Raw genomic sequence first — 72,089 nt, forward strand, 5'->3', positions numbered from 1 at the left:
TGAGCTTGTTGTAAGCCCTCCTTTAATGCATCAATCATCTTTTCATCAGAAGAAACACGCTCATAGTCACCTAGATTTTCTTCAATCATCCCTTCTTGTTTGTTCAAATGTTTCCATATATGCTCTTGCTTTTTATGAGCCCTAGAGAAAGTTAGAACATTTTGAGCACACTCATGCATGGCAATTTTATTCAAGCTACCAATGCTATGTAGAAGATCTCCAAGATCAAATGCTCTTTCTTGCCCAATCATGCCTCCAACTTTACTAAAATAGATTTCAGCAGCATCAGAACCGGTAAGATGTAGTGGACACTTTAGATTAGGATAAAAATCTCGAAACATCTTTATGAGCAATACAACAAAATGACAAGAAAGCATGCAGTCCGTATAAGCCTCCTTACTGATGAAATTTTTCTTCAAGGTGTAGGTTGCATGGTGATGAATCCATAGTCACCAAATTTTGAAAAAGAAGACTACCTTGGCTGCAAGCACCACACGCTCCTTCAAGATCAAATATGGTGACAAGAAAATATCAATATAATCAGCAACAATCATCAAATAGGCCTCAGTCCCCTTCATACTTCTTTCTTTTTTTTGAAGTTTTTTCAAACATTTCTGTACTTGTCTACTTGCAATCCTTTGAGTTGCTCCCCAATTTTGTCGATCATTCCTTTGAATATCTCCATCTCGTAGCTTGTGCTCCTCAATTGAAAAAGAATTGTAAACAATAGATACATGATTTAGTGTGATCCAAACACATCCAATTGCTAGTTGTCGAGTAGGACTATCAAGTGGGCTTGTGAGTTTCTTTCCACAGTGTACAAAGTCTTGATCATGAAGGCCATACACATTTCCTCCTATAATTTTTGCTCTCAAATTCCATCCACACCAATTGATAGCAAAAGGTTGTTCGCTTTTCTCCAAATAGTCTTCAAGCATCAACTTTTGTCTTCTACTATCTCCATCTGAAGCATGTCTAATTATGGGTCCAACTTTATCTTTCAGGTTTGCATTCCACATGGTCTCCAAAAGATTCCATTGGTTCCTTACAAAATCACTATCAAAACGATTGCATGTGCAATGCACAATCAAAGCCAATCGTGGAAGAAGATCATGAAGAGGATTAATAATCAAAAGTCTAGCATAATGACCTATGATATGATTTTGAAAGGCATCTATAATATTCGAGTATCCTTGTGAGCCTTCACCAACAACAATGGAGTCATTTGATGAGCATTGATGATATTCTCCTTTCTTTCCACAAAACCCAATAAGAGTGTCATCTTTTGCATTCCATCTACACAACACGATTATAGAGTTTAATAACTTCCTCATCTTTTTGAGAGATTTCCAAACATAGCAATTATAAATATCTTGATGATATAGATAAAAGTAGAATGCATAGAGAGCTAAAATTACCTTATTCGACGCTTAATGGTTGTCTCATCTTCCACTATGATAATTGGAACTATAGAAATGACTCCATATCTTTTTTTTGCATCCATATAGATCTTCCCAACAGCATCAAATATGTATTCGTGCTCACCACAAATAAATTCAATTTCGTTTCTTCCTTGCCTTCTGGTGGTAGACAAAGATGGACCTCCAAGGTTTATACTCAAGAAGTCATGTAGTCTTGGACCACCCCATAGCTTAATAACTTCATATATGGTTTTTGTAGAGTCACTAAACCTGTGTCCTTGCTTTGACCGTAACATGTTTTGTGCCACTTCTTGAAAAAACTCCCACAAGGCTGAATTTCCACCAAACTTTCCTTGTCTATGAGCTTCAATTATGTTGTTACAAAAGCGTCGAACATCTTTCCTATTTATACATTCAAAACTTGATTCTTTCAAAGTTTTGACTCTGACTAACAGCATTACAATTTTTGATGTTGCCCACCACAGCCTTCTTTTTTCTTCATTCAAACTTTTCCTACACTCAAAAGTGGCATTTTTTAGCTCTTCAATTGTCAGGTAGTCTACCCGCCTTCCTTTGCCTCTTTTCCTGGTTCCTCTCTTCTGAACGGCAAGATTCTCCCTATATAATCTCATACGAAAATCAAAACAACCTGAAATTTTCTTACAGTGTTCACATGAGAAACCTTGAAATGGAACTCCAATGATTGATATACGAAGACAATTTATGTGCCTGAAGCATCCATCTATCTTGTATTCCATATTCCCATCATGTAAAGTGGCCTTTGTATATGGTTCACAAAACCATTCATGCCCCATCTTTTGATCCATCAAAAATGACTTAATATTAATTTCACAACCATTGACATGAACATTAGCTTGCCATAATCCCCAACACAACAAATTTATATTTGATGATGAAGATAAGAATGACTCAGTCAAGGAATCAGAAAGAGATTCTGTCTCACCACATTTTGGTTGCAACACTTTAAATCCCTTTGTTTGTACAAGGAACCTTCCCAATGATGTTTGTCGTGGATCTTTGTCAAAATGCTTCCTAGGTCGGCCAACAACCCTTGGTAATACTGGACATGGCTCCATTGATTTCTTGCTGGAAGAAGTGATGTGAGCTTTTCCTTTGATATGTTCTGATAAAATTGTTTGTAGATCTGAACCTCGAGGGCACAAATTCAACCATTTTCCATCATATCCACATGCCACTCTTACAGCATTTTTATCCTTGTAGTCATTCAAAGTTGCTTCAACTATCTCAAACTTTGCTCCTGCAACATACTTGATAATGAAAAATTTCAGAAGAATATTTTTTTGACCCGATTTATGAAAATTTTAACAAAAGAAAGACTCTTCAAATCTCTAAATGCTTCTAATGGAGATTACCTTCATGAGAATTATTGAAAGTGTGCATTTCCTCAATAGCATCAAGAATTATTGTTGCATCATCAACATCGTCCTGAGCATCCTTCATGCTATCTTTTCGAAGAGATGCTTCTTCAGTGATAAATCCTCGATTGGCAGCATATCTTTTTTGATGTTTCTGGCTTTCTAGAATATGGGTTCTTAGAAAATTAGACAAGCAAGTGTAAGCTGATTGCTTGCCTTCAATGGACCCTGATCCATATGGCATTCCACATTCTTCACACCAAATTCGAACTTTAGGCTTTCCATTAAGATCCTCTGTGAGGAGCTCAAATTTATCATCTCTAGGTGTCTTACGCTGCCTCAATTTTTTGCAAACTTTTTCACAATGACTATCCCAATCTTCAAGAATAGACGTTGCTAAAAGTTTACTTTTGTGCATGTTTAAACCATGACTACAAGAAACATGCTCACCTCTTTCATCAACATTTACAATATCAACTTCTTTATGAATATTATCTGATGTTCTGCAAACACGTTTTGATGGTGTGATCTCATCGACAATCGTACTTAGAGACCTCTTTATACCAACACACCTATCCTCTTCAACATTCCAACGTTCTTCTTGTGTTGTATTTAGTATGCAACCTTCATCATCATTGCCATCTTTGATAACAAAATAAAAAGGAACATTAATGATTCCATCTTGCATAATCTCCTTACGTATCATGCTATAGGTAGAGTCACCAAGCACTCTAACATATCCCAAAAGCTTCTTCTCAGATGATCCATAGTCAAACACCTTTATGTGAGTCTTTGAAGCCATGATATGATCAATAGTATACCTAATCAAAATAAGAGAAAAATATAAATAAACTCATAACTTTTAAATTCTAAATGGTATGCCATAGTCTAAATCACTAATGGTATTTATTGAAGATCAATATTCTAGCTTAAGAGGAGAGAAAAATAAAGTATTTCACAAACGCTATATCAAAACAAATAACTATAGACCTTCTAATTCTTGCTTGTATCAACACAAATATTACATAAACATTATTAATGAGTCATTTGAAAGAATAAATTAAAAAAGTTGACATGTTTTTTATATACATAAATAGATCATGTACTAGAAAGAAAACCATCAATCTTTGGAATATTATTTAGAAACTATAGTGCTACAAAAGGTTACAATGCATCATGTCGTAATGCACTTTCACATGTGACTTTGAATATAACTTCAAATGTATGAGTAACATCTGTTGCAGTAGGTCTAGCTTCAGGAATAGGATTTCTCATTTCCTCTATTCTCTTCCACCAATGCTTTAAGTGATCCAACTTAGTTGCATCTTGGATGTGAACAAAGTACTTGTAAGCTAGCCGATACAACTTTTCCAATGAAACGGCTGCAGCATAAATATCAGTTTCCTTGGAAAACTTTGCATATGGAAAAGTATACAACTCAGGAGCCAACCACTTTCTTCGCATGCATCGCTCTTTGAATTGAGGATCACATCGATCCTTGCCATCATTGACATATTTATCACTCTTGCTTAATCCCCAATCGATAATTCCTATGAAGACCTTATCAGACTCACTATCAAAGTGAAGCATAATGTTCAAAGGATGCAAGTCATTATGCAAAAAATCTTTTCCATGCATGTATTTTAACGTCCCCATCAAAGTACCAGCTAGATTTATGGCTTGAGTACAGACACGAGATAAATGGTCTAGCTCCTCTCCCACATAGATTGAGTTCATAGCATTTAACCTTGACCATTTGTCCAATGTCTCCCCATTCCAATACTGGTATACTAATCTTGGAGGATTTATCACACGAGCAATCGTGCGAACAAGTCCTCTATGAGGTAATTGGGCTTGCATTGTTTCCATATTTGCCATTAACTCTTGCATGGACCTTCTCTCTTCCCTTTCACTTGGCTTTTGAGATACCTTAAGTTTCTTAATGGCAAAGGTCTCTTTTGGATCAAAGCAGTCTACACCAATGATGTTACCTTTCACCACTCTTCCATATGAGCCTTCACCCAGCACATAATCTTTCTCTTGTACATGAATCTGTTGCTTCTCAAGAAAAACCAAAGATGGCATCTTCAATGCTGTGGGATTGACACATTCTTTTGAAGAACTGGCATTGAATGCTTTCCTCTTTGAACTCATAACTGCCTTCCACTTTAAGGAAAACCAATCAATCAACTCTTCTTTATTATTTGTATCTCTGGGATTGAATGTGCTTGTTCACTTTTCATAAACACTTTTAACTCTCCCTAGTTCTATGCGAATACGCACACAAAAATTATCTTGAAATTCATATTGCATATTCCATTGTGGATCTTCATTCTTCATCATGGTAATGACATCAGAGGAAAGATCCACACAAAGCTTATCCATCCCTCTTTCCCCTAAGTCAAAATACTTTTCCAAATCTTCCTACGTTTTTGATAACAAGCTCATGCAAAGACACTTCGAGAATATTTTTCGCATTCCTTCCTTGAATCTATATTCATATAACATGCGTTTTTTATGACTCTTCATCTTGTCCATGTTACCTTCTGCACATAAAACAAAATTAGTTGCTTTTGTAAGATTATCCTCTCTTTCTCTCTCTCTCTCTCTCTCTCTCTCTCTCTCTCTCTCTCTCTCTCTCTCTCTCTCCCTTCCTCTCTCTCTCACACACAACTAAACGGTTTGATTCTTGTGAGCATGTAGATGTATTTCCAACTAATGACTTGATTTTCTAAGCAATCTTCCAAGGGAATTGCAGACCGTGTCAAGAGACCGGAGTACTCCCAAGGCTAGATTGCTTACATACTATACATTGCACGACTTGATTCTCTAAGCATTCTGCCACGGGAATTGCAGACCGTGTCAAGAGACCGGAGTGCTCCCGAGACTAGATTGCTTACATACTATACATTGCATGATTTGATTCTATAAGCATTCTACTAGGGGAATTGCAGACCGTGTCAAGAGACCGAAGTGCTCCAGTGGCTAGATTGCTTACATACTATACATTACACGACTTGATTCTATAAGCATTCTACTAGGGGACTTGCAGACCGTGTCAAGAGACCGGAGTGCTCCCGAGGCTAGATTGCTACATACTATACATTGCACGACTTGATTCTATAAGCATTTTGCCAGGGGAATTGCAGACCGTGTCAAGAGGCCGAAGTGCTCCCAAGGCTAGATTGCTTACATACTATACATTGCACAACTTGATTCTGTAAGCATTCTGTCAGGGGAATTGCAGACTGTGTTAAGAGACCGGAGTGCTCCCGAGGCTAGATTACTTACATACTATACATTGCACGACTTGATTCTGTAAGCATTTTGCCAGGGGAATTGTAGACTGTGTCAAGAGAGACCAGAGTGCTCCTGAGGCTAGATTACTTACATACTATACATTGCAGGACTTGATTCTGTAAGCATTCTGCCAGGGGAATTGCAAACCGTGTCAAGAGACCGGAGTGCTCCCGAGGCTAGATTGCTTACATACTATACATTGCACGACTTGATTCTATAAGCATTCTGCCAGGGGAATTGCAGACCATGTCAAGAGACCGGAGTGCTCCCGAGGCTAGATTGCTTACATACTATACATTGCATGACTTGATTGCTTAATACATACTAAGACTATAGAAATATTAAAGCATAAAGCATAAATGGCATAGAAGCATAGACTAAAGAAGCATAGGCATATATAAACATGAAATTATTTGTTGCATGCTATATGCTCCAACAATCATCCTCATCTTCCAAAAGATGAGGTGGTAGCTTAAGTCATCATTGCATTTGAAAAGAGGGAGGGGCTTGGAGGAGGCCCTCCAAGCTTCTGGAGGACCTTCCTACTCTCTTGCATATCAAATTCATAGAAGCTCCAAAGTTAAAATCTTGTCTCATCATGTCACTTTCAAGAAAATATTCCAAGCAAGTGTTTCAAGCATGTGTGGATGTTAAGTAGACCTGTTTGTTTTCCCCTTTCACCTACCTTATCGGTTTCCTTTCCATACATCTAAGTTGTCTTCCTTGGCTATCTCCATCCTTCTGTCTCCTTATGATTCCACCTAGATACTGCCCTTTCCTATCCATCATTTGCCCAAATTGGTATACTGCTCAACAATTTCCCATCAGCATGCAAGACTTGGAGACTAGAGTAGACTTGGAGACTAGAGTTGGACAATGCAATCAAACATAGCTTCCGATTGCCGAATGTATGCAGGTTTTTGAGTCTAGGTCTTTCTCCTCATCATGTACTACCATATGCTTCAGTCAGTATTAAGTAGAGGTATGGGGATATCACAGTTTCTGAAACTCACCATAACGAAATTACTGTGGGGACTTCTAGCTACCATATGCTATTTGGTAGAGTCGTGTGAATAGAGTTGAGTACTGATATTTTGCTCTATCATGATATTAATAGGGTTGTACTTGATATGAGGCAGGGATGCGCTATCATGATGATCCCTCTGGATTAAAGTGAAGCCAGGAGTGAAATTGGAGTGCTGTGAGCTTGGATATCGTTAGTACACTAGTACGTTGGGACATGGTACGTCTATTTTCATGGTTGAGAGCAAACACAATTGGCATTGGAACCCCACAACTAGGGAAGAGAGCTTGCGTGCAATGCGGCCCTACAGATCCATAATCAGGGGACTTTTAATCTTCTCACAGTCTTTAGGATTCAGTTTTGGTCTTTGGCACTAATTTCCAAAACTCTCCAGATTGTGTTCTACTGTTTTGCCGTGTGCAGACAGGGCCCTAGATAGAGGAGCCTTACAACGGTGGAAAGCTTTTGCAGAGCCCTCATGATGGGGGGTAGCACGCTTAAGAAGAGAACTGAGCTTCCACCTGCAGCAAGCTGACGACATGCCTCATCAACAAACAGCTCCAACGCGCCTTCTCAAGCATCCACAATGCTCTTCAACTATGCCTCCAACCACGTACAAACAAAACTCCACAGCAGCAAGCCCCCAATAGTAAGCGGCTCATGTGCATAGTTGTAGTGCCTCACTATAATTGAATGACAAACTCCAGCCTCAAATGAATCTTCACACACATCTCCCACGTCCACAACCACTCCATCAACTCAACCAGTCTGTGTAGTTGGGCATCAACAGCAACTCCAAGTGCAAGCTACGTGCGACCGCCTTGATGATGTTGGCAGGGTGGCTACTTACATGGCTAGAAAAGGTAACATGTGGTAGATAAAGTGCCATGTGGCCGTCTGTCCACCAAGCCCAAGGTTATCGAAATCTTTGAGATTTCAACAGAAACTTAGGATTTCATCGACGCTCGTTACTGTAGAGCTTGGTGTCGAGAGTCGTAGTAGCTAAGCATTGCACGTAGGCTGAGTGTGGAAGTCAACTGCTATTGTAGGTTCCTTGATGAAGCTCTTAGGCTTAGGAGTTGCTAGCATTGATTGGCTGGAGCTGAGAAGGGTGCTTGTTTGGTCATGTTGGAGTGCAATTTCATTCCTTGTGGTTTAGGCGTGGATTTTTTGGCGAGTCATAGAGCTTGCACATTGGAGCTTGAGTCATAATAGTAGAGTCAGAATAGGTTGTTGATATACGCTTGTGCTTTGGAGTCGGGCCTCTGATAGAATAGGGCTTGCATGTAGGGAGTCATTTGGAGCTCAGTTGAGGAAGGATCGTTGGATTTGGTCTTGTGAGGATCTTAGTGCCTAGGGCTCTATTGAATGAGCTAGGCCTTTGTAGTAGCAACTCGCCTCTGCTAGTCTAGAAGCTCTAGATGGCCGTTTAGAGTAGTCGTCTGATGTTGCTTGCAGTAGGTGGCTTATTGGAGTCGAAGCTTGTTGTTGTGCCTCCTTGTTGTCTATGCGGCCTTTGGAGCTCGCCTCTGCTAGTGTAGAAGCTCTAGATGGATGTTTAGAGTAGTTGTTTGATGTTGCTTGTAGTAGGTGGCTTGTTGGAGTCGAAGCTTGTTGTTGTGCCTCCTTGTTGTCTATGTGGCCTTTGCTTCTTCAGCACTCTCATAAGAACATTGTAGGGTATAAACCTTAGTTGTGAAGAACCTCTCAGAATGAGAATGAACCAAAACTTGTTCTTTTCTCACAAAAGAGATGAACCAAAGAGCTCTTCACAAAGAACCTCAAGACTAAACCTTACAAAAATTTGCACCATGAAATCTCTCAAATAAACCCATAGAACTTCGGAACAACATAACTTGAGCTCCATGAAGCAGAATGGAGGACTTCCTGAACCGAAACAAAGAGGAAGATGAGATCAACAAGAAGAGAAAGGTGTCCCAAATAGAGGGCTTACACCTTGACTAAAGCAAGGGCTTACACACTCTCTCAGAAAACTCTCTCATAAAGATCTCACACTAAGAGAATGAGGGTTCCTCATAGAAGGAGGGCTTGGTGCCTTGACAAGATGCACGAGCTTTAGAGAACCTTGTGCTCTAATACCATGATAAAGTGGGCAGTAAGAGAGAGAGAGAGAGAGAGAGAGAGAGAGAGAGAGAGAGAGAGAGAGAGAGAGAGAGAGGAGTGCATACAATATAGCTATCTGTACACTAAGTTGTATTGAACATGAATACATACATGTGAATCCCTTAGGGTTAGGGTTTGCCCCTATTGCCCTATCTAGATGGTGCAATTTACACCTTCCTTAACACACTAATAATCTCTAATATGAATCAAGTAACTAGTATAAGCCATGTACACTCTGCATGGGAAAAATGAAAATAGCCCTTGAAAATCAAATTAAGATAATGATGATGTCATTGTCATAATACTTAGTACGTTACCTTAAACTAAAATTGATAAAAGAGCATGAAAACAAATTTGTTATTAAGAAAAACTATTGAAAATATTCAATAGGTTAAAAGGATCATTTTTAAGCCAGATCTGAATAAAAAAGATATCCTTGCAATAGAAGTCATTCGAATGAGGTACAAACGCATACAAATATTTGTGTTAAACTATCTAAGGTGACAATTATAGGGGCAAATGATGTCAACTATGGATTAGTTAGTTGCCAATAGGTTCACTTTTATCGTGATTTTGTTCAAAGGCTATAAGAAGTAGAAGACAAAGAAGGCATCTCTATTGATTCAAATAGACCATGCCATAACTCTGGCAAAATCTCCTATCACCATCTCCCTACTTTTTGTTTGCTACCTGCACTCTCTTCTTTTGATGTGGAAGTCTTGCCCAACTCTAACATTCAAGGAGAATCTACTCAACTCCTCCTTGCTCAACTTTTAATCAAGAGGATTAGTTGGCTATAGACATGGGATGACCATTTGTGAAGGATGCTCGGGCACCCATAGAAAAGGCAAGGCCTATCTCAAGTAGTGCAAGTGATAGGTCTAAGCTAGCTAAGACAACATAATGAAGCTCCGTGAGACATGCACCTTCCTGAGTACTCAGGCTCAGTAGGCAAGAGTGTAGATTTATGCACAAAACTTTATAGTGCACCAATGCAAGTAGGCATTTCAATGTAAATCAGCTCAAGTGTAGAAGCTCAAAGAAGAATTGGTGTATAGCACCAAACACATCATGGCATTTGAGCAATTTGCAAGAGATACCAAGAGATGGATGGAAAGAGAGCTTGTGATTACCATCAACAAGCTAACCATATGCAGAGTAGCCTTGGCGAATTCTGAACGCTAAAACATGAATTTAGAAGAGCTTCTTGTTAATATCCAAAGGCTCTCACAGGAAGAAAAGTGTTCCTAACCCATGCTTTGCATCATGCACAAGAGACTAGCAACTTTGGAAGCTAAGGGTGGGTGCAATCGCAACTCAAAAAGATTTGCTCAAATGTAACACTCTCCTATAGCACGTTAAGGTCCTAAATATATTTGGAATGGGATGTGAGTTGACCTAGGGCCAAAATTCAATGGCAACTACTTTGAGATAAATGATACGGCATTTTCCATCTTAAGAAATTGCATCATCATAAGTTGAACAATGATGTTTCACCCATCTAGTTGTTCAATTTGACTAAGAAAGCCAATGCGAGATGGATATTTTTCCAACATTTGTTGTGTTTTCTAGAGTGTGATTTATCCTAAGATACAGTAACTCTCAACTCCTTCCTCCTTGGATTGTGTTATTATGCATGTTATCCCCCACCTAGTCATCCAGCTTATGAAAACTCTAAGTCTCTTATTCTCTTAGCAAAGAAATTCACATGGACACATCAATCCTAATTGAATTTCGAGACTTTGATCAAAGGAGTCATGGGCTAGAAAAGAGGTGATGAGTGATGGCAAGGTAGACCCTTAAAACCATTGTAGAATTTGAAGCAAATGACATATAGTTGACCCAAGATTTGATCTCATTAGGAAAGAAATTCATGTGGACACATCAATACTAAGTGAATTTTGAGACTTTGATCAAAGGAGTCATGGGCTAGAAAAGAGGGGATGAGCGATGGCAAGGTAGACCCTTAAAACCAATGAAGAATTTAAAGCAAATGACAGAGAGTTAACCCAAGATGTTTTGGGAGATCTCATTTAGATAGGATGACTACTACATGTTTGGAGATATAAGAACATCCATTTCAAAGATTTGATTCGTTAGAAACCTTTGGAAAGAGTTCACAATGAGACTATTCCAATCATTGACAATCAAAATAATTAGACAATCCTTTTTTAACCTCATACAGGCTTGTCGAGAAAATCAAGGAATCAAGAGAGTAGGAAAGGAAAGAAGTATGATGTGGTCAATACATCCAACCTTCATCTCCTCTTGTGTTTCCTCTTGTACTTTCAATGGTGGGTTTGGGTGTAGTACCTCTTCAAACAAGAGTATTTCCTCCATGACCCCTATAATGGTTTTACCAAGAGTCTTGATTATAATCTCACCTCTGATTTCATAATTACCAAGGGATTCTAATTTTCCTCTCCTAGATTTCCATGGAAGATCCTCATTTTCATCTAAAATAATTTGAATATATATGTGCTATCACATTGTAACTTATCAAGGACATACACAAGATGGTGTATCTTGGCATAAACATTTAAATAGTAAATGTGGAACTCATATGTCCATTTGCAACTTGGTTTAATATCTAATTGGCAGCATAATTTTAAGGATCAAAATGGGTCTAAATTCAAAATGATGATAATTGTTCAAGGTTTGTTCTCTTGATGGCATACTTTGGAGCATGGACCGATGGGTAAAAGTGTGGAGGACTATTCCCACAAAGTTTAAGAAATGGTCCATGAGAGCATTGGGTTAAATCATGCTTGAGGAAGCCACATTTTTTGAACTCTTTATGTAAGGGTTGAAGAGACAGATACATATGTTTATGTGGAGAGACAATGTATGCATAGTAGCAAATGCCATCACCAGTGAGGTGGATGCAGACAAAGATATTATAAACTGATGATAGGAGTGGGATAAAAACTTGGCCAAATGGGGTCTCCTGTAGTGGTCCTTACACCACCTCTAATATCATAAATCCTTTGATTCAACACCCTTATCATTATTATGTAATCCCTCCTTATGACAATATGATGACTGAGGTGGAGGATATGATCACTAAATTCCTTCAAACAATTGATGGAACTCTTAAAAACTAGCTATTGCTCTGTGAATGTTTTGAAAAGGCACACAACATAGTAGATATTCCAAATGTGGGTGTTATGTTGTGAGCCTACGAAGAGAATGGGCAATCTTAATGTTAGCTATGAGGAGATGTGGTCGTTGATGCTAGGTCACCTGTGAATATAAAGAACCATGATACTTATGAGGTCTAGGTCTCAAAATTTCAAGGAAAGTTTATAGACCCTTTGAATGGTGAAGAGATTGAGTGCCATCTCTGAAGGAATGTGATATCAGATCCTCATAGGAGTATCTAAATTAATTATGATGTATGACTTCCGTAAGAGTTTTTGAAGTAATTATGATGTGATTTCCATGTTCTACAAATGGCAAAAGGTTGATCATACTATTTGGTACTTTTGGGGAGACCATGGATTATCAAGACTAAATGCCTAGTTATTGACATCCCTACCAAGGAAAAAATTAGAAGCATATGTTATCCCAATGGTTATTTTAGAGCCTTCTCCAAGCTGCTTGTGCTAATATTTACAGCTTTAAATTCGCAAAAGTTATCATAACTTTTTGATACGAGCTCTGAACGTTAGCCCTCCAAGTACTAAATCTATTAGCATAGGTCATCTGGACCCATCTATAAGGTTAGAATCTTCAAATTCTAGCATAAACAACATTTACATAAAGTTTAAGTATAATGAACCCATGGAAGCCTTCAAAATAGTAGAATGGGCTAATGTTTGGAACTTGATATTGGGAAAAGTCTCGGCCAATGACATACACTTCCATAACTATGTTCCAATCTTATTCTCCCTCTAAGGTTCCCCATAAAAAGCTTGATTCTAGGGAGAGGCAAAAGTAGAATCATAATTAATGCCTATTCCAAAGCTCCACTCTTAGAATGAGTGAAGATGTTCAAAGTGATTTAAATATTCAAAGTAGAAGCATAATTGGTGCCTACCTTGAAGCTCCATCTTAAAATGAGTGAAGATCTTCAAATTGAACTAAATGTTCACTATGGATGAGGACATTGAATCAATAAGAATCTGGGTTGGGGACATATATCAAATCTTTTAGAATGAAATGGAAGAAATGGTTTTCAACGCCCCAGTGCTAAGGAGTCTATTGTAAGAGACGTTGATGTGATAACCATCAATCTTGGAATGTTTGGATAGGTTAAGAACATCCATGTAAGAGCACACCTCGATCTCAATTTGCAAAGATAGCTTGTGCAAGGAACCCGCATCTTTACCACATGAACCAGAAAGAATTTTAGATACACAAGAAAAAAGAACGCGACATATTATATGGAAAGAATATCTAGTTAAGTGGAAAGATAGATCTAAAGAGAGTTCAACATGGGAAAAGGTAAGCAGTCTCCAAAGGAGGTTTCCCAATTTTGTTTTCGAGGAAGTAAACAATTCTTAAGGGGGAGGGAATGTTACGTCAACTATAATACTGTGACATCGGTATAACGAGGAAACCACGAGGGCTTGACAATATTTACCTATGTGGCTAATAGGGTCTAGGGGGAAATCCTAGGCCTAGGTAATTAATGGAAGGGTGCATTAGTTGAACCTAAAGAGGGGTTTAATGGTAAGGTCCACTTGGACACATGGCACCATGAGGGTTGGCCACTTGGGAGGTATTGGGATAGGAGGGAGGATTCTAGAGGGAGCCAAAAAAAAGAAAGAAGGTTGAGGAGGCTCAAGGAGAAAGGAATCCATGGTCGGGTGGATCAAAAGTAGAAGCCCTTGAGGTTTGAGGAGACTTAATAGTATGCCCATGCTTAGAGTGTTTAGTGTGATGTTTGTCAGCAACAGGTCTTTTACTTCCTCTAAACCACATGCTATTGCAACCGAGTAACCGTGGGAAGCATTGGAATGTTGGGGTCTAGATTATATGGGCCCATTTAAGAATATAGCTCAATATACATAGAACAAGTATATTCTAATAGCTACAAATTCTGCTACAAAGTGGGCCGAGGCTAAAGCTTGAAGGAACTAATCGGCTACAACCAAGTTTGTTTTTAATACTATTATCTACAAATTGGATGGCCAATTAAATCTATCAACAATCAGGGAGCTCATTGTAGAATGAGGTATTTAAGTTACTATCAAAAGAGTTTATGGTCATACACTGAGTTGCCACAACATATTACCCTTGGTGTAATGGACAAGTCAAGTTAACAAACAAAACTCTCAAATTGGTACTTACAAAGACTATGAGTACAAATTGATGGCGTTGGAGTATAAAGCTCCTTGCCGCATTATGGGCTTACTGGATAGCTTATAAGGTCACTACAAATTTGACTCTATTTTGAATGGCTTTTGGATTTAAAGCTGTTGTTCTTGTTGAGTTTCTAGTTCCAAGTTTGTGAGTCATAGCAGTTGATCATCATCTAAGTGAACTAATCAAGAGACAATTGCAGCAGCTAGGCAAGCTAGATGAGTTGCACACTCGAGCTACATGGTCACAACAACATGGTCACAACAGATGAGACAGAGGAGAAAAACTTGGCATGATTATTTAGAAGAATGTAAAGAAGGGAATGTTGGTATTGTTGTACAATGAAAAGGTTGGACCGTTGAAGAATAATCTCAAACTTGGCTAGAATGGATCATACATGTTGGTTGATGTTCATAGCAATGGTACAGTCCAATTGGCTGACTTACAAGGTTAGAGCCATACCAAGCTACTACAGTAAGTTTAGTGATAGTGTGCCGTCGATACATGCCTAGACAGATGCCATGTGGTAGAGAATATCTCTATCTTACCTTGACTAAGGATAGTTATGATAGTAACAATGAGTTGGTTCCAATCGAGGTAGCACATGGGGCACTAAATCTAATGATGCATCTTCTCCAACGAGCCATTAGTGCATGAGGGAGTACCTTGGTTTCATACCTCATGATGCGATTTTGTTTGCTCTAGCTCCTTGCTCTTGCCTATACACTTCCTTCACCCATTGTGATTCTTGCTATGGATTGTGATTCAAGTTGAATGAGAACTAAGATTGTGATTGAAGCTTTAAGGCATAAATTTTTGAAGATCGAGATTCATTCTAGATGCACCGATTTTTTTCATAGTTATTCATGCGATTTTTTTGCATGAATTTGAGGTGATTTCAAAGAGACTTAGATTTGTGAGATAGAGATCAAGACCAAGGATCGAAGAACACATTGAGATACTTATCTTCAATTGTGCTTGTGGTTAAGATTGAGATTGTGATTGTGATTGAGATAATAGAGGTAGGTCATGGGGGTGGCAGGGTAGTACATTTTTCTTCTTGCAAGAAGAGTTTCATTTTAAAGGCTTCTTCTACTTTTTCTTCTCTATTTTCAAATTGCTATTTGTGTGAAATTTCAACTTCTGTAACTTGGCACCCCTAGATATTAAATTGAAAATCTTGGAGTCCAATCTTCTAAAGTGGAAGCCCCACACAATCCACAATGTTTCATACTTTAAGACATCTATATCCATAATATCATGTTCCCCCTCAAGCCCTATTAACTTTTCTATGCCTACGATCTTCCTTAAAGAGTCACCTTTCCAATGTATTCCCTGATCTTTTTCATTCATCGCTGAGATGAGGTCCAATTGCCTGGAGCCTTTCTAATCACCACCTCAAGTAAAACAGGCCTTGCATGAAGTAAGGTTTTAGAGTATGACCATCTTTTCAATAGATCTCCAACAAGTGCTGAAGATAATCACCATGCCTTTAGCCTTGAGGATAAAATGGTTCGTCCTAAAGTCGTCAATAAAGAAGAACATGATATCTACTTTATGTGCACATTGTGGCTATGGATTGGGACATCAAATGCCATTAGAGAAGGTGGAATGAACATGTACACACTACTAATTTTAAACATTAAGAGCAAAGTGAGCCTTATCCCTGCTAGAGTACAGAAATAAAAATAGTGCATAGTTGGATCCGAAAAAGAAATGCTTCGTAAAAGAGATGACGATCACAGAACCTGCAAAGCATATACCTATGCTGCGGGAGCTGTATATAAGCATCAGAGAAGCAGAACTTGTAAGAGCACATGCTTCTTAGTTCTAGACAAAATACATGCGAGGCATTTCGTTTTCTTTTTTGGACACCCTAAGTAGTAATTCACAGCATCAACTTGCACTTTTCAAGATACAACCTCAAACGCTCAGCGTAAATAAGACAGAGCAAGCTATATCAGAGCATCGCCCCCCGCCCTTACATTGTAAATAAGACTTAGCAAGCTATATCAGAGTACAGCGGCGTTTCGTTTCCCTTTAACTGCCTAGAACTTTCTCTTTATCAAGTGAAAGATGCATACCATCCCCTTGCATTATTCAAGTTACAACCTGGAAAATTCAGAGCAAAGAAAACTGAACAAGCTATATCAGAGTACAGCATCATAATCAGGTCAACGAATAGACTGCTAGCCAGGGCTGGGGAAGTTCAATAAAACAGGAAGGAGATCGAAAGTAAATATGCAGACTTTGCAGAGTCACGAGCAACTCGTATTGTTTTCCGGTTCATACAGCAATCTTGCAAACCACATCATCGCAAGACTACGTACGTGGGCACTGGGATCACCAGGCAGGAACAGGGGAGTGGCATTGCAGCTTCCCAACCAATTTGTCGGGTCAAAGAATCATGTACAAGCTTTAAAACATCAAAATATACGCAATAGTTGTAAATCTAGATGGCTGACACACGCTATCTAGGATTTTGGAAAACACTCTGCTTCCCAAGCAATATCCCTGTACAAAGGGGTTATCACCTATCTTGGCTCGCAAGTCGCGAGGCGATCGCGGAATGGTACATATGATCGTGAAATGTATCAGTGCCCATCATCTGCTTCCTCAGCTCTCGGGCCTTCTGGTGAGTGAACACGACTTTCCTGGGTCTCCCATGGGATTTTCTCGGACTCAATTTCACAGCATCTTCGGAGCTTGAGTTCGCCTGCGTGGTGGCCTGTAGGAGGTACGCAGGCTGCTCCACCGATGCACAATCGGCAACAACCTCCTCTAGGTCGCTGGACTGGTGCTCAGAGGGCTGAGGAAAGAGAGGGATCGGGATCCACCAGCGAGGGCCCTTCTTGGTCTTGAGAGATCCAGATTGCTGCTCCCTCTGTCTGAGCTCCTGTTTGTCGCTGAAAGTGGGAGGGGCTTGGGCGAGGGGAGTGAAGAAGGGGCTATCATGAATGTTGGGTCTGAGGCGAGGTTGGAGGCCGATCTGAAGGGCGAGGCTGTTGTCGAGAAAGGTATTGGCGAGCAGAACCATGTTGAAAAGCAAGGTGGGGGAAAGAGCAATTCGAGAAGGTGGAAGGTTGGCGGAAGGTTGGCTATGGAGTGGCTTAGAGAGCAAGAGGATAAGATAAAGGAAGCTGTTGGAGGGGAAGCTCCTAGGAAGGTGTTAAGCAAAGAGAGTGCAGGGAGATGCAGAGTCCAGAGTCAAGGAAGGTGTTAAGTAATACTATGGATATGGAGATGGAGATGGAGATGGAGATGTGAGAGTCATAGAGGGCATTCCCACACACCCACACACACACATGAAAGAAGCTTGCTATTTTCACATGTTGTTTTCATGTGCAGTCAGTCAGTCATGGATTTGGGCGCACGTTTCGGATGTGGAAAAAGCTCCTTTAAAATCGAGAAAAAATGGTCGACATTAAGCGCGTCTATGGGATTTAAGGAGTCTAACGACTCTCAAGCGTTTAGTGCGTTTGTAGGATTTAAGGAGTCTCTAACCAGTCTCCAGTCGTTAAGCACTTGACAGAGGCACGCAGAACACAAAGAGGAGATGTTTGCACACACATGAGAGCGCAACAACCAGCAAAGAAGCCTACTTTGTTGATCCATCATCAAACACGAGAATGCCCTCTTAGCTCTAATGCTTCTGTGGCACTCACCTAACACAGGGTCACATAACTTTCCTTGCACCTTATCACCTAGGGACTCAGATCGCATTCCCACACTAACTTAGCTGAAAATTGGACACTCCCCTATCGTAAACATCAGGATATTTGGAGATATTATGTGGTTGCAGGTTTCTTGTAGACATCCTTGTTGACTTTGCCATCACTTGAGAGGTCCTCTTAAGATAAAGCCACATATATAAAAGAAACACGTGCTACCATTTCAATGGGGTGGAGCCAGTTTTTGATGTTAGTCTATTAGAGAAGAACATGGCCTCCTTTGACTAGGTAACAAGACCTACATCTTTCCTCAATTTCCTATGTTTCTTTGCCTAACTATTCCCACTAATGTTGATAGATAGCACACAAGTATGTTGTCTCAAGAGAAATAAACTATGGGATTTTCCCTCAAGCCCCATTCTAAGAGTTGATGCACACGTTGTCCTTGAAGTATCCTTGGTTGCTTAAATATGCGTTCAAATGGTTTGTTTTGGAATTAACCTTTGCACGCTTGGAGTACTTATAACTACAAATTTGAATCTCTCTCTCTGCGTGTTGGAGCTTTAGAACACAACCTGAATGCGCCAATGAAAAGCATGCATTCCATATTTATAAGGCTATACTAGCTTGAAAACCAATCAAAAGGCTAGATGTAGCATCTTGTTGTCCTTCATGAAGCATTATGGAGCTTTAATACTATTGTAAGGACTCTTGTAGAAGGGGTCAAGATTGCCTCACATTACATATGGACATAATTGGAGTAGCATATTCCAAAATTTCATGTGGCATTGTGGATGTCCATCATGGAGACCATAAGGACCAACTCTAATAGTGCATCCTCGCTACAATGGCAAGTGAGAAGACTATGTACATGCACCACTTCGAGCAAGTCTATATTTGCACTAAATAACGGAGTGATCCAATGCATTTGTTTCATGTTATCCGATTCCATGAGGCTCAAAGATTGCAACTTCTTGTTGCCTGTAGCCCTTTGCCTCACCCCCACAAAGCTCATTCAATGCACATTTGCAAGTGTCTATGGATTCTGAGTGCCTACAGTATTAGCTAAGCTAGTGTTCTCCTAGGGCCACTTCAAAATTTAGGGTGCAAGCTTTCACTCCAAATTTGCTCAGTTTCCTACCACATTAATCATGTGAATGTGCTCGATTTTCCAATCAATCCATTGAGGTGCTTTATGTTGCAACCAATCACTTCAAAGTTTAGGGTGCAAGTTGGAGTGCCACTTTCACTCCAAGTTTGCTCTCTTTGTTGCCTTTTATTTTTTTAAACAAAACATGCCAGCTTTTATTATTTACAAAAAGAGCAAATTACAAATTTTGGTCAAAAGAGAGGACAAGCTGCCCAAAACCAGTACCATATGGGTATATAACTAACCTATAACTATACCCAAATCCCTCAGACACATTCCCACTAACACATCCCTCCTTTCCACAAAGATTTAATCAATGCCAAATCACAAAACTTGGTCAAAAGAGAGAGCAGGCTGCCCAAGACCACCAGTACCATTTAGGTATATAACTAACCTATACCCATACTCAAATCCTTCAAATGCATTCCCACTAGCACATCCCTCCTTTCCTCTAAGATAGAACTAATGCCAATACAACATTCTCTCTATACCCTACCCGACACCTACTTTTAAAACATGCTAATTTCTAATATTCCACAAAGATAAAAAGAGCACCACACGAATGCACTACCAACATGCCGCCGGAGTCCAATTCGCTTTGAGATAGAACCTACTCGTTCAACCCACCCTTCTTATTCCATTAGTAACCACCATCCAAATCCTTTTTATAATAGCATAGGCTTAGAACACATGCATAAGGTCTTCTAGATTAGTCCCACATAGCACATAAAGTAGACATGAGGTTGCCCATTTTCTCATTCTGCCCCTAAGAGGCAACCACCGATGAATCACTTTCTAAGGAAAAATGATGCCCTCCTATCTAGCATGACTTTCCAGATGGCCTAAAACTTTGATTTCCACCACTTTGGCGCTCTTCTTAGCCCCCATTGTTTATTCAACTTATCCCACAAACCCTCCTCTTCCCAAAATGCCCTATACATATTCTTGGTCATAATCTTCCTCAAGGTAGCTCTACCAATGTTCCGTTGATTCACCCTCCAATTAATAGATATTATTGAATTCGTTAGCCATCCTTTAGAAACATTTGCCAACACGCTATTAACCAAAGCAACTTATCTGTCAGAGGGACAAAACTAATCCCTTACCCACAAAATGGGTCTCCAGCAAGCTCTCCTAGTATCCCAAAGATGACACCAATATTGTATTGCACATCCGACCAAGCCAAATCCTCATCCTGATAATTCACATACCAACTCCACCATATCCCTTCATGTAGACTCGCATCTCCTCTTAACCCTAACTTGCCTTTCCATCTCATCAGTTTGCCACACAATTTCCAGGCATCGATCAAAATTGAAATGTCCATCATGGCTCAAGTGATTGGAGCAGGTAGCCCAAGGGCTGTATGGGGAAGCTCTACAATTAGTTTGATCATGTTGAAAGTATTGGTTGTCCTATTAATTTCATAATGATTTAGTATTTGCTTACATACTAGGAATTTTAGAAGTGGTCTTTTCCACTTCTAAATGTATCTTCATGTTGAATTTGTACTAACCTTGTACCGTTGTATTCAAGCTAATCTTGGTGTTGACTCTGCGCTAACCTTGGACTATTACATTCTTGGGAATGTTGTCATATTAGTGCCACATTAGCTTCTAAGATGTAGACATTGGCCAGCTAGGTTAATTAATTCAACCTCAAATTTTGACTATTGGATGCAAGATTACACTAAGTCCCTTTTGTGGAATGGCATCGTGAAGGCTATAAAGAATAGAGGAAACATGATGTGAGAACCCAAGCTATAATTAATTGGTAATTCTATTCAGTCCTTAGCAATGTAGTGTTCCTACTTAGTGTAGCTTCTTGGTTCCAAGACTTGCAATTAAACATTCATGGAAGGTTCCAACTCTAGTTTGGAGGTTAAGGTTTCTAGTAATATCAAACTTCTCTACTTGCAAAATTTGGCAGAATCTTAGACCTTTGTAACTTGCAACGTTTGTTGCAACATGTCTCACATAAATTAGTAATTATATTTCTTTGTTGGACTTGTGCTACGTGACTATTGGTTGAGGGTGCATGAAATGAAGCTGCTTGCATTGTTTGGGTAGCAAGGCCCAAATTTGCCACATTAAGGGTGCCTACATTGACAAAGGTAGGAGAACCTTGTGTCTGCTAAAAAATGCTTGCTAAGTAACATATTTGTAACTCTATCTAATAAAGCCTAACTTTTGTTATGGGTCTTAACATAAGTTGTTAGGCATTGGTTGGAAAAGATTGGAGGATTAGAGCATGTTCATGTGTCATGCTCTATGAACCTTGCATTTCTATCTAACTAAAGCCTAACTTTTGTTGTGGGTCCCATAAGTTGTTAGGCATTGGTTGGAAAAGATTGGAGGGTTAGAGCATGTTCATGTGTCATGCTCTATGAACCTTGCATTTGGGTATGCTGTTGGAAGAGGGTCACGAGAGTTGTGATTGAGGATTAGAGGTTTTAGCCAACACTAGGAGGTCTGACAAATACCGCTAGTCGAGTAAGCACTTAGGGGCAGTTCCAAATGGTTGGCATATATGCCAGCCTCCTAGCATATTGCAGCGTAGAGGAGTGCCGGTGATTGTGCTTGCCAAAGTCCCTCTCATGTCAACGATTCAGACGGAAACTTGGGCCTAACAGCCGTAAGCACGGGTGACATTAATATGAAATGCTAATATTTGCACTAAAAAACACTTAGCCCCGTATTGCCCAGGTGGAGAGGAAAGAAGCCCATCTCCATCGTAGTACCTGCAATGCTGCGCAATTCTTGGGGCTACACAGGAGAACAAGGCAAGCCATAACGGCATAACCTGCGAAATATGTTGAAAAGTACTCTCGCTTACGGTCTTCTAGCTTCTAGGTGGTGTGTTGAGGCAGCGTGCATGTGCCCGTTGCTGCTTTTGTTAATGGACATGTGAACCGTTGAAGCTGGAAAAGTTGGAAAAGAGCATCGAATGATGGAAGATACGCGTTTGCGCAAATATCCGGCGCTTTTTGGAAGGAGGGACCGATTGTGGAGAAACCGACTTTTTCAATAAAGCGCTCCACTGGCCACCTTTGCCGTCCACTCAATCAAACAGTCCGGACTCTGTAGCCGCAGTTTTGGCGCGTTCCACCGGCAATTACTGCCTTTCCCAGGGGCTGAGCGAAGCGCCTCCAGCCAACGTAAATACCTTGGCAGATAAATCTACCACTCAGCTTTATCCATAACTTTGCAAAACTTTGTTGCCTGCCATGCAACGTTGCACGTAAAGATTAATCATCCAAAAGCTTAGTGATTGATCGATTGATCGTGAAAGAGAAAAGTACCCTTTATGTTTCTTCTCGAGTTTTGTTACCTCTTGATTGCTCCATTGGCAAGAACAACGACAACCATGCTTCTTTCCGTCTTTTTGCTGGGCTTTCTTGGCCTCATCATCTTGCCTCGCGCTTCTCTTACTTCAGCTGCAAGCTCTTATCTCCACAATACACACTTTGGGACACGCCTTTTGAATATCATAGATATTCACCACAATAGGAGGTACTCATGCCAAGAATCCCGCTAACTACATACGTTGAGCTCTTCATTTTTCCATTAATTTCTCAAATTTGTCGATTGTGGTCATTGGCAAGATTCTACTATAGTAAAAGTGTTCGAGCTGTTCTCAAATTTGGAGGTTCTAATCATTGGCAAGATTCCTGTCCCCTAGCTAGTTTTGCTATGCATCCTTCCAAAACTGTTGCTTCCTCTCAAGGTAGGAAACATTGAAATTTTAGGTGAGAGCAATAAGGAGACAAAACTGTAGACATTCTCAAGATTGATCTCTTTGAAAAGAGAGATGAGCTAGAATTGGAGAGGACGGCTGCACCAGAGAAGGATTCGACATTGTTAGCTCCCTACATCATCTTGTCTCCTTGTTGCTTGCCATGCCTTTGTGTGTGTGTGTGTGTGTGTGTGTGTGTATGTGTGTGTATGTTCACGTGCACGCATGCCTACCCATGTGCCTAGGTGTGTGTGTGTGCATACGTGCATGTGTGTGTGTATGTGCACATGCACGCGTGCCTACCCATGGGCATGGGTGTGTGTGTAGATATATATAAGAAAATAAGATTAGAGGAGTCTTGCCTTTGATAAAAGTGAGACATTCACTCATGATAAATAAAAGAGTAGTCTTGCCCTTGGGAAAGGCAATAAAGGCATGCATTACATGTATGGAAAACGTGGAGGGGAAGATGACTTGGGCCCCAAACAAACAACCTTAATGCATCACACATGTGAAAAGAGGACAGGATAACTTGGGTGCCATGAAATCGTTGATTGGCAAGCATTCCATGCAACATCTCACGAATTACAAAATATATTATGGCTTGGGCCATAACTATAAAAAGAACTTGTGTCCACAAATAAACAATTGGAAAAATAAAGGAAGGTATCCATTTCTATTAGCTTTTCCTCACCACCAGAGTTCTTGTGCTACTGCCACCTCTTCTTCCTCCCATCACCAAACTTTTGACTCATCGTTGCTAGGCATTTCAATTTTAAAAAAACGTGCATTGATAGATAGATAGAAAAAGAATGTCAGTCATTTATGTTAGATTTTCTTTGTCACTCCAACATTTTCACTACCACCTCTTCCTTCTCACTACCATGGGACTTTAGAATCATTGACATCAAACGTTACAATCACTTCACCATGCACCACCAATGATTATCCACCTCCTCCACTCCCCATGTGTTAGCCTCCTCTACCAGCCACAAATAAGAAATAGAAGAATAAGAACATAAGACTATGGGACCAAGCAAGTTTGTTGTGTGTAGAATTGATTAGCCTCCTCTACCAGCCACAAATAAGAAACAAAAGAATAAGAACATAAGACTATGGGACCAAGCAAGTTTGTTGTGTGTCGAATTGATTGCTCCTCCTCCCCATGTGTTAGCCTCCTCTACCAGTGACAAATAGGAAACACAAGAATAAGAACATAAGACTATGGGACCAAGCAAGTTTGTTGTGTGTAGAATTGATTGCTACTTTTAAGAGTGAGCTCTATCTACACAGTGCACATGGTGCATCTCTCTCTCTCTCTCTCTCTCTCTCTCTCTCTCTCTACACACACACACACACACACACACACACACACACACACACACACACACACACACACACACACACACAATCTCTCTTTTACACACACATCTCTCTTCTACATGTAACATACAATGCTCATACACTCTATTATAGAGAGACTCACACTCAACTTATGACACATTGGAAGGTATAGCTTATGATGAAGTGGAAGGTACAACTATTTATCATCACTCACCACCCATGTCATCCACCATTGGTGCAAGCATCCGTGGTGTCACATGTACACATATCGAAGCACAAACACCCCCCGCACACATACATATCCAAAAACACACATGATGCAGCTTCTCTCTCTCTCTCTCTCACAGATTGATGTCTCAAGGATTGCACATTGCAATACCTTGTTCCTTGCTCAGATGTGAGGTGGTTGGTTTTTGTCTCCTTTCATCTAGTGCACCCCTTGCATTGCACTAATCCAAAGCACCACTATGCCATCCACAGAATCCCTGTTAACCACATCCTTGATTATGCGTGAAGGTTTCCCTTACTAACAAAAACTCTATAGGAATAGATCACAAATTGGAAAAAGTTTGCTCTTTCAAAGAGAAGCTCAATCAGCAAAACCCAGGTTCACAATTGAAGGGACTGGAACACAAATTCCAATTGGAAAAAAGCATCTTCTAGATTTATTCTTGGAGATGACGGAGCCTTTCATAGCCATGCTTGCATGAATTGAGTGCAACATCGCTATGAATGAAACAAAGATCAAAATCTAAAATCCAAAATCCATAGCACACCGATTGAGATTGATTTGAGCTAAATTTAACATTTTCCTACATGATGACAGACGTTGATTCGAATTGGAAACAAAGATCAACACTTCCACCATTTTCCCACTCCCTCTACAGCTTCACTCAGAGGTTACATTTTCCAACCTTTTAGTTCATCTACTCCAATATCTACATGCCCCTCACTTTGAACTGCACAAAATGCCTTAGAATAGGCCTTCCAATTTCAATTCCTATGAGCAAGCAGGTTTAGTAACCCATTGCCGCATCTCATTATGATCACCATGAGAGCCTACATTCTGGATCACACGATCACACATGGGAGATGCAGTCGATGTTGTCATGGCTAGGGTCTGCAGGGCTTCGACATGTAGATGCTTCACCTCCTTTGGATCCTCGTTTTTGTTAATTTTTTGATGTAGGTAATTGCCCATCACAATGTAGCTTACTGTAAGGCTAGGATCAAGAGCATTTGAGGTTTTGTATAGAAATCCAAAATGCTAAGTACTACATGGAGTTTGTTCAAAAGATGTTTGTATGCATCAAGATGTAGCTCTTTACACAATTACTTGAAGGTTTACCAAGGATTTTAATTTTATGGATTTGATTCTCATTGCAACTAGCCAATACTAATGTATACATACAAAGAAGGGATAAGGATTTGTAGAGCAGAGTTTTGTCGTGTTGTTTGTGGGGACCAAATTCTAAGTCCTGCATTTGTGCATGGAGAGAAGAAACATATTCTAACTATGTATGGCACCCTTGAGTGCAAGAGGGGTTTGCATCAAGGAGTCTTCTCTCCATCTCAATAATCTATCGCCTCAACAACATCCAAATGCAAAATAATCTTCTCAAATGCTTCAACGAAAGTCTTCACCTTGGTTCTTCCTTAGGAACCCGTATCTATGCATCTTCTTTATTGCACCCACTCTTCTGCTTGTTTCCTTTCCTTTATAATCTGTTTTCTCAAAGTGTCTGTCCTACGTCTCCCTCCTCTAGAACCCCCATGGACCTCCTTCACATCCTTTCAAATCCTCCCAGCCTTGTACTATCGAGTGTGTCAGGCAAGTCCCTATTCTCGCCACCAATTAGGGGTAAACGGCTACCATTGCTGTAAATTTCCCCTAATTCATTATCCTCCAACCCTTCTTCATTTGTTGAATTCAATGGATCCCTCTTTGTGAAAAGACAGTGAGTCATTTGTGGAGCTCTTCGCAAATGTATAACAACTCAAAACTCCCTTCTGATGGAGCTTTTTATTGTGATATGTGAGGAGAGTTGAAGCATTGGACACATTTTTGGAATGGGCTAGCCTGTTCTTGGGTGCAGCTTGAACTTTAAGAAAATGTCTCTTGAAGAGCCAATGCTTCTTGGGAGCAGCAAGCCAAAGAAGCTACATACTCAGGATTGTTAGCAACACAGTTGAGATTCTTACAGACACGAATTCTAGATCTGGTGGTGTAAACAAACACTCTTCCATCATTTCCATTGAAGCAAATTGCACCTTCAGAAGCTGCTTTGCACTTTCTATAGGGAGTGGGCGAAGAGGAAGCCTTCTCTGGTGATGTGCCCATGCTAGAGTGCAATGAAGCCTTGAGATCATGAGTTGCTACATTCATTTTCTCTTCTGAAGCACTTGCACTCCTTGACTCTGCAAGTGTGTCCTTGGATTTGTGCAGTGGATCCATTCCCGTTTTGAAGTGCATCCTTGGATTTGTGTAGTGGATCCATTCTCATTTTGCAAGTGCGTCCTTGGATTTGTGTAGTGGATCCATTCCCGTTTTGAAGTGTTGGACTATAGGACTTGTGGCATGCTTTGGAGAAGCTTCCGTGGGCTTTGCAAAGGGATCGAATGCTCTGTGAGCTCCATTGGATTTGTAATCCACCTTGCTCTCAAAAGATGTGGCTTTGGAAACAATGGGAGCTTCTGCTCTTGGCCAAGCTCGGGCAACTTGGAGAGCTTGGGAGGCTTGGCAACGATGGGATTGTTTTCAACATCTATCACCATGACCGACTACAATCTTGGTTTCTTTTCCAAGGGAAGCAAGCTTTTGAGATGGATCAAGCCTTTCTACACTATGGAAGTGCTTTGCCAAACATATTGATTCAAGTAAGGATTCGAAGGATTTTGTGTATTCAAGATTCGCAATGAAATTGTTGAAGGATCGAAGAAAGCTTACTCACGGCAAAAGGTTGCGTCTTCTTTTTGGCGAAGGTGGAAAGCTTCCATCCTCAAGCAACAAAGCTTCAAAGTCGTGCATGAAAATCACCAGCAATGGTAACCTGTATTCCCACTAGACCTTACCCAGTGGCCTCACCTCCATCAACCTGCCAGATCGGTCTCTCCCATATTGGTTCATGGTCTCAAAGGATCCTTCAGTGGCAGAAATCACTCCAAGAATGCCAACCACACCACATTGAAATGCAGCAGCAGCTGCTACGTATGCAACGATATCATTGATTGATGGTTTGATGATGGTAATGCTATAGCGTTGCACCCAGGAGACCACTGTTGCAATCTCATGAAGAGCAGAAGTAAGACCCCGAGCTACAATCACACAGTAAAAATCATAAGAAAAAATGGCCACTACCATTACTTGGCACTATTGCAAGCAATAGAATGGGAGACAAATTGCATCTTTGATCACCAAAACATGAGCTGCTGCACCCAATAACCGGAATAAAGCCTTGCTGCACTTCCATTACCCTGATTGAATAGACTCCATGCCCCAACTACTATTCTGTCCAAGAAACTCGAAGAAGGAAAACCTTGACTGTCGTATCTGTTTAGTCAAATGCAATAAAAAAATATATCAAAATGTTGGTCAGTGAAAAATGAAAAGTTCAGTCTACGAAGTAAGATGTTCATCCAGACCCATTAGCTTCGAAAGCCCAAAATCTGAGAGGTTTGCCACGACTTTGTCATCCAAAAGAATGTTCTATGGTTTGAGATGATCCTTTCCTCGACTCTTCATGCAAAAAGATTGTGACAGAAAAGGATGGCATGCAAGGAGAGGTTATGGTGTCAACAGACACACAAAGATAGTTGTAGGACCAACGATTAATGAAATGTATAAGCATTGTAGAGAAAGAACAAATACCAAATATTTGAGAAGGCAAGGGGAAGGATTATTCAAAGCAAAATCTATTTGAGAGCTCAAGCAATCACCATTACTAAAAGCAAAAGAGATTGAGGGAGGCCCAAGTGCATGAAACAACTATATCTAATTTTGAAGGCTTTGAAGGCCATTTCTTAAGCTCATATGGCACTATTATAGCATCCAATAAAGGTGTTACTTGCATAAAAGTACAAACTAGTAGCTTGTTGCAAACCTAGTAGCAATGCTTTTGGCAACCATCTCAGTAAAAAAGAGAGCTTATGAAAGAGCATGTGGAGAATGACACCCAACATAAGTAGGCCTTGTGAAAGGTCTAAGGTACGAAAATATAAAGAGATCCAAATCAAGAGGAGCAACAATGCTCATATTCTATTAGCAAAGATAGGAATGAACAAGAGAATGCAGAGGACCCCCCCTCTCTCTCTCTCTCTCTCCCTCCCTCCCTCCCTCCCTCCCTCCCTCCCTCCCTCTCTCTCTCTCTCTCTCTCTCTCTCTCTCTCTCTCTCTCTCCCCCCCCCCCCTCTCTCTCTCTCTCTCTCTCTCTCTCTCTCTCCCCCCCCACCTTGCCTCCCTTCCTGCCTCCCTGCCTCCCCCCCCTCCCTCCCTCCCTCCCTCTCTCTCTCTCTCTCTCTCTCTCTCTCTCTCTCTCTCTCTCTCTCTCTCTCTCTCTCTCTCCCCCCCTCTTGCTCTCTCTCTCTCTCTCTCTCTCTCTCTCTCTCTTCTCTCTCTCTCTCTCTCTCTCCCCCTCTCCCCCTACCTCCTTGCCTCGCCCCCCCTCTCTCTCTCTCTCTCTCTCTCTCTCTCTCTCTCTCTCTCTCCCTCCCTCTCTCTGTCTCCCTCTCCCTCTCCCTCTCCTTCTTCCTCTCTCTCTCTCTCTCTCTCTCTCTCTCTCTCTCTCTCTCTCACACACACACACACACACTCCCTCCCGCTCTCTCTCTCTCTCTCTCTCTCTCTCTCTCGAACGTGGAAGTTGAAATCTCCTTACAACCCAAACTATGCTTTAACTGCATTTTAACCTCATAGAGAATATCAACCTGCTTGTATACATCCGGTATCACCAATTGTGTTTCCCTTGATCCATCCTGAAGTGTTCTACTTTTGTGTGGCATATGCTCAGAATTATTATCCACAAAATCTTGGATTATGGCTCTACCTAGTTTTGTGTGGTCCCAACCTCTCCGCACGATTCCTTTATTACCATGCATGCACCTTCGTATACCAATTTCAAATTGCTCCCTGTATCGATAAAATGTTGTTTTTGGAATACCATGGATTTCATACCATGCTCTACAACAAACTTGAATACCATTCAATGAAAAGACATATTTGAACTGCCCATTATCATCTTTTCGACAAGCAACCCCAAGAGTGTCATATACATAATTGGTGCGAGCCTCCAAACTTTGGCCCCAATACTCTATGCGTAATTTGGATATCATTGGACGATCGGCAAATTGACAACAATTTTGTATACAACAATCAATCATAGATACTTTTGTGACTACATCCCTTGTGAGTCTAGATGATGCTAATGGCATGCCATGTTTTTTAGCTTTCCTCTTTATCATGCAGTAACGCCTCTTTTTTGTGGATTTTTCATTTGAGTCCTCATCTTCCATGTTCTTTTGCCCAGAACCACTTGGAAAATTGATGGTGTCATCGATTCTTAAAGAAGTTCCATCTAAAAAGGTTATTTGTGCAATGGATCATTTTATTAAGTGGATGGTATCGATGCCTGATACATCACTATGATACTTTCCAATTCCCACACTAGATTACCTTCACCAAGCATCTCAAAATTTATAGGTTTAAATGGGTAAACATACAAAACAACACCCTCAGCAATGCTCTTGGTTTTTTGCTCATCTCATATTAAAACTTTCTTGTCCTTCCATGATTCTCAAATGGAAAGCTCATCATATTCACATAGAGGTTCAACATCAATGTTATATGATGTTATATCATTCATTGGTACAATAGCTCCATTGACATTGTCCACACAACTCATTGATCGTGCTTTCCAATGAACAACACTACCCAAAGCCTCATAGACTAAGAATGCATCCATTGTAGAAAATGGAAGAAGTGCACTTTCATCCATACAAATATCGATCGCCACCGATACATTATTTTCTCCCAAGGGCACACCTTAGCACATGTCATCATGTGATGTAGAGAATATTGTCCCAATCGCAACAATCTTTCCACTGACAAGCAAGTTGACTTTAACCCCCACTTTCAATACGGCACCTGCATACATAGCATTTGCTATAGTTCAATATTGATATCTGATGGTGTGACTTAGGATGAAAATGCTTTACAAGATTTCATTGCATGACCAAATCTTCCTAAACCTTGGTGCTTTGAATTTTAGCCAGCAAAATCTAGCTACATGGCCAAATCTTCACAAACCATGGTGCTTTGCAAGGGAGATAGCAAGATTTGTCCACACAACCAAATCTCCCGAGACATTGGTGCTTTCAAGAAGCCATCAAGATTTATCCACACAACCAAATCTACTTAGACCTTGGTGGTTTGAAAGAAGCCAGATCTCCACATACCCTGGTGCTTTCAAAGAAGCCCATAAGATTTGGCCATATGGTCAAATCTCCCTAGAACCTGGTGCTTTGAAAGGAGCCAAAAAGATTTAGCCACATGGCCAAATCTCCTAAGAGACTAGTCCTTTGAAAGAAGCAATAAGATTTGGCCACACGGCCAAATCTACTCAAACCTTGGTGCTTTCAAAGAAGCTAGCAAGATTTGGATGCACGGCCAAATCCTTCAAGACCTTGGTGACTTCTTTCAAAGCACTGAAAAGATTTTGGTTGTGGCGTTCTTTCAAACTTGGGAAGATTTGGTCGTGTGGCCAAATCTTGTAGGCTTCTTTCAAAGCACTAGGGTATGGGGAGTTTTGGCCATGCAACCAAATCTTGCATGCTTCTTTCAAATCACCAGGTTCTGGAAGATTTGGCCGTGTGGCCAAATCTTTCAAAGCACCAGGGTTTGGGAAAATTTTGCCGTGCTGCCAAATGTTGCTAGCTTCTTTCAAATCAGTAGGAAGATTTGGCCACATGGCCAAATCTTCAAACATTCAACCGTTAAATTTCAAAATTGAAAATCCAGATTTTAAAATTTAAATTTTAAAGTCCAAAATTCAAAATTCAAGTTTCAAATTTTGAAATTCAAATCTAGAGATCCTACTTTCAAAAAAATCGTACATGCTTTTCATGATTCACGCTATTACACTTTCAAATCATACTATTACTTTAAAAGCAAACCTGAAAATCTAAAACCATTAAAAAACCAAAACTTTAAAAGGCAAAGCTAAACAAACCTTTTAAACCAAGCATCAAAAGTAAAACTATGAGAAGGAATTGAATCCATCTTCATGGGGGATCAAGTGCTAGGCTCACCTTGTTCTCTCCCTTCCTAGATCTCAAATGTGTAACTAGGGTGGTTTGAGAGCCTTAGGACAATGTCTTAGATGGGGTAGTTCTTAGAAAACAGTGCTCCACCCTTGGTTAGCTAATTGCAAGCAAAAAAGTTCAAAACTATGTCAAAATGAGAGGTCACGGGAGGCTCCCCATCCCAGATTTGTCCTAACAATGTGCACTTAACTATGTAGATTTTAAATTTCCATTACCAATTAAACACTCCATAGGTTCCACACTCAATAGTTGGATTAGAAAGAGGTCTTTTTTTTTTGGGGCTCTACATGCTTTTTTGGGGGTGCATGCTTTTTTGGGGGATTCCTCCTTCCCCTCCACCCCTTCCTTTTCCCTCTCATCCTCTTCCTCGTCCATCATCGCAGAGCCTCCTCCTCCTTGTCGTGCCTCCCATCGTCATCGCAGAGCCTCCTCCTACTCGTCGTGCCTCCTCTTCCCATCCTCGTCGCGCCTCCCATCGTCATCGCAGAGCCTCCTCTTCCCATCCATCGTCGCAGAGCCTCCTCCTCGTCGCACCTCCTCTTCCCATCCTCATCACGCCTCCCATCGTCGTCGCAGAGCCTCCTCTTCCCATCCATCGTCGTAGAGCCTCCTCCTCGTTGCGCCTCCTCTTCCCATCCTTGTTGCATCTCCCATCGTCATTGCAGAGCCTCCTCTTCCCATCCATCATCGCAGAGCCTCCTCCTCATCGTGCCTCCTCTTCCCATCCTCGTCGCGCCTCCCATCATCATCGCAGAGCTTCCTCTTCCCATCCATCATCGTAGAGCCTCCTCCTCATCGCGCCTCCTCTTCCCATCCTCGTCACACCTCTCATCATCATCGCAGAGCCTCCTCTTCCCATTCATCGTCACAGAGCCTCCTCCTCCTTGTCGCTCCTCCTCTTCCCATCCTCATCGCGCTTCCCCCTCATAACCTCCTCATCACGCCTCCCCCTCGAAGCCTCCTCATCCCGCCTCCCCCTCATAGCCTCCTATGCCTCTCGTTGCTCTCGGAGCCTCCTCCTTCATTATCATCTAGCCCCCATTTGTAGGTAGCATCCCTCATTGCAATCAGCATAGCCTCCCTCTCCTTGCTCTCCGTCTGCTCCTTTGTCCCTGTTCAGCCTCTTCTGTCCTATCATGCTCTTTCCTACTCTTAGCCTCTTCTGCCCTTTCCTTCTCTTGCAAACAAAAACTCCATCCTTTCCTTCTGCCTGCTTGAAATCCAAAGAGCACAAGCTCACGAACAACAATGGCTACTCAATCATCCAAGTAAGAAAACGAAAGAAATAGAAAGTGTACCTAATTCTTGCATGTTCTCCATCTTTTCCATTTTGGAACACCACGATTTGAAAGCAAGTTATAAAAGTACAAATCTCGAAGTGTGATTTGAAAGTAGGGTCTTTAGTATATGATTTGACTTTCAGATCTTAAAATTTGAAATTTGAATTTTGTATCTAAGATTCAAAATTTCAATTTTGAATTTTAAATTTTGAATCTAAGATTTTGAATTTTTAATTTTGAATTTTCAGATTTGAAATTTGAATCTTAAGATTTGAATTTTGAATTTTAAATGGGGAGATTTGGCCATGCGGCCAAATCTTCCTAGGGAGCACAGTTGACACGAGTTCACTTATTTGTTTTGTTACCTAATAAAAGTGCATACACTTGTGTTGGATCGGTACATCAAATCATAGAAGATGTGGTTGGAAAAGAGGGAGATATTGGATTGTTAATCATTATAAATCAAATAAGAAATTTCTCTTGGATCCCAACGATTATGAAGCATCTCGTATGAAGTCTGATGTAGATGACAACATGCACTCAAGAGGCTGGATAAGTGTTGAATCAATTGATGGAAATGAAATTGACACAGTGACAACAATCATCGAATCATATCACAAAGTTTCAGCAACATTAAAGAAGCGCAAGAGTGGGGAAGATAGTGGGGAAGGAACAAAGAAAGGAAAGTCGACTATGGTTCAAGCACCAGGTGGTAGCGGAGAAGGGGCAAAGAAAGGAAAGCTAACTATAATTGATGTACCAGAGGAAGGAACACCTCCAGAGGGTATGCTAGCAGTTGTGGAAAGAAGCAGTGGTAGTGAATTAGAGCCAAGTGGAAAGGTCATAGGAAAAAAAGGGCAAAAGAAACCATCAGGCTTGGTGGAATATGAAAAATACTACCCATTCGGGTTGCATGCAACATTTCCAATTCTAGTTGCAAGATGTCAAAAAGCTCCTCCAAGCTATGTATATAGAGGGTTGAACAAAGAGCATGTGGAGAAGCTTGCTGCAGACTTCGGTTATAACTCTAGGCCTCCTACTGCTGTAGCGAATTTAATGCCTTTCGATCCTGAAACAAAGCAGCCCCTAGAACGGGTAGATAAAAAGGATTTAACCAAGTGCCACTACTGGATACTATCTAGACAACATTCAATATATGCTGCTAAAATATTCACATCTAATGATGATAACAGCACGGCCCAAAGAAAGAACTACTATCGCACCCGCCAGGCGAGGATTGTAGTGAATTGTCCCGCACGCTTTTGTGTGGAGATATCAAAGATGGAAAACCTAGAGTCTCAAAATATCTTGAGACAATCTCCATACATTGATATACTTAAGCAGGTGAGGGGACAATGGACTCTCTTTAATAGACCGAAGAAAGCATAATAAGGGCTTGCAAAAGGACATCCAGATCGTGAGAATTGGGGTGTAAGTACAGATTTTAATTATGAATCATTTTTTACAAGAATGTTTTCTTAATTATTGCATTCTAATGGATTCACATATTTTGTAGGCTTTCATTGAGACTAGCAAGGTAACATTGGGCAATAGCTTTGCCATGAAGGATGTACATATGATAATCACAAGCGATGCCATTTATGATGGTTGGATCTCCATCCTTGAGGATTACATTGCAGGCAAATATTCACAAGATGTAAAATGTCGTAGACAGCCCACAGTCTCAATGTTTAGATGCTTGCGTGGATTGAGTGATGATCAAATTGGTCAAATTCAAAATGACATTAAGGAAGGTAGAGTAGTCATAGCTAAAACAAAGACTGATGCCATGGTTCTTGATATTGAAGGATGAGCTATGCAGATCAAGAGAGATGCTACACTACAAGAAGAACTTTATATGTTTATATCGGCAGAACTGCCTTCTTTAATGTTAAAAAATTGGGATGAGTGCAGATTACATTTTAAAATTACTCCAAAATTGTATCATCGGATTCGTGGTTGCTCTGATTCATGGTTAAAACGGAAGCTTCAATAGGGCAAGGAAACTCCACCATTGCTTGATGCTGCAAAGGGGTATCTGAGGTGCATTATGGGACAAAGTGAAGGTTCAAGTCATGGACCAAATTCCACCCGGCCTTGGAGGTTCTACACAATCGGTTCAAACATGGAGGGAATGGAATTTATACATAATGTGTACCAAGAGCCAATGGCAATAGGGGGTTGCTTTTTTGAATGTAATGTATGGACCAAGCAGAAGTAAAAATTGGAACGAGGATCGCTTTGAGTGTTTGTTGAAAGCTTGATGACAATCGTCGCTTCTCCCCTAGTGCAATTCCTTCTTGTGGTGTTCTTGACCATGGATCATGTATCATGTTTGAAGAATGCATTAAATAAGACATGTGGACAATATAAAATACACTTCGATTGCCTTAATTTTGAAACTGCAGATATATTTATCACTGGATCTATGGATGGCTTAGTTGCATGTGTACTGGTAAGCAAGGAAAAGAATTTCAACGATATTGAGCGCTATACCAATGCACAATGTAAGCCATCAATATATGTTGTAGATGAAAAATATGAAAAATCAAGTGGTGCAGAAGAATCAGGTGATGAGGATGATGATGATGATGAATTTGACATTGAATTGTCCTTGAAAAGAAAACGTTTAAGTATCATGAAAGACATGATCATGGGTTTCTGTCAAGAAGATGAGTATGTATTGGACTCTGAGGGGCTTGCTGTAATAGAGTCTCTTTCTTGTAAGAGGTGTGTTCTTTCAATTGTTGAGACTTATGAGGAGTTGGTAAAGGTGGAAAGTATCTATTGCACGTATGCTTACAATAATCATGAAATTCGACAATGGGTTGGCTTGCAAGAACCAATATTGGCAATAGAGGGGGTACCAAAAGAAGATGATACAACTGAAGGTGGAGGGGATAAAGAAATTGATACCATACCAGGACAAAAAGAGCTTCAACCCTTCAATGAAGAGTAGCGTGAGCATTTACAAAAACACGCTTCAAAGTTTTGGGAAACAGAAGAGGAAGAAATAGGTCCTTGAAATTGTCCTTTTATATGGTGTTCCTGTTTTCCATATGTTATCTTGCTATATTCTCCATATGATGTATTAATTTCGTTCCAAGGATCTTTTAATATTACTTGGAAATTTCTTCTATCTTGTTGCCATAATTCAAACATTCGTATGTATTCTCAAATATGTTTAATTTTCTATATTTCATGAAAAGATGTGTTTGCATGTATATGTAATACCTTCGGAGTGTGATACACATCCAAATTTATTTATGAGTTCATAAATGTTAAAAAGTGTGTTGAGTCTTGATCATGATGAATGAATTAGTGTAAATTGTTGTTTCTATCCTTATTCACTTCATATGAATGCTCAAAAATGTTTTGGCTACTTGGCCAAATCTTTTCTTAATGGGAACACTTGGGCAATGCTAGATAATGTTGGACTCCACTCTATCTATTACGCAAAGGTATTTGGCATTGTAAGGATATGTAGTTTTGGGGATTAAAATAACTTGAAAGAGTATAGATTCAACAACTTTAGGGGGTATACTATGCATATGAACATGAATGCTTTCTTTCTTTTAGTAATCCAATTTTGTTAATGAAAAAGAAAAACATGAATGCCTTTACACAAACAAATTTCATTGAGAGCACACAACCTAATGTTTGACAATTTGGTTTTCCAACTCAATCTTCAGTTTGTTTCTACTTATGAATTTCATTTCCTTGTTTATCGACAGATCTTGGCCATCTCAATTTCACATCGCTAGAAGCATTGCCTGTACATGTGACACCTGATCCAATGATTTGTTATGTGCCTAATTTGAACATTATCATGCAAGTTCCAAGCTCAACATGGTTGATTGAAAATGTTGAGGATGCAATGTCTGGAGTTAATGTTCCATTGACAAATGTGGATGCAAGCTTAGAAGGTAAAGGAGAAGACACAATGTCATTGTATGAAGCCAAGGTGCAGGAAGAAATCTTAGAAGGTACAGGAGAAGACATAATGTCACCCTCAGAAATAATGTCAAAAGAGGTGATAACAAAAATAAGACTAGCAGTGATAATAGATTTGAAAGGGTTATTGCTCGAGCGTTGTTTTTTGAAGTCAAATAAACATATGAGCTTGCACAATGGGAAGCATTGGCTTGTTCTTCATCCTAGGTGTTTAGAGTTTCTACAATGGTTGCTCAATCACTGCCATGTTGGCATTTGGTCCACTGTAGGAGAAAAGGGCATGGTGCAACACATGCTGGACACTTTGGAGCATTATGTTAACAGAAAGTTACATTTCTTCATGGTCTGGGGTGTGATGGCATGCCACAAGCATACAAAGAGTAGAATCATTCGATGAGATAGGATGAATGTGGAAGCAGAGTTTAAACCATTAATGAGAGTGTGGTGTTGTTTTAAAGAGGAATGCAAACCAACAAGAACAGTGTTCATTAACATTTCGCCTTACATAGGTTGTGTTAATCCAGCAGAAAATTGCATTTTCCCTACTAAATTTGATATAGATTGTGGTGATTCTATTTTGCTTCATGAGTTATTGCCATACCTACAGATGCTAGATGATGCAGTAGATGTGCGCAGTACCATCTCTTCTAATAGATTTGGTCAAGCTCCGATTGTCGAAGGGCATGATATGTTCTATTATTTTCAACTAGTGATCCTTGAATTCAAAGAAAAAAACAAAGAAGTGCTCAAAAGGATGAATGTCGAATCTCATATGTCTATTCATAGTTCAAAAAAAGACATAGAGAAAGGTATTGCTTCACCTATAACCAAAACTAGAGTGAGAGGGACTTGTCCAACTACAAGAAGGATGCTGCATGCTCAACATGTTACATTGAATGAAGAGGAAGAATGCATGCTAGGAAAAATTGCCAAAATGGGGCCATTGAAAGATAGTGAGGCAAAACGCTTTGCTATGGTTCTTGGATGCAAGGAAAGGGGAATCACTGCTGATGCTACAAGGGCATTCTTAGCCAACTTGATTCAATTTTATTGCATAGTGAATCTGAGTGATCTTGTTAATTAGAGTTGCAGACATAAATGCTCAACTAAAACATTTGTACCTACATTCTGATTTATATTTGGACACTATTTGGTTAGATTCAATTTGCAAAACATTATGTTTCAATTTGTTTTGTGAAAGAATTAATAGACATTGAGTTAGTACCTTGTGCAAAAAATGCTCTATGCTTTGTGATGTGAGTTTGTATTCCTCCACTAAAAGAATGATTCTTTGATTTTAAACATATGATAGGTGTTGCAGATTGTCCTGAAAAGTTGAAGAGCTATCTTATTATAAATTTTGATCCTACATCCAATGGTTTATGGAAACATGAATTGCCCATACCCATTGAGCACGTGTTCGAAATGAATGGCATCCATTATGAAGTAAAGAAATCAATAATACATGGGGCAAGGTATGGTCTTTTTGTACATATGAGCATCAAGAAGAAACAAGATTTGATGGTATATAATGGTCCAAAGTATGATTATGATACTTGGAGATTCTTCTCAAGTTTTTCCCAAGGATGAAGACTTATGGAATGTTTGAAGATCCATTCATTGAGCCGTTGATAGATGTGAAATGTATTGTGGGAGATGTATTGTATGGAAACATTGCTGGATATATAAATAGCTCAATGTATTATAAAGAAAGAACAAATGTTATATTTGTATACATTCCTAAGCTACCACCTTGGGCTCAAAAGTCACAAGGAGATTTGAGTGCCCATGGCTACATTACTGTGCAAACCATAAAGGATATCTCCTTCGGAGATGAGCTACTTTGTGAGTATGAATACTAGTATGGAATTGTTAATGATTGTGTTAAACGATGTGGTGCAAAATTTAGTTGCAAAATTCATGAGCTCTATTATGATGGAGAGTTTCACGAGCTCTATTGTGATGGAATGGTGTTTTTGAACACCACATTTATATGATGGATGTCAAAGCTCTACCATAATCCTATTGCATACGTCAATACTGCAATTTATCAACATAGAAACATATGCATTTGGCATTAATTTGATACATCTAATATACTAAATAAAAATTGATAGTTGTTGCAAGTTTAATTTTGTTTTTGAACACCACATTTATATGATGGATGTCAAAGCTCTATAACAATCCTATTGCATATATCAATACTGTAATTTAATTTACTCCAATGAATCTTCCTAACGCAACATCTATAAATTGGATTTTGTTTGTGGTTTTGATGTATATGAAACAACAAACATCTTTCTTTCACTAGCAAATCAACAAATGTTTTGGCCATGGGGCCATGTTCACATCTATTAAGGCCTTTTGCCATAGCAACATACGAAAGCTTGTTGCTTGGGTTCTAGGAATTGGGAAAGTATTGTGCATGGTCTAGTCTCCCCCAACATAGTTGAAACTTGGGTCCTCAATGGAGCTAATGTTTCAATAAAAAACTTCAAATTTTACTTTTGAAGTGACTATATTTTATTTCGTGGGAATTGGGATTTTCCCAAATTCTCTAATATAGTGTTCCCTTGTTAAATGTATTTTGATGCCCCATCTTTTGTAATCATTTTAGAATCTTGATAGGTGTCCTTCTTTGTGGTATAAGCGATAACAAGCTAGTGTTTATAGGCATTACCTATCTTCCCTCACAAAACTATGATGTTCTAACACATTGTTTTGTCTGGATGGTGGCAGGTAAGTGGACCCTGACCTCGGAACCTAGACTACCTGACGGATTTGACTTTTTTGTACTTATTTTAATCAATAAACTCAATATAAAGAAAAATTATTGTGTCAGTTCGCCTATTTTCTTTTTTATAAAAGTTTTGGATTAGAATATTGTCAAAAGATACTTCAATTTAGTTTTAGTTATTTATATTTTTCAACCAGTGCTTTTTTCAGTAAATGATTGAATTAATTGTATGGTTCATTTATTGATGGGATTATTAAATCTAAACACACACACACACACAAGTGCCATAAAGAAAATGGATTTTTTCTATCTATATCTAGAAGCATATATGTTTTCTTTAAAAGGTATCCTCCCTTTATAGTGTTAAGTTGGTCATTCTCAAGGGGGCGTGGTTTTTTCAAAAAAAGGCTCGAGGGAACCCTTAGAGACCCTTTTTGGGCCGTAGCAAAACCTCAAGTCTCCTCAATAGACGAGGCCAAAGCTAAGGTAACTGCCTATTTTTGGACATTTTAATCCTTGCAAATTCTAGAAGGGATAGAGTGACATTCGATCTATATATGTAATTTTCATTTTCCGTAAACAAAACTTTGCAAAGTGCTTTAGGCACCACGCTTTTTCTTTGGCCATAAGAGTGCCAAAAGACTTAAATCAAGCATATTTTTTGCACACAAACCTAAACAAAGATCTATTTAAGCCTAATTCGAGAGTAAAATTCCCTTTACATTATGCATTGCTTAGATTGCATCGCAAATTGTTGACTAGTGATGATCAAAAAACATATGTTTGTGCTTATGGGACCATTTTAGGGATTTTAATATGCCAAGTGTAACTTTTATTAGCTGGAAATAATGCCAATGCTTAAGCTATGTTTCCCAAATAGTTGGGTACAATATTGACATCCATATATGGGAAAAATTCTCTTCTCAGGGACCTATTGTATCTACGATGCAGCTTCGGAATATATTAAACACTTCTCATTATGATGTGTATCAGTGTGTTTTGATTCTGCTTTGTTCATTTGTTGTCTCTATTAATAACAAGGATAATTTAAGTGTGTTTGAACATTGTGAATTGAGAACGTTGTTAGATGATTTCATGGATGTATTCCCTGCTCAACTGTCGGAAGATTTACCTCTAGAACCTATTCAAGACACAATTGACAAATTTGAAGATGAAGGACGAAGATGCCATGATTAAACATTTTAATATAGTACCAACATGACCAATTTTGATTTTTGCTGTAGAACATACAGATTTGGCTCTATATGAGTGTTTACAAAGCCCTGGGACATCAAAAACTAATGTATCTTTTGATACCATGCATGAGGTGCTTACTTCAGCCCATATAGATCCTTCTTGAGATTGCATACCTTCTGCTCTTGTACTTTCACCTCAAAACCTTGGGGCTGATGTATACAGACCTGCCCTTTAAGATCTCCATTGAGGAAAGCGGTCTTGACATCCATCTGGTACATTGACCAACCATAAAACATGGCAAGAGAGATGTAGCAACTAGATACACAAGAAAACTCCACATATAAGTTTCACTGAGTTATGGGTGACAAATATCTAATGTGAATATTTTAGCTAATATAATTACTCAAACAAAGAGTTTTGTGCACCTTATGAAAAATCAGTTATAGAGAATTGGAAAGCCAAAACAGGGACATAATTGGGATTTCATGAACTTTAACACAAAATTTGCTGCTTTACTACCACAAGATTTTGATTTTGATCACACCCATCCAACCAAGAGATTCACTAAAGACAGCAGCCACATTGTAAGTCTTTGAAAAATTAAATATTAGTTTAGAGCACAACTAATTAAATGTAGTCCATTCAATTGCATAGGACGACAACTACCACACTTGATTTTTCTAGGGAAACAAACTCTCACCTTTCATTTACCCCATGCCACCAGTATAAATGGTTAATATATTACATATCAAACATGTATGCTTTGAAATTTAGGAAATTGGAAAGATGAAGGCCAAGATTGCATACCTTACTCGTAGAGGTGATTTCCTTTATTGTGTCTTCCTTCCTTCCATGGCCTAAAGCAATAAACAACATTAGATATGACTTTCTATACCTCCATTCTTCAAATACATGCTGAACACATCTCCAAATGTTTCTACAACATTGAGGAAAATTGAATCAGGAAGAGGTGCTGTCTCATATATATTCTTTTCCCTTCCTAGATATAGATGCATCCAAAAAAAAGAAAATGAAAGCATACCATGAATTTCTTTTACTTGTCGAGCTTCGAAACTTGGTGGGATATTTTCCACACATAATATATTAGCTATGGATTTCATGACATGGTAAACATTCAAAGTTTAAAATATAAATTTTCAACAATATAGACATGAACTGAATGTCAATATTCAATCCTTACCTAGATGGAATTAATGTGGATGCCAAGTCAACAGGGCATGCTTCTAATTTTTCCATATATAACTTCCACGTCCCATGAGATGGATTTGGTATAGCCTTCAACCACCTTGTGTTTGGGAGGTTGAATAATTATAGTTTTTAATTTTTAGCCTTCTTTGGACCAAGATCAAAAGAGGCCCTCAAGCATGTGCTCGACTTGATATGTGCAGTCACCCATAGAGGCCACCACCTTGTGTTTGGGAGGTTGAACACTTACTTTTCAATTTTTTGAAGGCTAAAAATAAAAAACAGTAATTATTCAACCTCCCAAACACAAGGTGGTGGCCTCTATGGGTGGTTGAACATATCGAGTCGACTACATGCTTGAGGCCTCTTTTGATCTTGGTCCAAAGAAGGCTAAAAATTGAAAACAGTAATTATTCAGCCTCCCAAACAAAAGGTGGTGGCCTCTATGGGTGGCTGAACATATCGAGTTGAGCACATGCTTGAGGACCTCTTTTGATCTTGGTTTTGGCATCTGTACTAAATGTAGCCTGAATCAGTGTTCACAAAAAATGACCTTTAGAATATTTTTCCCGATTAGATTTCCAAAAATGAAGTATACCATATGATATGCCATACTACTAATTTGATACGAAGAAGTACTAAAGTGTTGTATTCAAGTGCAATCAACATGACACTTCATGATGACTACAACACCTAAACATTCTATCTCATATTGCACCTAGTAAACTAGGCTACCTATGCATACTAGTTGAACATTATGGCACAAAGGCAAATTTAATAAATGTCATTTTGTGGCTCACAAGGTTTCATTATAAAATGTAAAAAATTACAAAATGATAAATGGAAAAGCATACATCCTCCTAGAAGAAACAGAAAATGATGTGTGCCTGCATGTTGTGTGATTATGAAATAAACCCTTAATTGAAATGAATCTTTTTGTGAGGTACTTTTTTCTTTGGGCATAAAAGGGAGATCAAAACTTTAATTAATAGAAAAACTACAAAAAAAATAAGAGATTACAGCTTGTATATCTAGATGAATCCAATAAATTCCCAAACCCATCCAACTAAAAACACAACACATTATGCAGTTTCAATCTCATGATAGTCACTCACAAGGTTGCAAACCATAAACTCCATCACACATAGTAGGGAATAGCTACTACAAGATCCCCACCACTGACATCATCAATGCCCAGCAGTGGGTGTAGACTATAGTATAAACATATGCCCTCGCACATACACATCCACACACCACACATACTTGAGAATCCATTTATACAAGGTCTTTGTGTTGCATTTCTATCAGCAATCCGGAGGTGAATGGCAGACTCAGCCATGACGAAGGCTAGCACTAAAGGAGAAAGCTAATAAAAAGTTAGTCCACATTCTCTTCATTCAAGATACAATTTCTTGTGAAGACTATATGATTTCATTTTAGTCTCTCCCAAACGAGCAGAACAACTAAAAGGAGAGATTACAACCTTGTTCAATAGGCAGTCAAAACAACTAAAAGGACCTTGATGACCATAAGGGCTAAACTTCCTAATGGCTATGAAAGCCTGCCCTACGAGCAGATTTCATAAAAAAGAGCAATATTTCCCAAGATCTTCTTAAAAACAATCCTATTACAAAACTTCTATATGCATAGCAAAATCAAAGCTTCGACTAATTGCCAGGCAGTGTATGAAGCATCATTGAACTTGCCTCTATTCCCCACCAATGCTTCCTTCCATGTCACTCGGACTACCATTTGTAGATTTTTTTCAATGCCATCCTCACCATACTGCATTCCCAGAATCAGTGAAATTGAGTTCGACTCTACATAATGGGTGTGAGATAGAATCACTCAACCTCACGCACAACAAGATCGAGCTTCGTCCTTTTGTCCTTGTGCACATGCACGAAAGTGTCAGAACTAAAAATCCTTAAATGAGAAATAGCCATTTTCTTACCATAATAAGCTTCCTAAGGATTCATGTCTTTAGCATCCTTGGTCTTGGTCCTATTGAGGATGTAAACGGCACTGCAATGTTCATGGCTTCACCCCCGTAATTTTTTGAGCCCTCTCAACATGGTCAAACCTATCCTATGATTGTTTGATGCCTTCATTCAGCAACTCCATTCTACTGAGATGTAGAGGCTGGGGTAAGTTGACACTTAATTCCATGCTTCTTTTGCAGAAAGCATTAAACTTTATAGAGGTGAAATCCCCCTCTTGATCAATGCAACAAACTTTGACATTTTTCCCATTTTAGTGGCCCTTCCCTTAGGTTTCATTGTATCTAATTTCTTTCAGTCTCATAGACCCTTTTCATAGATGTTAATAAACTTTCTTTCTTTCTACCTTGGCTTATTATTCTTTGAATTTCTCAAAAGCTTGAGATTTCTTGGCTAGGTAGTAACCCATGTCATACAATTGCAATCATTAATGAATAGCAAAGAGTGGCGAGAACCTGCAAATGTCGGAATGAACTAACTCCAACGGTCCCTTGGTTAGTGATTTGGCCTACTGTGTAAACTTGTCCCTATGTTGCTTGCCCTCCAAGCAATGTCTAAAGACTCTAACATTGCCTGCAATCGGTGGAAGTCCATCCATCATCTTGTTGAATGACCAAGCTTCTCGCAGTGCAAGCACTTTATCTTTGTCTTCTTCTTTGCATCCTTAGTCTTGTTGTTCTTGGGGTCCTTAGACTCGTCCTTTCCACGCTTCTCCTTTGCCAGAAGTGCTTTGTCATCCACCTTGTTGTACAACTTCTCCCAGACCTCCTCTTCTAGCCATAAGACCCAAGCTCTTCAAACGTGATAGGCTTGGTCCTCTCTCCTGCTGTGACATTTGTGACATAACCCTTGAAGCTTCTAGGTGGCATGCCACACGTCAGTAGTGCCAATTGGCTTGATTCCACCTTTTGACCAATTGAAGCCAGTTCATCCCTTACCACTTTGACTTTTGTCATGTGGTCATGAACTGTATCTCCTTCAGCCATGTCCATGTTATATGAATATGAGACGTGTTGTCTGTCTCATATAGGTCCTTCAAGATGGCCCATGCCTCTATTGTGTTGTCTATTCTCTATTCTCTGAGTGAGATCTTCTACAGTGAGTTGCATCAAGGAGTGGACTGAGGTGATCCTATTCCGCTGCACGTGAGGTTGAGTGCTTCTACCTCGTGTAACATGGTATCAGATCCAACATTGTAGCTATAGTTTCCACTCTGAAGGAAGGAGTTCCTCCACCACACGAAGGCGACCCCGCTTCGAGTAAAGGTGTGTGTTGCGTATGTGGCACACAAGGTCTAGGCATAACCGCCTACTACAGAACGAGCAAAGTGTTGGTGCAAAAGAAATTCTTCCAAGAACAAGGTGTTGAATGTTTGCTAACCACATTCAATAACTACATTTCGAATGCATTATTGCAATCATCAATGTTTACAAATCACCTAGGGCCAATGTCAATACTCTTGTCAAGGGACTGATACTTCAAGCGAAACAAAACATCTCCACTTACATTGTGGGAGACTTGAACATTTGTGGCAATAAACGTAGCCATAGCCTCACTAGTAGTATCACTACGCTCCATTAGATCATGGAAAATCATAACATAATCAAACATCCACCCTTGACGATACGTGGGTCCAAAACAACATCAACACACAAAATAGAAACTACATCTCTGAACTATATTTAGCACAGGCCTCTTGAATGTAGTTCTCTTACCCAAAAGGATTAAGTGTCTTAAAAGCAGAGTTCGCGTATAAAGTGTATGTCGTGCAAAACAATGTGCGATAGCAGCAACAACAGCTCGGCCTCGCCCTCGGGACTGCGTTTGACGACCTCAAGAGGTGGCGAAATTCAGGTTGACGGTGCAATTCTGTTGGAACTTCTGCAATGGCAGCATGACAAAGGGGTTCCTCTTGAGCAGGTGTGGTCTGATATGCTACTGGCCGGGGTGTTTTTGGAGGAGGAGGAGGAGGAGCCTCCCCCCTTGACGGCGGATATGTGGTTTGCGATCATACAGCAAAACGAGAAGAATATTGGTCCCCAGGAGGCTCACAAGTTCCAGGCTCTCCATGAGCGATGGCGGTCGGATCAAGAACAGCATGCCCTTTGCACGCGAGCCCTTAGCAGAAACTTGTATTTGAGGCTTCTAGCATTCGTCTCCGACTTGGTGGACTACAGGGACTCCCAAGACGCTCAGCAGAGAATGGAATACGTTCTTCCCACTGCCACAGCCCTCTTTGACTCGCCGCTTTACTTCCCGGAGCAGCCAGAGGAGGGCAGGATACTGAATTCCTTCGTCGCACCCAACGGACTCACCTTGTTGCAGACTATGGCTGCCCAGTTCGAGCATGCTCCCCGCCTGACAGGTGTGTTGTATCGCGCACACTCTCACCCCACTCCTGAAGCGGCTGTTTGGAATTAGCGATGACTCCTTCAACTGCAAAGAGTTCAAGGAATTCCGCAAAGAATTCAATAGAGTAACGAACGTCAAGCTGCGGCCTACCTGCTCCTACAACAACAAGGGCAAGCAGCAGCAGCACGGAACCGAAGGAGGAGGAGGAGGAGAAGAAGAGGAGTAAAAGCAGACTACACCGACACTTTCATATTAGTTTTAATCTTCAAGTAGGGGGGCTTTGAGAGAGAAAATTCAATTGGTGTGGGGGAGGGGGGGAAAGGGGAAGGGGGTAATAAGGGGGCAATCCACGTGTCTCCATGGACAAGTGTGCACGCCTATCCATGTAAGTCTAGAGAGTTCCACTGCAAGGTTTAAATACCAAGAGACCCCATCCTCCCTCAACGGTGCTTGGCTTCTCTTGCCACCCGAGGTAGGATTTGCAGCTTCAATCTAGCCTTGCTTCTGCTTCAATCCTCCGTCTGTCTTGCCATCTGCGCACTTTGTTGAACCTTCAAGCCTTCGTCCTTGGCATTTGCACACTTCCATTGGCTGCATTCTACTCGAAGAATTAGCTGCTAGCTACTATGATGCAACGAACCAACGCTCATCAGATTCTCGCTCATTTAGCAGCATCAGCCTTCAAATCCAAGATGGTGATTGTAGATGACTTCTTGGCAGCTCACAATCATAGACAGATCGAGGAGGAGTGGTTATGCGGGGAGGTGATTGGCCTGTGGAGGTGGGTAGATGCACAGGGGAAGAGCAGGGTGGCTGAGAGTGAAAAACATTGTCGAAAAACTCCATAATCTGGATTAAATCATGAGATTACAACAGCTCTTGCGTGAACTGTAGTAGCCAATAGAACCCAGGGTGAGTGATGCAAAGGGGGGGGTTGAGTGGAGGGGGAGTGAGAATTGGGGCAGGGTGAGCTGAGTAGACGGAGTGAGAGAAAAGGAGGGGCAACGAGGTGGATGGGAGGGAGCAGCTGTTCCGAGGGAGTGAGAGAGGGGGGGATGAGCGGAGGGTGATGAGTTGCAAGGGAAGGGAGGGTTAATTTAGATTAAGTTAATTAGATTAGATTAACATAGGGCTATTAGAGTTACCAAACTTTTTACATATGGATTTTCCAAACATTCCTTTTGAATTGTTTAATTTTGCTTTTGTAAATCTAATCCTTGAATGCGAGTGAATTAAAGCACAAAATTATGAAGCAAATGCAACAAATCTTATGAAAATTTGATGCCGGAATGCAAAGATATGGAATTTTTTAATAAAGCAGACCCATTAGGTAATAGTAGGGAGACACTTTCATATTCGTTTTAATCTTCAATTAGACACTTTCATATTTGTTTTAATCTCTCCTTAGAGAGGCCGAGTGCTCGCCCCATTACACATTGAGAGACATTAGAAGAATAACTTGGGTGGGTAAGCAGCCACGAAAAATGAAAGAAGGGGATGCCTTGTAAAATACTATCGCAAAATGTGAGTAATTTTTTGGGTTTAAAACGAGGGAGTATAAATCAAGGACAAAATAAAATAGCATAGCTACTAAATACTTTGTAAGAATTGTAATTCAAGTAAACAATTCCTTTATATATATATATATATATAAAACATGCTTCATATATTAGCAAAGGAGGGTGGTCAACTCTAATAGTCCTTTTACAAAAAGTGGCTCAAGATGGGCGAAGACCCTAAGCCCACACTGCGAACAGCATTATAGATCATTCTATAAACATCTTGATTTCTAACAAGGAAGTGGGGAGGATAGAAGGGGTTCGTACAAGTTCAGATTTTTGTTATTCTAAAGTCCAAATTTCTACAATGAAGAAGAAGTCATATTCTAAAGGTAAAGTTGCCGCCTTTTTGGATGAGGATACACAAGATAAGTCCATAGAGTGGCTTCCCACACATTGATAGGATATCTTTCTGGACCCATACCTCCTGCTACTTTTCTTGAAGGTTGAATAATTAGATTAGAAAAGCTCTAGTTGTCACCAGTGTAAGGTTCCTAAGAAAATGATTTTTTTCCTTTTTATTTGAAACAGAAGACATGGCTTAGAAAGCTTTACACCATGCTTTATGGACCATTAGACACCAACCTCTATACTTCGAATTTTGGTCCCAGGATTTTAACCCATACAAGCCAAGATCTACCTTTGTGCCAATGTGGGTCGAACTCCCAAATCTCCCTTTTTCTCTTGTCAACCAAGCTCCAAATCTTTGTAGAAGTCTAGGACAGGTTATTGATGTAGAAAAAGAGCAATTTATCAATCCTAGAGGACATCCTCAAGTGTGTGTCAAACTAGACGTTGCTGAGGACCTTCCTACTGACACTCTAGTAATTGTCAATAGGAATGGGAGTATCTTCATGGAGCAACCATTGGTATATAAGAACTTACCTAACTCGTGTTTTTTGTGTGGGTTGTCTACCCATATAGTAAAAAGCTATCCCTTGCCAAAGGAACAAGCCCAAGACACCTTAGGAACAACCTCAGCACAATAGACTAATCAACCACCCAAATCCAAGTGGATTGTAAAAGACAAACAGAAACCTCAAACATAGGAAAAGAGGGCAGAAAAATGAATCAATAATGCTTCAGACAAGGTCGCAGAGGAGGTGAAGAACACTAAGATACACTTAGGGGAGGACAGAGTCACTTTTCCTCTAGCTACAAACAATGCCTATGAAGCACTGACAGAGCAAGAAACCGAGCAATGGATACAGGATGCCAAAATGGAAGAGGATGAGGTTAAGCCTGGATGGTCCAAGGAATTCGAAGATGATGTCAATCAGCAGGATGCAAGTATGAGTGACTCTAAGTTAGGAGACTCTGAACAAGAGAAGAATCTTTCAGGTCAAAGGCCAGAGTGCCCCTCCCAAATTCCCTCCCCCCAAGGCAAAAAGGGGGGAAAATAAGAATGGTAAGTAGCCTTTTCTCATTCCTCACATTAAATGTGTGTGGATTGACTGACCCATGGAGGAGTCAAGAATTAGCCAACTGGCTGAGAGGGAATTCTCTCTCCCCAACTTTTCTTGCTCTGCAAGAAGTCAAGGTAGTCAATGATGTATTGCTAAACAGACTCAAAAGTATTGAGAGCAGAAGAGTCTAGCTTTTTACTGCTCATGAAGAGGGTAGAGATTTCTCTAAATTGATAAAGAATATCTTTTACTATGGTCTCAGTCTATGCCCCAACTAGAACAATGGATAGAAGAGCCACTTGGGATGCAATGATGAACCTGGGCAATGATTGTGTGATACTAGGGGACTTCAACATGGTCGAGGGCCCACAAGATAGGTGGTTACAAAAAGGGTATGTGCTTAGAGGCCCTGAGCTTCAAATATGGGAAGACCTCAAGGAAAACCTACAAGTCGTGGACATTGGTTCATCTGGCTTATATACTTAGTGTAACACACAAATAGGGAATCTAAAAAGAGAGGCAAGACTAGACAGAATTTATGTTGCTCAATCTCTTCTAAAGCAAGCCTTGGTAGTCAAGCAAATAACTTTTTCCTCTCTCACTTTATCAGATCATAAACCTCTCTCATCTTGGATAGATATGGGAAATGGTAGGAAATGCAACTCATGGTTTAAAACAGACCCCTCGTTATTCAAACTTTGGTCTGTTCAGAAACATGTCATTGAGAGATGGAACATGGCTATTTTTTCTGCAGATTCTTGCTCTCAGGGATGGCAAAATGCTGTTCTGAGTGTGCAAACAATTTTAAAAGAAGCTAGAAAAAGTAGAGCTACTATCATGACTAGGAGGATGGATAAGTTTTATAAGCCTTTTTGAGAGCTCTGAGTAGGGATTCTTGCCCAATCACTTAAATGAAGGGGTTATCAAACTCATTCCAAAAGATGGGGATAAGACAGTGTTAAAAAACTGGAGACCTCTAACTATGTTAAACTAATCTTACAAGATCTTTGCCAAATTTCTTGCATTAAGGATGAGAAACAACATGGATAATTGGATTCTTCAGGAATAGAAAGGATTTATCAAAGGCAAACACCTGTTAGAGGCACTCATATACCTATGGGAAGGATGCACACATGCTGAAGAAACTAAGCAAGATGTATGCTTTATAAAATTTGATTTTGATAAAGCTTATGATAGACTAAAACGGGGATTTTCTTCTGCAATCCCTCAAGAATCTGTGGCTAGGGGCAAATTTCACATCATTTGTTGCATTGCTGCTTTCCAATGCATTAGGAAAGGTTTGTGTAAATGGATAAATAAGTCAAAGTTTATCCTTGAAGAGATAAATAAGACAAGGGTGCCTTTTGGCCCCTTTATTATTTGCAATTGCAACTGATGCTTTGGGGTGGTTAATAAAATACCAAGTGTCCATGAGATCGGTTAGAGGAATTGAGCTTCCCTCAGGAAACATTTAGTTAATCAACAATTTGCAGATGACACAATGTAAACTATGAAACACAGATGTAGACATTCAAGGAGCAATGGAGTGTATGGATATATTTTGTGTGGCATCAAGATCTAAGATAAATCACACCAAAATAAGTTATGCTCTACTCTCAGGTGGCTCTTAGATGCTTTTGGACCAAATGGGATGCAAAAAAATACCACATGGACAAATTTTCAAGTTGTTGGCCATTCCTATGGGATCTAAAGTTAAAATGAAGGACAGATGGGAGTGCAGATTCAGGAAGAAAATAGACAGACTCAAAGGGTTACAGGTCAATCTTGCAGGAATAAAAGTTGTCTTAAAGCATTGTATCTACCCAATTTCTATTTTTTACCTCTCTTGTTGGTGCCCTTCTAAAACAGGTTTAAAAAATTCATCAGAATTTGTAGATCTTTCCTATGGGGGGGAAGTGATACAAAAAGGAGAATAATGGGCCTTCTGCAACAGTAGTAGATCTAGAAAGGAAGGAGGTTTGGGAGTAGTCAATATCCAATTGGCTCCTTACAAACTTGCTACCACTTGGATTATAGAAGCTTTCACCCCTCCTGATAGTGACTAGGCCAACCCTAGGGCGCCAACTCCCTTTAGTAAAAAATTTATAAAAATCTTGAGTATGAGATGAATTTAAAAATATGCCATGAGTAGAAATTAGTTAAGTTAACATGGTTGTGTTCTACACTAAAAGAGCTTCAAATATGTCTTTACACCTTGAAATTTAGGTAATACATGAAAAAGTTACATTAATTTGAAAGGAGATGGGTTTTCATATTTTAATGTATTTTTTGTTCCCCCCCCCTCATCCAAAAGACCCCCCTCCCTTGGGCCTCACATATTATGAAAAATATGTACAAATCTTAAATTCTTGCATATTTTTCAAGGTGTATGCCTTATATTTTGTGGGAGGGGGGACTTGCAATTTTCATATTTTTCCCTTGCATATTTGAATTTTTTAAAGGAAATCCATGCATATTCTATATGGACCTTGTCCCCCCATACCCTCGATTTTGGATGAGTTTTAACATCATACATATTGAGTTGGTGCCCCAGGAGGCCAACCTCTTACTTAGAAATTTTAAATTTGTCAAACCTTACAGGGCCCCCAGATGGAAAGATTTTCTTCTTCTCTCTGCTATTGGCAACCCTGAGCCCTATATGACTAAGGGAAGCCAACTTTGGAAAACTCTATGAGGTGATTTTGAATAGATCAAGAGTCACATAGTCCTTTCTAGTAAAGGGAGTTGCATCATTGGCTTTGGACTCAATGTGGGTATCTGTATTCTCACTAAACATTAGTTAAGTGATGATGAGTTCCTAAAAGCTAGAGCAATTATCAAAGAAAGGATTAACCACTTGGGGAGATCTGTGGGACAAGACCAACTTTAAATGGAAGACATAGTTGGATATCAGAAGTGAATTCAGGCTTAATAATACAGATCAATAGCTGGTCATGAGTAGAATTCAATTGTGGGAGGGTGACACTACTTGGAAAGGGGGTAGTGTCTTAAGCTATACCAAAGAATTTAGTTGGGTTGGCAGCTCATCCTTATTGCCCATACCCTCTCCATTTAAGGGCATAGAAGAGGTGGTAACCATCCTTGATCCCAAGTGGAAAATCTCTGATAATGAGAGAAAATGGGATGTCAGGTTCTCATTGATCTAGGACATAAATATACTAGAAAAAATGTCCACTCTCATGTGGCTAATCTTCCATAAAGCTGTCTAGACCAACTGCAAGAGCTTGGGTATTGGCAAGGGACATGGAACCTGAAAATCTTGTTTTGGGATCAAGGAAAACATTTTTCACCTCTTTATTTCCTGCCCCAGGGCTAGAAAAGTTTGGAAGGTGATATGAATTAGAAGAACACATCAGAGATGCTGGGAGATGTACCAATTCCAACCAGGACCTGCAATCCCAACTCTTACCTTCTCTTTTTCCTATTAAGGATGAACCTGAAAAGTGACTGCTGTACAATATTTCTTTTGACCCAGGAGATATAAAAATTATGTTATATCACCAAGTGGAGCAGATGCTATTATCAGAGAACTATTGAGTAGATAAGGAAATTTGAATTTTATTTTATCTGCTCTAAGCAGGGATTTTTTTGTCTACATGCTAGTTATCCCTCTCTAGAGGGGAGAGTTTTGTTCACCTCGAACTTCATTGTACAAAGCATATGATTTTAATATATTCAAACACTTCTTTGCCTAGAGAACTTCAGGAAAGCACAGTGGGCAAAAATTAAAGCTTTGTGTGAGAAGATGCACACATTCCTATGGGATGCCCTCAAAGCACCCAAATCATAGGGTGGAAATATCTCCCTGATTTGCAAATTTATGCCAAGCTTGTTCACGAGTAAGGCCCTATGGATTGAAATCATTAAATCCCTCCTACAGGACTTGTCATAGTACTCAAGGGTGGATGTAATCTCCAAAATTGTGGAGGGAATGTGGTCGTAGTGGCCTGAGGGGCGATGGCAATCTAGACGAAAGTATCAGGTGGTCGATCACGTTCCGCTCAATGGATGAAGCCTTTTCCCTCCATGAAACTGTGCGGGGACATCTGGGATTTCCAACACACAGATTGGATCCTAGTGTAGGACCAGTGTAGGAAGTTCAGGCTCATTGAGATGGTGTTGACAAGTTAGCCTTCTAGACGATAGGCAAGACTAGCCTAGCGAAAATCTCCGCCAAAACCATGTACAAGAGATTGACGGGAAAACTATCCGCTCTGCAAGACCTGAATCGAAAGTGGAACCTGGTGGAAGAGGAGATTCCACTTTGGGAGACCCTACATCAATGGTTGCCAATGAGGACAAGACTAGCATAGATACTCCCGTTGGATCACCCAGGAAGTTTGAAGGAGGGGTTGAAAGAGAAATAATGAAGTAAACCGTCCCTTTTTAAAACAAGGCAATATAAATTGAGTATATGATTCTTAAGAATTCTAATCCCTTGTTCAAAAATTGTGATTGGTTATGTTAAGAAGAAAGTTGGAGAAAAATACATTGCAATGAATTATTAACAAATTACTTGGCTATGAAGTGTTAACAAAAGTAGACAGTAGCAAGTTGGAGAGTAGGAAGCAATAGCAAAAATTCTTGAAAAATGACATCATACACGCATTGGAAGAACCTCAAACCATTAAAGTAAATGTTCCAAGAATCTAGATATAGCTTGCCATTGGTCCTTTGGTCGGAGCAAGCTAGTAATGAGCTGGTGCACAAGAGCTTGGTTGATGTCTCCAAGGCATGGAGTGAAGCAACCTCACTTCTAGAGTTTCAATGAGCATTTAGAGGCTGAGCTGATGTCTAGCAGACATGTGTGGGGAGCTCTAGGGGGTTCACCTCACAAAATTTTAGTATACATGTGCATTCAAAAGGAGGGGTTTCTTAATTCAACTTAAGGGAAAGTTTTAATGGGATTACAATAAAAGGAGGGGTTTTTTAATTCAACTTTAGAAAAAAATCCCTTAGCTCATAAGTAAAGAGGGGTGGTTTTATGGGAAGGAAATTTTAGTTCCATTAATACCCCTTGAACATACATGATACATAGGGTTTTTTCATAGTACCCCCTAAGAGGGAGCTAAGGCAGTGGACGAGGGTGGGGGATGTGATGATCTGACCACTTATGCAAAAATGGCAGCCAAATGGTTCAATGGAGGTTTTCCCTAGATATCTAAGGAGGAGGCACAATGCATTAATAATTCAATAGATTACATATAGATTACATCTCAAAGACTCTTTCCTTTAGGGGGTTGGTTCCATATTGCTTTGAGCAAGTCAGCTTTTTTAGCTCCTTGATTGCAAGCTCGGCCCTCCTTGCTCTTTTCATGAAGGGGGCTAGTTCCTTCCTTCAGGGGCCCGGCCCCTCCATTCATGTCACTTCCTCTTTCCTCGCTTTGAGCTTCCTGGTTGTAGGTTTAGCTGTTCTTGCTCCTTTCCTGAAGGGGGCTGGTTCCTCCCTTTAGGCTCCTTTTCCTCGCAGCAGTCAGCCAAGCCTGAGCTTGGCCTTCTTCAATTCAAGCTCCTTGTCTTTTGCAAATTTTGCCCAACTGGCAAATTGAGCTGTAGCATCTACTTTCTCGGTGTAGATAGCTATAGCAGGCAGGCACATTTAATCTATCCATGATCTGGGCAATGGCAAATGACATCCTCTAATTGCCAATCTTGCATGTACAAACACCCCAAAGTAGAAAACATACACAGGGTGGTAGCATGCATGCCATCGGATCATGCAGTCATCTATGATGGGGGTATGGCAAGCCATGCATTTCGGACCCTGCTACATAATAGGATAGGCATCTGATTTAACTATTGTGGCCATCAATACCACATTCTTGCTCTATACATGATGAAGTTGCTTCTTGATTGCTTCCTCCCTCACCCTAAGGTTGCGGATGTTCTCCTTCATCTCCTCCACTCTTTGCTCACTCCATGCAATAACTTCATCTCATTCCCTCAGCATCTCTTGAAGCTACTTAAATTGCTCAATCTCTCACGATAAAGGATGACTTTTCAAAACTTTCAAAAGCCAGTACAAGCTCGTGCACAACCCTATCGTAATCTTGTTGCAAGTTCTTGTAGATTAATCTTTGAATCCATCAGTGTTTCTAGATAACAACCCCCACTGTGGCTGCTACAACCTCCTCTACCATGGCTGCTCTCTACCCCATCCTTCCTTGCCTTGAAGCTCTCTCGTAACTCCTACATCACTGCTCTGGTTTTTGCATTCTCCCTTTTCATTTCCTCTATCATCTGGTCTTTTTCAATGTTCAATGTGTTCTACATGTTGCAGAGCCATTTGTAAAAAGCCTCCCTTTTGGCTGTCTAATCTTCAAGATCCTTTTGCATTGCTAGCTCCTTGTCCGCAATGTCTACATCAGTTCTAACTTCTTCAAGCCTATCTCGGGGCTCCTTGATGTGCTTCTCTACTTCTTCTCTTCTATGCCTTTCCATGTCGACCATTTTTGTAGTGGCCTCAGCTTGCTCTCGTGCATGCAAGGCCCTCGCCTATGCCTCCTCTACCTTGGCTTCTACACCCTCCCTAAGAATTTTCTCAAGTTGTGATGCCTTTGCTACATCGGTGGCTCTCTCTTGTAGAAAAGTCACCTTCTGAGACATCTTCTTATCGGATTGCTCAAAAACCCCTTTGAGGGTACATGTCATTAGGTGCATTGCAACTCCAGTGGACTGAGATGACAACTTGGATTTTCCATCCACATAATTCTTCAAGTTGGTTATCACGCTCTTGGAGATCATCCTTGAGAAAGAGACATCACGTCCTTTCAGTTGCACTATAGTTTCTTGAACCTGCCATAACTTCATGCTTCCTCTCGTATCAAGAAAGAAGTGCATTGTCTTCTTGAGCACATCTTGGAGGTCTGTTGGCAAGCTAGAAAGCTTGACTCCACCATCTTACTAATATGTACATTGGAGTATACATCTAGACTATCATGTCTCTTCCACTGCTTCTCAAAGAAGTGTGCTTGCAAATTGCCTCCAAGAATGTGTAGCACATTTTCAATCATGCTTTCAGTGATGGTAATCTTCTAATCTTGATAGAATATTTGTCCCTCCTTCACGTTTACCTCATGTACCAACTTGGTGAAGTTGCTGAGAGCATCCAAATTGGGCTTTTGAAGAGCAGTGAGGATCTTCCTGATGTCACAATTTCAAGATCAGTGGAGGAGAGTCTCTCGCACTCTGCTGTAGAGGGGGAGGAAAGATTGTGCAAGCAGGGAGGAAAGATCATGTGAGGAGCTTTTAAACTATGCAAACATGTTTTGAAGCTCGGTTTGTCCAGAGGGGATAGAAGTTGCAAGAAGAGTGCACAAGAGAAAGAAATAGTCGAGAGGGATAGAAGACAAAACAATGAAGAAAATGGAATAGTGGACTCTTAAGTTTACAGTCTGAGTGCAAGAAGGGAGAAAAACGGTTAAGAGAGATAGAAGACAAAATAGTGAAGGGAATGGAATAGCGGAGGCTTAAGTTTGTAGCCCAACCACAAGGAGCTTTCAAGGTGAGAGCCACCATGGTGGTTGGCCCAAATTTTGATTAGTTCAAGGCGATAGTACTACCAAGGTGTGGTAATGAGTGATTAGAGGTGATTAGGCTTCATGATTTATATTTGTGGTAACTTCTGTCTTCCATTGGTGGTGGCCACCGATGGTGGTGTTTAAGATTACCAACCATGTTTGTGGTGGCGGCTAAGACTCTACCGGGTTGGCAGTTAATTACCAGCCACCGCATTTACTCATTTGCTAGTTACCACCACTAGACTTGCATGCATTATTACTACGAGTATAGTGAATTACCAGTCACCAGGCTTGCATGCTCAATAGAGTGCATGGTAATGAGTGATTAGAGGAGATTAAGCTTCATGATTTACTTTTGTGGTAATTATTGCCCAGTGGTGGTGGCTCTCATCAGCCACGTCTATGGTGGCTAAGACTCCATCGGGCTAGCAGTTAATTACCAGCCATCATAGTGGCCTTCAATTACTCACCTGCGAGTTACTACTACCAGGCTTGCATCCATGATTACTACGAGTGCAGTAAATTACCAGTCATCGGGCTTGAATGCTCAGTAGAGTACTAGAGTGCATAGTAATGAGTGATTAGAGGTGATTAGAGGTGATCAGAGGTGATAAGGCTTCATGATTTATGTTTGTGGTAATTACTACCCCGTGGTGGTGACTCTCATCAACCACGTCCATCGTGGCTAAGATTCCACCGGGCTGGAAATTAATTACCAACCATCGAAGTGGCTTGCAATCACTTACCTGCCAATTTTTACCACCACCAGATGTCTGCTTCAAGATTACCAGCCACATCGTAATTAATTACCATTGCTTGTTTGGGGTGGTGCCTAAGATTCCACCCGGTTGGCAGTTAATGACCAGCCACCATGGTGGCCTACAGTTAACCTATAGTTAATATGGATGTCCTCCCAGAACACCAGTGGGCCTCTGAGCCTCCAGTCACCACGGTGGCTCAAAATTTATAATCTATAAGATCCGTGGCATTTGGCATTTTGCTACGTTGCTCTCATTCGCCTCTGCTCTGCTACTTTTCTCCACATGCTCCAAGCCAACCTTGAATTTTCATGATCTGCATGGGCATGTTGCCCAGTGATAGGTGGCAAAGCTGTGGCAAAAGACTACATGATGACAGTGGGTCAGGCTGCCAAAGACTATGCTACAATAGTGTTCAGAATGATAGATTGTGTCTCATTATTATGCCACGAACCAGTGCGATGATCTCTCCAAGACAACCTTGAATTTTTATGATCTTCATGGGCACGATGCCCAGTGATAGCTGTGGCAAAGCTATTTCAAAAGGCTACGTGATGATAGGTGGTTAGCACTACATGAAGCAGTGCAGAGATGAATGATGTAGTGCATAGCTACCATGCGTCAAGCTCAACAGTGTTCAAAATAAATAGATTGCATCTCACTAGTGCGACATCATGATGTCGGCGAGGTTCATGCAAAATTCAAAATCCCACCCAGGAGCGCATTGGGTCGCGGCCCCAAAATGGCCACAAAAATAGTTCTGCAATTGGCTACACCCAAGAAAACATTAACCTGCAAATCATCATCCATTGCTTCCCATTGTAGATTTTTCCATCTAAAACTTCTATACATGAAAGACATGCAAAGATTTTGCCTTCCAATGATATACCTATAAAAATTAGAATTTGTCAATACATACTATCTTGTTATATTATAATTTTTTATACAAACAAGAATTATTAGACGTGCTTACCGAAATGTCACATCTGATGTGTTCAATCAACATTGTACCGAGTCTTCACTATGACATGTTCTTGTTGTCCATCCAATGTCAAATAATTTAGATAGCCAGTCCAGATCTAAGCTCTTGCAAGTGTATGTTATCTTTGTTTTTCTCAATCACATACAACCAGCAAAGAAATCAACAAAACATGGAAATGGAAGAAACCAGCTCAGCCTAGCATTTCTTCCACCAGTAGTTGGCTTCATAGCATTTCTCACATCATTGAACATTCCATTTCTATATGATTCATTGATCTTTGTGCTTGGAAGCAGTCACTATGGACTATCAAAAGAAGGCAAAGGATGTGATTCTAATCTTCCATACTGGACTTCTTGATCCGGTACTATGAACATTGAGTCATATAAGAAGGTCCCATCCTTCTTCAATTTTGATGGTGTGTGACCTTTGTACTAAAGACTCCTGATCTCAACATGGAGGACATGCAACACCCCAGTTATGCATGCCTCATGCTCCCACTCTTTGTAAGTAGATGGATACAAATCTATAAAACAAGTGCAATACATAAACAAGTCCTCAGATAAATGCAAATACTTTGAAGCATGACACTAGTTTACTTTGGAATACTTACGATTGGCCCTATGATATGGAAGACATGCATGTGGATGCACATATATGTTTGTGTGGGTAGACATGTTGAATATACTATTTTGTTATGAAAAGACGTCTCAAGGTCCAATATCCTTCCCTTCCAATGTTTGGAGATGTTTATTGCATCCTTCTGAGCCACTTTATAGCACCCAAGGTTAGTGGGTTGCATTGTTATCCATGAATATTTTTTGTAGAGCTGAGAAATCCATTCCCCACGCTCATCCTGCATATTCTTCAATATAACAAATTGTAAACTACCTCGATATCTATCATTCCCCATCTCCATAGTCCCTATTCCAATTAAATATGATTAACAACATTTCTCTTCTTTTCTCATTCCAACCATAAATAAACATAATAATAATTCCTTAGGATTCTCTCTCTCTCTCTCTCTCTCTCTCTCTCTCTCTCTCTCTCTCCTTTAACCCCTCACACAAACAAACAAAATATTATTTTGAAATATATAGATTACTTGGATCTCTCTCTCTCTCTCTCTCTCTCTCTCTCTCTCTCTCTCTCTCTCTCTCCCCTTCCACCTACCCCTCACACAAACAAACAAAATATTATTTTAAAATATATAGATTACTTGGATCTCTCTCTCTCTCTCTCTCTCTCTCTCTCTCTCTCTCTCTCTCTCTCTCTCCAGCCCTCTCCCTTTCTCTATCTCTACTCTACTAGAGAAGAAACAAATGTCGAAATAATGTTATGGCTCTAAATATCATCCACCTTTATCTCATCTTCCTCTCTACCTTTTTGCAACAAACATATAGATGAATTGGGAGACCAAAACGTAATAAAGAGAGAATTTTCAAAACGAAATCACTGCATTACCTTAATTTAACTATGTGCTCTTTTTTCTGAGGTTGACTCTCCAGGCTCCATAAGGCAGAGAAAGAGGAAAAAATGATAGATGCACTTCTTCTGAGAAGAATTAGGTTGCACCTATGGTTTCTAACCTCTCTCTCTCTCTCTCTCTCTCTCTCTCTCTCTCTCTCTCTCTCTCTCTCTCTCTCTCTCTCTCTCTCTCTCTCTCTCTCTCTCTCTCTTTGTCCCTCCTCTACCAGAGAAGAAACAATGTTATGGTTCTACATATCATCCACCTCTATCTTTTCTTCCTCTCTACCTTTTTGCAACAAACATATAGGCAAATTGTGAGACAAAAATGCAATAAAGAGAGAATTTTCAAAGCAAAATCACTTCATTACCTTGAAACTATGTGTTCTTTGTTCTGAAGTTGAATGTTTATGCTCCAATAAGGTAGAGAAAGACACGAAAATGATAGAACACCCTTTTTTCGTACTTCTTTTGAGAAGAATCATGTCACACATTTGGTTTCTAAGAAGAGAGTAGTAATGTACGGATAAATGAAAGTGATAACAAAATAGGAGAGAAGAGGGATGAATAGAGCTTGGACAGAAGTTTTCTCTAAGAGATTTTCATATGTGTAAGAAAAATGTGGCCAAAGAAGAGGAAACTTATGACTAATCAAGAGTAGAATAATAGAGATATGATGCAGAGTTGGCAGCAATAGCGATGGATGCTTAGGACAGTGCAAGGATCGTGTATTCACACATGTAGCTAATATTAAGGGCTTCTGTTTCTTAAAATCCAAGAGAGCAAGATCTTCCACTTGGCCATCAGCCATGATGCACATTCAGGTAATGTGTGAGTCTATTATCCATTCATGAGACTTATTCATCACGATGCTACTCAATGTTGTCAATCTCGATGCAAATTAGCCTACATGTAAAATCACTTCCAAGTTCTAGTTGACAAACTAGCATGAGGACTGTTGTTTAACTTAGCAAGTTAAGAACACCTTATCCTATGTCTGACTATGGAACGAGAGATTTGGAGTTAATCAGATGTGTGAGTTTAATGGTTAATTTCATTAGTGGTACTTTAATATAGTTTCATGTCATTGCCCCCTGATTGTATATTATATGGTCACTTGTCCTAGGAAACCTGCTATCAAAAGCATGGAGAGGAGAAAGAACATGGTAGGAAAAGGTAGAAAGCCCAAAAAGCTTAGCGTAAGTACCAGACCTTATTTGTACATACATTTTGGGCACAATGGATGAACATGAAGAGATAACCATACTTTTCTCCTTGATTAGAAGGGTGCCAAGCCAATAGCTTCATTGACTTGGGAACAAGAAAAGGACGTGGGTCAGAGCAAGAGACATGGGAAAGGGCATAGGGATGAAGCTCGAAGACCTATTGTAGACTTAGCTCTCTACGAGTCTGTCATATGTAGTCATTCTTCAACAAGAGACAACCACAACTCCTAACAAGATGCCTCCAATGAGAGATAGCTATGATAACCTACCAAGCCGATGGAGCAAGCTTGATACATGAACCCCCATCCACCACCCATGTTTAGGTGTGGGCTGGTCAAGGATGTCATAAAGTGTGCGGGCCTAGCTATGCCAAACTTGAGTGTCTCTTAGTGGTTGCATCCATACTAGATAACTATACTATGTTCAATCCTTGCACGGTTTCACCTCGCCTCAAACTTTTGAAAATTTTAGATCCAACTCATAGATTGTGTTTACAAGAACCCCTACAAAAGCATGATCCAAGTCTGAGCATAAGCTCAAGTGAGCACATTGGGTTTGGATCCCATCATCCATGCCACCTTTATGAATTTCAAGGCATGAAGGGGCGTAGTCCCAATAAATAGAATAGATACGCCAACATTCTAAGCTTGCTTCTGACATAAAGTATGGAATACGGAAGTCCTAGAATAGAGAGAAGGTTATTGGCAAGAAGAAACATGCATCATCTGAATTTTTGCGAAAGTATCTTCTATAAATTTCCTTAGAATAATCTCAATTTATGGCATTCCTATAATTCATATGAGAGCCACATTCTTCCATCTCTCTAATTCATTAGGCTTATAATCTTCCACATTTTGCTTTATCAATAGTGTTGACAATCTCAAAGGATAGAGCACATTATGTGTTATCTCGTATGCCTACATTGAGCTCTTGAATGAAATGGGGCAATGGTGGGGGTTGGTGTATCAACATGTGTACCCCACCTGCTTGGCAGGTGATTGTAGCTACCATTAGCTAGAGGCATCTTGTTAGGTGAGGTGATTGTCCCTTGCCAAAGAATGACCATATACCACAGACCCATAGAGACATGAGTCTATTAGTAGGAGCTTCTTGAGAAGTGGATCTTACATATGCCCTCTGCCATGTTTGCCGCTCTAACCCACTTGTATTTTTCTTGTTCCCAAGTTAAGGAAGCTCATGGCATTGCAATATTCTCATTGCAAAAGATTAACTTAGTTATATCTTCCTGCTCACATATAGAAATAAAACAAGAATTGCCAAAGCTGTACGATCTATTATACCCAAAATGCACGAAAAAATAAGGTGTAGTGCTTACACTAAGCTTTTTGGGCTTTGTATCTTTTTTATCTCTATTGTTTCTCCTCTCCATGCTTTTGACAAAAGGTTACCTATCACAAGTGACCATATAATATATTGCAATCAAGGTAGTGACATATGAAAATATATGTAAGTACCAGTGACAAACTAATCATTGAACTTAAACATCTGATTTGTTGTAGTTGGTTGAATGGTACATGGTGTCTTAGCTTGGTAAGTTAAACAACATTTGACATGCTAGATGTTAACACAAAGTGTTTTTAGGTGTAGGATCTACTATTTTAAATCTTTATCTTATATCCAAGAAATTTTGTGCACAAAGCATGAGAAGCCCTTGACATGATGGGGGGGAGAGAGAGAGAGTTTGGGAAAAGCTATTCTTTTCTCTAGGAGCATATACGGAAGGGTGGGCAAAGTTCAAGTGCATCAATGGAAGAATCAACAAAATGGCATTGTTGAGTAAGACTCACTCTTCTCTCTAAATTTCTTGGACAAGAGTGTATTAGGAATAGGAAGGAAAAAGCCATGCAAAAATTATGAGCTATATGTGCTAGGCAAGATGAGATGTAGGAAGCATGTACAGTGACGAGAGGAGAAAGATGGACACTCAAAACATTACAAAAATTTTGGACCAAAAAATGGGCCCTTTAGATAACTAAAAAAAAATTAGAGTCCTGGATAAGGGAATATGGAATGTATAAAGGAGATTATGCCATGTGGACTTCTCTGTAACAAATGCTCCCCAATTCTAGGAGAAATTCCATCTTTTTTCAAAATACCCAAAAAACATCATTGGTGTTTCATAATAAAATATTGCCCATGGCAGGTTTGGCTTGACCATGTTAGGCCTCCATGTTTTCCTCCCATCCAAACTAGCCCCAAGCTAGAACTATGCTCACGGTTTCCTTCTAGTTCAACCAACTTTGACTTCCAAACCAACTCTGTCTCTGTTCTCTCTCTTCCAAAACGTTTCACCTCCTCCATGCACTCAAAAAACACATTCTTGCCATCATCTAGCACCTTGTTCTTCTTCATCAAGGCTCTGATTGGCATACCTTGCAATCAAACCCTATGTGTGCTTCTTCAATCGAGCCACATTTCGCAAGCATATCCACCAAGGTGCTGCCAATAAGTAGAAAAAATTTGGCAACCCCTTTTGAGATATCTCGGCATGCATTTCTCAGCCCTTATCTAGGCCGTATACTACCATAAGCCTTCAAAGCTGCAAACAAATTCGACAACTTTTTGAGAGTGACCCTCTAGTTTCATATGTTCGAGATAGTTCAATGCTTGCTCACTGAACCCCTACTCAACATATCATGCGATTATTGTAGTCCACAAAAGAGTCTTGTCAAACTGTAAACTTTTGAAATGCTTCCTATGCTTCTATGAGCAAGCCACATTTGGCAATATACTTATCCACCAAGGTACTACCAACAACAAATCACTTTTTTGCTATATCGGCATGTATTTTGCAGCCTCTCTCTGCATCTTTCAGCTTGGCACAAGCCTTTAGTATGGCAACAAACTTTAGCCTTGTGAGGGTGTACAAAATCCTCTTGCATCTTTCCCTAGAGGTTGATGGTTTGCTTTGAAGCCCCAAATTCACTATAACTCTAGATGAGAGACATCCAAGAATACACATCCTGGTGAACCAACATGTAAAAAACCTCTTGAGCATCACACATGATTTAAATTTTGACCAACATAGGGACGTGGTAGTTCCCAAGCGATCTATGATCTTATAGCCATATGTAGGCATATAAGCACTTGGTGTAAGCTAATTTTTTCTTTGTTCTGTAGATGATCCCTACATCGCCCCTCGATTTCTTCACAATCCAATAGTCCACTCCATTTTTGGTTCCATAGCTGACAGCCAACATGCCGTGGTTTGTGTCATGGGGTATCACTGGATTTATACACCTCACACTCAGGGTATGGAAACCAAATGCTACAATTTCAAGATCACCATAGAAAATGCATAAAAAATTATCACCCCCCTCAAATCTAATTCAAAAGAAATTCTCAATTGTTTTTTTAATAGAATAAACTGGCCGACTTTATCAATAGGGGTGGGTTAAGCCCCCCAAAAATTAAAAAAACCCATTACAAAAAGAGGCCAAACTATAGGTCTACTGCCCGAGGCCCACACAAATATGTAGATATGACTCTTTTAGAAAGACAACCACCTCAAGGATATGGGAGCTTACAACCTTGTCCTGGGTTCCTATCAGGACTCCCAAGATCAACCCCAAACCAGATCGGGAGTACCCCTCCCTAAAGACCTAATGGTTTCTCGTAGTCCATAGTGCCAAACACATTGCAGCCCACAAACACCGCCAGCACACCATCATAGTAGAAGAAAACCCTTTAGGGTCACCCAATAATACTGTCTTCCATCCCTTCCCGAGACTAAACCATGACATCAAACCCACTTCTTTAATGGCACTCGCCATTTTCAACTACAGCTCCCTGACCACCAGACAAGCCCAAAACAAATGCCTCACCTGCATAGTTACCACACCACACAAAGGGCATAGTGGGTTAACATTCAGCCACTTGGTGAGCCTCCCTCTTACCGCCATCGACACTTGCATGATTTTCCACAGCAAGAAAGAAGCCTTCCCGAATCTACAACCTTTCCACATGTCATGGAACCTTTCCCTCCACCACTGACTTCTCCACCTGAGCCCCCGCTTAGCATTTAACTCTGAGGACAGAGAAGTGTCATTGACCATACATTGGGTTGACGAATTTCAGTTGTTGAATTCAACATCAACGCACAAGGACGATTATATCTTTGCTAAGCTACCTTACGTAGCGCTGAAAGTCCCAGGCGGAGCCGTCGATGGCTATACTCATGGGCTGCTGCATCACGGCTGCCAAGAGGGCTGCTTCAGCGTAAGAGTCACGACAGCTGGAAGTCGTCGATGGTCACAGTTTTCTCCTCCCCTTGCTGGCATAATAAAACACAGCATCATATAGTGTTTTCATATTGAAAGCACAAAGATGAACTGCAGAAGAGAAGAACACAGTCTTATATTAGGCATGAGTCAAGCATGATGGCACAACGATAGGCCAATGGAGAGAAGAACAAGAATTTGTATGAATCGAGCAAAATATTAAACGATAATCATAGCCCCCACTGAAAGACTGCGGCCTGGATCAAAATCAAAAGATCAAGCACCCAAAAAATATCAAGCATTTAAAACACTAACGACAACGAAAACATCGAAGGCCCAAAAGTATCCAGCTCTGCATGGTCCCTTAACAGGGCAAAAAACGCCAGAATTACATTTCTGTTGTGTACACAACTAGAGAAGGCGGCAGGGGAATAGACATGATTGCCTTCTCTAAGCTGAGCATTTTTCAGGCACTCTCGCCTAGCCAGCCATAGCTATAGATCTAAAATCCTGGAGCTCGTCAGACTACAAGCTTTGCTTGTGTAGATCAGTTAGTTCAGCTGCCTTTAGTCGGCCAAGATTTTTCTCCGTTTTATAGTGAGCAATAGATTAGATTGAGCCGTTGACATCAAGCTTATGCTGTTCTACAAATGAGAGGGAGCCTTCTCCTGTATGTATGTTCATCATCACCATTGCCGGAGGAACTGGAAAGGAAGAGAGGGCGAAAGGAGGAGGAGAGAATACGAGCGTAAATAGGAGTAAAAAAAGGGGAAGCATGGAGTCAAAAAATACATTTTTAATAGCCACTAGAAGCATGACAAGTGACTAATTCTTAACCAATTGATCCCACTATGCAGCGTGCCTAAAATTAGTTGGAGGATTGTATTATCCCCTTTCCTTTTGGAAGTCTACGCTATCGTACCGGGAGACCTCATATTCTAATCGCTGTCAAAACCTCCTCCGCCCGTAGCTGGACGAAAAGCGCAATAAAATTGTGTCCTCACCTGCAGCTTGCAGAAACGCCAGCGCAGTTTAACTATTCATCACTCAAGCTTCTGGCAGCTGATAGGCTTTACTTAAAAATTTAGAACGTGGTCTTGAAGCAATACGACGGAGAAACGACATGAGCGAACATGCCTTATATACGCCTTTAACTAACACCTAAAGCGAAGCCTGGATTGATCCTTGAAAGTAGCTCGTATGGACTGATCTATGTCTTACTCAGGAATTGTTGCCTCTCAGATCACTAAAACGACCATCATGCATTCCTCTTCCTGAACCGATTTTCGTCTCTCACTCTGGATTGTCCTTGCCTCCGTCTCTATTTGCTCTTGTTCTGGTCCTCTCGCATACAAGAAACACAAACTTCAGTACTATGTGCATATATTACCTCCTGGACTCGCAGTTCTCCTCCCTTCCATAAATCCTAACGTAACTAATGCATTCGGCATACAATTGTCATTGCATTTAAAGTCACCCAAGGAACAGATCCCGGCTCCAGCCCTTGGGATATGTTAGGGGAGTTTCGATCGACGGCAGCTATGATTCTGTACGACAAGCGTCTTGGTGGCCGTCGCCTCGTACAATGACGGGATCTACAACGGAACGATTCACTACAACGGCTTTGAACCTACCGCCAATGGTTATCACGCAGAGCTAGCTGTGATCGGAGGAACTGGAAGCTTCAGAGGTGTGAGCGGTTATGTACTACTGAGGCCAGCAAAGGCTAACCAAACATATATTCATGAGCTTCATTTTCTGACTGATAGGCGTTCTTAGCGTGCTGTGCAAGCATAAGATTGAAGATTTGATTTCATTGTAGAGCCTTTTCAAGGATTTGCTCTTGACTGCGTCGTGCGCAGAATCAATTGGTTACGATCTCAGCCCTTATTTCTTTTTCTCTTTTACCAAACAGAAGCAGACTATATGGATTTCCAGCATTATCGTTCACCGTGCATACATGGCTATTATCATTTCTGTACGTAGTCTGAAGTAGGGAGAAATAGTGGACTTTGTCTTGGTTCAGATCTGGGTATATGAGGATCACACATAAATTGTTGGAGACGTAACCATTTTTTTGTGACTTCAAGCTCTAATTACTCTTCGCTAGCTTTTATCTCATTTCATTTAACCCTTAAAAATATTTAAATTTTAGTCTTTCATGCTTGTCTAAACATGTGATCTGCTCTCTTAGTTATAAAATACCTAATCAAGTATGCTTATATATTTACCCTTGGTGTTCTCTCTTAGTCTTACAGTCGGTTGTCTAAATTTCTAGGACAAAATGTGCTTTACTTAAGATTGAATTCAACCCAATCATTATGTCCTACATCGAAACTCTACGTGTTGCTGGAGCTAGCAAATCTAGTTAATGTTTGGATTATCGTTAAAGTACAAGCAACGTGATGAGCAGATGGATCCTAATTTGGAGTTTTTGTCTCCTAGGGTAAAGTCCAATGGTTGGGGTACATAATTGCAAGTCTACCTAATAATTGGGATGCTATCTAGGGATAGTATTGCCACTTTTATCCTCTTTCACTGAGCACCGAAAGCTTAAAATGTTAGTTCTTCATGCATGTTAATACAATGCCACATGTTGTATTATCAACTAGTGTCTAAACCTATGGCAAAGTTATGGAGATCCAATCTATTCTCTCAATTTTCCTTCAATACATAGGGTTATTGTCGCTTCCCTTTTTCTACCTAGGGTGGGGACCAAAGGTTGGGAGAGAGAGTCACTTGCATGCTTAGCACTGCGACTCTCCATAAACCTAAGTTTAATATTTTCTTTTTAACTCTCAATAGATACCACTAGCTTCTACTCTAACTCTCTATTCTCTCAATAGATACCCCTAGCTTTTAGTTGTTTTATAATTCATTCATTATTACTTGTATTGAAAAAAAGGTATTCGTTAATAGTTGAAGTCAAAGGGAAATAAACACTGGCTCTATTATTGTTAGGTCATAGCCCCTTTGGTTGACTATATTTGTTTGTAGCCTCATCGAGCTTTTTGTGCTTTATATATCATCACAAATCATTAGCTCAACTATCAAGATCATTGTGTTCACTCTCTTCTATGTCTAGCGCATCCAATTGATGCTTCATGATTGCTCATCGCTACCTATGATCATTTGTGTCTAGCATATCCAATTACTTTCTCGTTGCTACACGGAGCTTCTTTGTGGCTATTCATCTACTCACTACTACCAGACTATTACCTATCCATTGAGTGGGGTTGAATTCTTACTAGTACTTGTAATCACATACTAGCATCGATAAGTGTATAGTTTTGGCCCATTTTTAATTACTTTTCATTGCGCATATTGCAAGATTATGCATAGTTGACAATAATTCAAACAATGGATATTTTAATGAATGTTCTTTGAAAGTTTAGCTTCTCAATACAACAAGTCTTAATCTGATTCTAGATAATCCTATGCAAAACTATGAAATTTAAAATAATCAATTTATGTAACCATTCTGAAAATTTTATATATATATATATATATATATATATATATATATACATATATACACACACACACATATACATTTACATTTACTTATACATTTACATATACTTCACCTGAAGGTGTAATGCAAGAACTCTAAATGTTTGGTTATGATGGGGAGTTGGCTATCCAATCTATTGAAGAGATGGATCTTTACAGAGTAGTAAATTGTAATAGCTAGCAAATTCCTTGTACATACATTTGCTACATTAAGGTAATTAAATCATATTATAATTCTCATTTTTAATCCCCTTGATTCTACTTTCTTAAAATTTGCAAACGTCATGTGGCATCCTCATCCATCACTTCATGCTGCATCATCATGCATCAGATTATGTTACATCATCATTGCCATGCTTCAAGTAAGCATGCAACCCTCAGCTTCATTTGGGTCTATTTCTATTGGAAAGAACAATAAACACAACGTAACAAAAGTGGCACCAAATGCAAAAGTTCAAGTGCATAAACATCGATCAAATACAACCTCTACAAATAAAATTGGCACTTCACACGAATGTAAATTATCACTCCTAGTAAGTTCTCCTAGCATATCAAAACAAATTTTTATACACACTTACTTGTGCTCCTAGAACACCCTATACACAAATTCACCATAAGAACTATTCGTTGCACAACTTACATATATGCCATGTGGAAATAATTAAGGTTTATTGAAGTTAGCATAACACTGCTAATTAGCACAAGAAATGTTACAGTTAGCCTACTTTTACCCTACCCTCTTTCTCTCATGACTCATTTATGGTTCCCCTTACCCCAACCACACTAGGAGTAGGAGATATGGACTACAATCTTGTCTAATGAAGAGCGCTTAGGATTCTTGCAAGCTTTTTGTACAAAAGCGATCAAAAGCATTGTTGATAAATATAAATATGCCACCAGTAAAAATCATAATACCATCAGTGTAAGGCTAATACCAATAGTAATATAACGGAACTTCTCAATATTATAGCTTGTACTGCCAATATAAATCTTATTATTTCCATTATTAAGAATATTATCGTCAGGGTATTTATCTAATTCACCAGTTTTTTCCACACTAGCAATCTAATAATGTTATTTGCATTCAATTTTGGACCAAAATTTATGATCGTGAATGACATGTTAATGAAAATGTGAAAACATCAATAAAATACTTAATCGGGAGGATTCAATGTAGGATATCATGAATTTGAAAGTAGCAAAGAGGAACGTGCAATAGTTGTTGAATCATCTCGAATTGCTAGATTGGTTTTGGCATGCTTTTATAAAGCTAAAAAAGCTCCATAATGACCATGGTTGAAAGCAAAGGTTGGTAATGGATACTTTCAAAGAATTGGAACTTTTGCTCTTGCAAGAAGAATGTCAAGAGAAGAAACATGGTGAATCTTATGCAATGGGACCTTTCTAGTAAAAGGGAATGGCAAAGAGAAACCTAACAAGAGTAAGTCAAATAAGGGTTCAAGGTTAAAAAGGATGGATTTGGAGCCTCTTTATAATTTACGGAGATATTGCAACTATGGAGGAGGGCGATGGTGATGGTAACGAAGTAGATGGCATCCGCTTGTTAGGGGATCATCTGCTACACCCCTTCTCCTTATGTCCAGGCTCTCAGAGCCCATTATGGATTCCAAACTAAGGATAGAGAGAAGCTCATCTCTATCCCCATAGTCACGTCTTTTTATCTAGGTTTTTGCACCTAGGATAGGGTGTTGAGGGGAAAGGGGTACTACCTTTCTCCCTTTTTGTGAGAACTTGGCATTGGTAGACAAATTTGCTTTCCTTGCTCTTGCAAAAGACAAAGCCCAACAAACTTTCTCCTCCGTCACTTTTGAAGAAATATTGTGCCTCCTTAATGAAATGGATACAGGTCGTCTAAGGCCCGAGGTGGAAGAGGGGGCCATGCTCACCCCACTTATTCATTTGAGCTTAGAAGCAATAGGAGGGCTTCTTTCCCCTTCCCCCAGGATTGCATGCTCTTCTTGCCCTACCTATCTAGAAGGGCCCGAGTGCTACATCAAGCTGACACCATCAGCTCTCGCCAACAAAACAGAGGGAAAGACCATGCCATGCATAGAAACGCTAACAATAAGCCCATAGTAGATGCCCCTGATCCAAGCTCCAGTTGGGCCATTGTTGAAACTGAAAGCAGAACCACAAGGAGTGGCTTCACAGGAGACGGTGGTAACAATAGAGTTGCAAATAATGGGAATGAACGAGTTCATAAAAAAACAAAAAATGACAAAGGAAGTGCAGCACAGTAGACAAAGATGGCAAAAATTTCCATGGAATACCAAGGTTAACAAATATGTACCTACCTCCAGCTTGCAAGAAAAGAATAGTCAAAAGAGAAAAGATGACCAAGGAGCAGGAAGAGACGAGGGAGCTACTAAAAGCACATGTCAAAAGTCAGGTGAGGGTGAGCAACTTGATTTAGGTAAGGATGACAAAAATTACTATCAGATTCTATGAAATGGTTTAGCACCCACACTCTATTAAGTCATCTTCCTAGAGTTCGTCACCCCCCTATGGCTTTTTTGGAAACCTATATTAGAACCAATTGGGTTAAAAAGGGCATGAATGTTATCAATGTAGATTCATGAGGAAAGGTTATTTTCTTTTTCTATTTGGAAGACCAGTAGTAGCAGTATGGGATCTTGACAATAAGGCACCATTCTATGTACTTGGAATGGTGGTCTCAAGATTTCTCTCTTGATACACCCAGATCCACCATAATTCTAGTATGGGTTAAACTCCCAAATTTTCCTCTATCCATATGTAATCAATTGCCTTTCTTATGCTATAGGTTAGGAGTTAATCTTGGTAGGGGAGATGTTATATCTCACTAGCTTAGAGCTAAAGAGGTCAATCTTTCTATTTTCAATT

The 72,089-nt window shown here is 40.0% G+C and overlaps 2 protein-coding genes across 2 annotated transcripts; both read right to left on the minus strand.

Moving 5' to 3' along the window:
- Positions 1-16,766: 16,766 nt before the first annotated feature.
- LOC147902451 (uncharacterized) lies at positions 16,767-17,842 on the minus strand. The gene has a single exon (XM_087373696.1). The coding sequence runs from the start codon at positions 17,608-17,610 to the stop codon at positions 17,104-17,106; it is 507 nt and encodes a 168-aa protein (XP_087229822.1). The 5' UTR covers positions 17,611-17,842; the 3' UTR covers positions 16,767-17,103.
- Positions 17,843-27,404: 9,562 nt separating this feature from the next.
- On the minus strand, positions 27,405-27,958 carry LOC147902452 (uncharacterized). Its single transcript, XM_087373138.1, has 2 exons — positions 27,889-27,958; positions 27,405-27,788 (listed from the first exon to the last, which is right to left on the minus strand). The coding sequence occupies exons 1-2, from the start codon at positions 27,941-27,943 to the stop codon at positions 27,535-27,537; spliced, it is 309 nt and encodes a 102-aa protein (XP_087229264.1). The 5' UTR covers positions 27,944-27,958; the 3' UTR covers positions 27,405-27,534.
- Positions 27,959-72,089: the final 44,131 nt, after the last annotated feature.

This window comes from Dipteris shenzhenensis, chromosome 4, assembly GCF_047967505.1.
Source record: "Dipteris shenzhenensis isolate YYH24624 ecotype China chromosome 4, Dip_SZ_1.0, whole genome shotgun sequence".
In the NCBI taxonomy this organism is placed as follows: domain Eukaryota; kingdom Viridiplantae; phylum Streptophyta; class Polypodiopsida; order Gleicheniales; family Dipteridaceae; genus Dipteris; species Dipteris shenzhenensis.

Coding starts and splice junctions, on each gene's coding strand:
- LOC147902451 (XM_087373696.1), bottom strand. CDS start 17,610: ATGGTTCTGCTCGCCAATACCTTTCTCGACAACAGCCTCGCCCTTCAG.
- LOC147902452 (XM_087373138.1), bottom strand. CDS start 27,943: ATGGAAGTGCAGCAAGGCTTTATTCCGGTTATTGGGTGCAGCAGCTCA. Junction 27,789..27,888: donor GTGCAGCAGCTCATGTTTTG/GTGATCAAAGAT, acceptor GTGTGATTGTAG/CTCGGGGTCTTACTTCTGCT.